General features: G+C 35.0%; 2 protein-coding genes across 3 annotated transcripts; both read left to right on the top strand.

Moving 5' to 3' along the window:
- Positions 1 to 41,870: 41,870 nt before the first annotated feature.
- LOC143551587 (beta-caryophyllene synthase-like) lies at positions 41,871 to 45,191 on the top strand. The gene is made up of 7 exons (XM_077041988.1): positions 41,871 to 41,957; positions 43,031 to 43,310; positions 43,391 to 43,772; positions 43,892 to 44,110; positions 44,195 to 44,333; positions 44,555 to 44,806; positions 44,916 to 45,191. Exons 1-7 carry the CDS (start codon positions 41,871 to 41,873, stop codon positions 45,189 to 45,191), a joined length of 1,635 nt encoding a protein of 544 aa, XP_076898103.1.
- A 10,960-nt stretch (positions 45,192 to 56,151) lies between these two features.
- LOC143551586 (carboxypeptidase SOL1-like) lies at positions 56,152 to 59,951 on the top strand. 2 transcript variants are annotated; one of them, XM_077041986.1, is made up of 14 exons: positions 56,173 to 56,207; positions 56,305 to 56,400; positions 56,562 to 56,592; positions 56,682 to 56,738; positions 56,835 to 56,930; positions 57,064 to 57,186; positions 57,280 to 57,384; positions 57,755 to 57,801; positions 57,974 to 58,099; positions 58,579 to 58,681; positions 58,756 to 58,818; positions 58,906 to 58,989; positions 59,413 to 59,476; positions 59,584 to 59,951. In XM_077041986.1, exons 2-14 carry the CDS (start codon positions 56,327 to 56,329, stop codon positions 59,862 to 59,864), a joined length of 1,254 nt encoding a protein of 417 aa, XP_076898101.1. In that variant the 5' UTR covers positions 56,173 to 56,207; positions 56,305 to 56,326; the 3' UTR covers positions 59,865 to 59,951. The 2 variants fall into 2 exon arrangements, with proteins under 2 accessions (XP_076898102.1, XP_076898101.1); XM_077041987.1 differs by having other exon boundaries at positions 56,152 to 56,400; positions 56,542 to 56,592; positions 59,584 to 59,950.
- Positions 59,952 to 72,089: the final 12,138 nt, after the last annotated feature.

Below are 72,089 nucleotides of genomic sequence, written 5' to 3'. Positions count from 1 at the left end.
CGGTTGGTGGTCACTGGATCTTCTCGTCGCATTGTGTGGGATTGGCTTAGAGCTCCTTGCTCCCATCAGGAGGTCAGCGAGAAGCAGGAGTTGGAAGATCTCCTTCAAGGGGTGGTGATGGTTGACCGTGAAGATTCATGGTCTTGGGCGGTTGGTAGCTGCAAAGAGTTTGAGGTTTCGGCGATTAAAAGATGGATGGTGCGGTCCGTTGTGGACGCTGGGAGTTCCAGTTTCCAATGGAGCGATTGGGTCCCGAAAAAATGTAATATTTTTATGTGGAGGGCCGTTCAGGATAGCCTTCCAACCAAGCAGGCTTTAGCTAGACGTCATTTGTATTGTGATGATCATAGTTGCGCTTTATGTGAGAGTAATGAGGAATCGCTCGAGCACTTGTTAACCGGGTGTTCCATTTCTATGGCCGTTTGGAATGCGATTGGTTCATGGTGCAACATCCCTAGACTATTTGTTTTTCATGTCAATGATTTGGTGGAAGTGCATAAGGTTTGTGGTGCGACGGGGAATAAAAGGTTGATTATTCATGGAATTGTCATCATTACTTGTTGGAGGATTTGGCGGGCTAGGAATGAAAAGATTTTTTCGGGCAAGAGCACTAACGTGGCAGAAATGGTTGCGGATATAAAATCTTTGGGTTTTCTTTGGTACAAAAATAGATCTAAGATAGGGGTGGTGGATTGGAAAAATTGGTGTTTATTTGATGTAACGTGATTGTTGGTTTTGGTTTTTGGATTTCAGCGTCTTTCTCCGTCTTGGTGATAGTCGTTGGTTGTGTCTTTTTTTAATGAAAGTCAATTTTCAAAAAAAAAAAAAAAATTTGTTTTGTAACTGCCTTAAAGGAATATAAATATAAATTAAATAATAAAAGTAGTAAGTATTTTAAATCAATCTTTCGTACTTTTTCGTAAATCACATTCAATTTGTACACAGGTGTTTATAGTTATATAATCTATTTGGCTAATCTTTCATACACTCCTTTTGTTTAATAGAAACCCTTTTTGTAATTTAGCAAAAGTTCATTTATTTGGGCAGTGTTTAGTGTTTATTTGAAAGCTCTTAATGTGATAACAGTGAGATATTAATTTTCACTCACTATTGAAGCCCTGATTTTTAATATTGTTATGCTAGAAGATCATATCTTGGATTATGAGTTTTTAGAAGTTTGTTAAGATGTTTTGCTGTTGGCTAATTAGATATTTTGTTCACATTTTTACGCTTGACACAAACAAATGAGACTTGACAGACACACACGTCTAAGATTCAACAATAACGCATAAAACTTTTGAGTCCCGTAAGTTTTATATGACTCGTGCTTCCATATCTTCAATTATATTTATTCAAATGCATCAAATATCATGTATTGCCTACACAGATTATATTGTGTAGGTGGAGTCACGAATGTGCACGTGAAAATTTTATAATCGTAAGCTATTAATATGATACGCTATTTATTATATGTAATTTAATGTGAAAAATAAAAAAAAAATAGTTCATTTTATACCGTGAAGGTTTTATATATGTATTGTGTAGGTGGTATCACGAATGTCTATGTGAACATTTTACAAGTGTATGTTATTAGTATTATCTATTATTTATTATATGTAGTTTAATGTAATAAAGAAATGATTATTTTGTATTGTGTAGGTTCATATATGTACACTGTGTAAGTGATATTTAGAATTTTATATGTGTAAATTTTATCGTGTGTGTGTTCATTTATGTACTGTTTAGGTGGTATTTTGAATTGCTTGTGTAATTTTTATCGTATGTAGGTTCATGTATGTACTGTGTAGGTTCATAAGTGTATCGTGTGTGGTATTTTGAATTGTGTATGTGCAATTTTTATCGTGTGTAGGTTCATATATGTACTATGTATGAGGTATTTCGAATTGTGAACACGTAATTTTTATCGTCTGGAGGTTCATTCATATACTTTGTAGGTGGTATTTCGAGTGTGTATGTGTAATTTAGATAAAAATCTTGAAATTAAAACTAAAATGAAATAGATGCATATTTGTTTGTTGATAATCTATAAATAGAACAATATCGATTATGGGAAAATTATATATATATTATAATAAAACATGGTTAAATTCAAAATTAAAAAAATGGTTGTTTGTTTGTTATAAAAAGAAAAAAAATAATAAAAACATAGATTTGTTTGTTGATAAACATGTTGATATGTGTTTTATCTAATGCATGAGGGGTTAGAACACTATGTGGTTGGATCAAATGCAAAGATGTTAAATGATTTTGGAGATTAAGGTAAATAGGAATTTTAAAATTTTGTTTTATGTTACTTTTCATGAACCGCATAAGTTGGGTATGTGTAATAGTTACTTTAAAATGTTGGTTTTCATGTACTGGATATATAAATAATTTCATATTTTAATTGAGAAACCTCCTGTAAATATTTTAAAAAAATAAAAATAATCTGTTATTTGAAACATCCTATAACATTTACTAGTTACTATATTCACAAATTTTGTACAGATTACAACTATACCCTTCTATATAAATTAAAGATAAAATAAAAAGAAAAATTATGATTGGTTATAATGACTTCTCCCACTTCTCTCCCTAAAAACACTTTTGAAATGAACCTAATCCCATATATATTATGGAGAGTATCAAGAGAAAACTCATCTTTAGAGAGAAAACTTAAAAACTTATATAGAATTATTTTTAATTAAAAATAAAAAAATATTTTCAAATTTCTGTTTCTGCCATTATTCTTATATTTTCTTAGCCTTTGCTCGAAAAAAAAAACTCGTTGTAATGCACATATGTATTACTGTGCGATACCATTGTGCTACACATGTATATTACTATGCATTTGTAACTTCAATAGTGTTTAATTGCATATATTCAATATTTATGTATTGTATATGTGTAGTAGTGTTGTATTATATGCCAAAAAAATAATAATAAAATAAAAGTCGATGTAGTACACATGTGGGTTAATGTTGTATTACACATACGTACTAATGTGTATTCGATATGCGTATTAGTCTTACATTGCATATATACAATAGTTTTGTAATATGTGCAATAGTGTTATATTCTATGCAATACAACACCTTTGCATATATGCAATACACACTGTTACACATGTGCACTACACTAACGAGATTACCGACAAGGGCTTTTTTTTTTTGAACCAATAACAACTTATAAGAATAATGGAAAAATAGAAACTTCATAAAATTTTTAAAAAAGTTAAAAATAATTTTTTAGGAGTTTTTAAGTTTTCTCTTTAAAAGGATTTTCACTTGATCTCACCCCTATATATATATATATTTATAATGTTATTAATTAATTTTAAGTTTCGTTTCATGTATTTTATGTGATCATTTCTATATAATTATATTTTTCATCACTCTTGTAGTATCGCATGCTCATTTAAAACATTCATAATCAAGATCATTTATTCATGTGCATATCCCATACAATTCACTTGAATTAGTTTTGAACTATTGTTATTATTATAATCATAATCATATTTTCATATGTTGTTTTTTTAACTAATAAAAATAAAACAATGAATGTTTTAATTATATAAAATTTATTGAAAGAGTTAAACACTTTGAAAACCTTTTGAACCATTTTAATTTTGTTTTTAATTATATTAAACATGATTAAATTTCATAAATTTTATAAACGTAACAACTCTACAATTTCACTATAAAAATGAGGACTAATCTTTCATTCTTTTCACACCTCAACACACTATTTTCTTAAGCTTGAAAGCACTGACAAGTAAGTTTTACGATTTTATGCATTTTATAGTTTTTGTTTTGATTTTATGTTAAATGTTTATAATTTGTTCTTCATGACCATGATACTTTTATAATAAATATATTATATTTTGGTTTTAAGAATCACGATGATTATGGATATTCAAGATAAACACGTTGATTTTCTAAATATTGAATCAAACCTAGTTATTTGACAGAATTACAGGTATTGTCCTTTATGTTTACACTCAATTTCACTCGTTGTCCTGTATCTTTAAAATTGATGTGTTTTATCATTTACGTTTCTAATTCTAACAGCGTTTGTTCTTTGACCCTAACCCAATTAGTTTTTCTCGTTAAGTCAGCTCATGTGCACAACACATGAGGGTAAATTAATAATTTTACATATCTAATTATATCAAAATAAACGTTTTTGTACTCTCTCTCTCTCTCTCTCTCTGTATCTCTTAATCAAAAACTCCTCAATTTGCCTAATTACAAATTCAAGAACAACATCAAAACATCAAATCTGATCTCATCCCTTTACTTTAGTGTCGTATTAAACTAGTAAATCCATTCATCCTATCTATCATGCCTAATTTCATATTCAACAACCCATAACATCTCCATCGCTACACCACATCAAAACAACATTAATCTTGAATCTGCAATTATTGGCTCCATCAGTACTTTCTCAGATTGTACAATTTTATTGCACCTACCTGCACAAATGATTTGGATATGATTGTTTATGGCAAGTAGAGGTGGTGAATATGTGATGGTACAGAACTTTGGAGAAAGATTATGAATAAGGTTATGAAGGAGAAGAAAGAGGTTTTTATAGGCGTGGGTGTGGTGAGCAAATATCCCACCATCACCGGCCATTGAACCCGCCCGCCAAAGCATTGTCGGAAAAACCAGTTTATCCCATCAACGCCTCTCTCTCTCTCGCCGGCCAAAGCACTGTCGGAAAACCGACGCTGTGGTTTGCGTTTTTTAAAATTCGGAATGTCTCAGAGTAATAAATGTTGGAATATGGAAATCAAGAACACCAGGAGATTAAGAAAACAAAACTAATCTTTCATTAATAAACAAACCCTTTAAATAGAGAAAACAATAACAAACCGACTCAAATACAAAAAACATAAAAACCTTAATCCTAATAACAAGATAAATATCCAACCACCTAAACTTACGGGACAAGATAATAATTAATAATACTTTGAATTAATATCTCAACAATAAAGAAGGAGAAGATGGAATTTGATGTTTTTGATGCTTCGATTCTGGTTGATTATGTGTTTTTGAGCTTAGATCTAGGGTTCCGATGAGTTTGAAGCTTTTGTGCTCGAATTTGTGGCGGCAAGTGGGGTGGTGTCTGCGATGGTTGCTAGGTTATGGTGGTGGTGGTGGGTTGGTGGTGTGGGGGTGGGTGACGATGCCATGATGGTGGTGGAAGATGTGGAAGGAGGGAGAGAGAGGGGGAGAGTTTATGTATATGTCTTTTAATTACTAATATATATATTTTTTAAAATGAACGGGTAAATGACTGACTTGCCCTCATGTTCAAAGCATGTGACCGAACTTAATGAGAAAACTAACTGGGTTATGGACTTATGGCCAAAGGATAGTTTTTGTAGCATTTAGAAAACATAAAGTATAAATCATGTCAATTTTAAAGATAAAGGACAACCACTGAAATTTGATACAAACACAAAGGAAAATATTTGTAATTCTGTCTAGTTATTTTGCAAGAACAAGCATAAATATTTTGTTATGATCCGTTGATCATCATAAGCTTATAAACTTTCTTTTAAATAAGCTGATTTATTAAGAAACTAGATTTTATCTCCCATATTACAGGGGTTGTTTTACATTATTCGTTTTTAATATTTATATATGTATATTTGGATTTTAATTTTATTTATTGTAAGAAAGTTAATAATTAATATACTTGAGGTTTGATAATAAAATAATTTCATAAATAAATGATATGTTATAATCCAGTTTAAAAGCTATACGGGTTTGGTGATACCCATTACCCGTTTATTTTCTTTATTATAAAATTATTTTCTCAATTATAAATAATATCTTTTTAAATAAAATAGGATATTAATTTTTAGTATATCCCTATTTTATAGGATTTTTATATCAAATATTTGATGAGATTAATTTTTAATATATTGAGATGTTATAACCCGTTTAAGAGCTATCTGGGTTTTGTGAGATCTTTACCCGTGGATTCGGGTTAAATGCGTGAGAAGCCTTCATTTGTAAATAAATCAATCTGATGGCTTGAGAAAATGGTTGTTTTACATTTTTCGTTTTTTAATATTTATTTTTTGGATTTTAATTTTCTTTATTGTAAGAAAGTTAATAATATACTTAGGGTTTGATGATGAAAGAGTTTCATCAATGAATAATATGTTATAACCCGTTTAAATGCTATCTGGATTTGATGACCCAAGACCCATTTATATTTTTACTATAAAATTGTTTATTAATTATAAATAATCTTTTTCTTTTTAAATTGGATATTAAATTTTAGTATATCCCTATTTTATAGGATTTTCATATCAAATAATTGGTAAAATTAATTTTTAATTTAATGAGATTTTATAATCTGTTTAAGAGCTATCTGGTCTTGGTAAGACCCATACCTATGAATTTGGGTTAAATCAATGAGAGGCCTCCATTTGAAAATCAAGCAATCTGGTGACTTCCATAAAAGGGGGAGCGACCACATCACGACACGTAGGATTTTAGAGGTTTCGTTTATATATATTATAGATTGTTTTATTTAAATATTTCTTATAATAGAACTAATGTATTTGATATCTCTAAATAATTAATTGAGTAAATTATTATTGCTTATTTTTTTGTTCAACATAAACTAATACGTATAATTTCTTTAAAATAATTCATGTAAATACCTTTAAATTAATTAATTAGTAAATTAAATTATTATGTTACTAAAATCAAAACGTTTAATCATAATTTTTTTAATCTTGTTATTTAATCTCATATTAATAAGATATAATTATTCATTTACAAATCATTCTTCAACTAAAAAATATCAAATGATTTATATAAACTTTAATTCATTTTAGTTAAATTCATTTTAAATCAAAAATCCCTAAGTCCCAATTTTTCATAGTTTCCTTTCCATTTAGACCCGTTGTTAAAATCTAGCATGCGTATTTACTTGTTTAGGATAATCCACCGTGATTCTCCGCCTCGTTTGTTCGGCTAGTTCAAACTATCGTCCTTATTTTCGAGGTTAGTTTTTCATAACCCCTTTTTTAACGTTTTTCAATATTTTTGGGGTGCAGCAGATCTCAAATTTTATTTTGTTGATTATGCAATTGTGTAAAAACCGATTCGCATTATATCGTTCGTGTGGTTATTATTCATTCATACTGTTTATGATGTATATGTGTATTATGTGCAATGTTTTACTGTTTTTATGTTGAGACAAAATCGCAAACGCAAACACAAAGTGGGAGGGTCTGACGGGACGTACATGCGCCGCCTAACGTTTCAACTTCGGTTGTTATGCTTGGTGGTTCTCATTTCCCCTATTACTATGACCAAAGGAATGGGAGGACGCATTATTTGTTTTCATTTACTTTATGTTTGAATTTATAGCACATGACGATTGTTGAATCACACTTTTATATATATATATATACATACGCAAAGTTTATGAAAGCTCACCAATATGTGTTGTTGACAAATGTTATTATTTTAAACGTGCTACAGGTTGATAAGATGAAGCACAGGGACAAAAAACCTAGACCGACCTTAGATTTTATTCAAATGTATAATAATTGTTTCATTTCGATGTAATGTTATTTGTTTTATTATCAAACTATTTATGTATTTATGAAATTAAATAAATATATTGTCACTAATAATAGTGTTACGAGCTTATGAGTAATCTGTACGTTGCACCCGAGCGTATTCCGCTTAAAGCCGGGGTGTTACATGAATCGTTATAACCAGATTTAGTGCATGCCCGGTATTTCGAGCATGGTAATTTAGGGCGGTTCACTAAACCTTTGAACCGGTGGTTTTTTCTAAAATGCCGGTTTAAATGATTAAGCCAGTTTTAGCGCAAGAGATATTTTACAGTTTGCGGCCCATATTAAAATAAGAATGAAAAACATCTTTTACCCTATTTATTATAATTGAAGACGATTCTCATTCTTGCCTTTCTGGTAATTGATGATAGAAACGCCTCCTATTGAAGCTTAAGAGTAAAGAAAATTGAGCAAAAAAACTTTGCTTTTTGATTATGGATTAATTTTGTATTCAACTCATTTGAACATTCCGATACAACTGGTTGTACCATAAATAGCCCAATTCTGGTTGTGCCATAAATAGCCCAATTCGGTACTAGTAATAAGCATGTTCTTAATTATGTATAACTAACATGATGATAGAGAAACGACTAAAGATAGCCTAATGAAGATAAAGCTAAACATGATTAATAATGAAATTTACGATGGAAGTTGATAGGTGTAACTCTTTAACCAATGCGTTGTCGCATGACAAATCCAATTCTATTCCGGTTTTAAACTAATTATGAACTAGGTTAGAGTTTGTGTTCTACACGGTTGAAAAATATAATAAAAATAAAAAATTGTTATATGTAATACATTAATTATAAATGAATTAACAATATATCATTTAGAAGTCAAGAAACTCAACACGATAGCTACTTAAGTGAAGTTGGTAAGCATTTATAGTTTGAAACATGAGGTCATGGGTTCGAGACTTGCATCAAACAATGATTTATTTTTCAAAATTTTACAAAATGTTATCTAAGACAAGCAAGCCTTGAGTCATATGGCATAATGCTGATTTTTCAGTAAGTTCTTTGTTACTAAATCCAATAGATATTGTTGTCCATGAATATATACTATTATTATTCAACGCTTTTAGCTTGAACAAAACCACCAATTAAGGCATTCTATGAATCGATCTCTCTTTCTCCAATTCTTTGTGGTTTCCCACACCCCCACCGTTAGAGACCATTTTACCGACCATCTCACATGCTTGATTCTCTTTTGAAACACAAGATTATTTGCGATGTGGTGTGCCGCTTGATTGTTACAATAAAGGGCTTTGAGCAGAAATGCTAATCCCTAAGTTCTTAAGGAGCCATCTGAACTACAAGACCATGCTAACTGTGAGGTCGTGGCTCGGTACTCTGCTTCAGCGTTAGAACAATTACATAAGAATGCTTCTTCGTCTTCCAAGAAAAATGAGCTCCTCCCAAATGAGCTCCTTACAATAAGTATTCTAAGACCCGGTGGTGAGTCCTCTATTTATTAGGTTATGTGTAGTGGAGGGCTAAAAAACAGGGGTGATTTTCGACATGTGACGTCACGGCAGCAGAGGGACGATTTTCATTTTAGGTGTGTAGTGGTTTTGTAGCCCATCACATCACATCATACACACACACACTAATAGAGGCCTGCGCGATGCAGCGGCGTCGACAAGTTTGCAATGTGATACTCATGTTACGTTAGTTTATCAATCCCCTCGTGATATGTTGTATAACACGTCTTTTGCTTTTCTTATACGGGACGTTGATGCAGAGAATTAGTTGTTTTATTATTTTATACTAAGCCACACGTTTTGCCACTTAGGGTCATGTAACCAGTTTCACATGAATAGTACACAAGCCATAACAAGATAACTCTTCATCTAATTTTATAACTATCGAGATTCGAGAAACTGTTGAACATTTTGAACTTGAGTTCAAAATATGCTAGAGTGGTTTTATAATAATAAAATTTATTTTCTTATATACAATGGCCAAAATTTTAAAAGCAGTTGCATATAGTATCTTTGTTGTCACATACTTGCAAAAATCATCTTGTTCCACGTTTGTTGTCCTGCACCCAGAAACAAATATACACAAGAAATGAATAAATAATGCACGAAATGATATATCTTGTTTGGGTCAACGGGCATTTGAAAAAAAAAGGTCGACTTGTTTGGGTAAAAACAGGTTTGAATTTAATTAAATATGGGTCAAAACAGGCCACGTAAAAAAGTTACTTGAAGTTTCAATCCATACTTGACCGGTAATCCACCCCGTACAACACAGCGTTTTGTTCTCTAAATGGTATACGGTAGAAATGAAAATCCAGCGCATATATTTTAATACTAATACAAGTTTCTAATAAAAGTAAGAAAAAAATGGGAACTTACAAATCAAGCTTTGAAGCAATTTCTGTTGCATAATTTGAAGCTGTTTGTGGAAAACTTCTTTTGCGGATCTGTAGAGTTACAGGTTGAGTTTCCAGCCCTCAATCATCTCTTCATAAACTGGAAGAAAACAAAGAACCTGATTAGCAAACAGTTTATTTGTTTACAAATGAAGATTCTAGTAAGAACCCGCGCGATGCGACAGCAACAATTCAATTTAGGGCATGATACTGGTATTGTTAATTTTTCAATCCTTTCATGATACTGTAATAATGTTTGTTTTCTATTCTGTAACATCTGTGTAGTTTATCTATATTTAAACGTGCCATATAGTGTCCTGTGTCAAATCAAGTTGTATGTGTTATTGTCCGATGTGATACTGGATTGAAATCCAAATTCACAACACCAAACACTAAAAAAAAAAATAATAGATAAAAATTAAAAAATAAAACTTGAAATGCAAAAGACAGTTTTGATGCAAAAAAAACTTCATATTGTAAAACAGGATGATTTATGAATTTATATATAAATAAACACGATCCTAGCCATGAGCCAAGCTCGAGCTTGAAAAACAACTCATGAACTGAACTCAAGATTTTGAAAAGAGCTCAAAACGATCTGTTAGGCTCGGCCTTCGCTCATTTACACCCTTAAGTCTGTATGATGATGCAAAAACAGATCCATATTTCCTTTAAACCACATTTAAAATCTGCATAAATGAAATTTAGACTATAAATCAGGCTGTAGCATCATAGCCCTTTGACTTTTGAGGTCAAATATATCAAAAATGAAGTTCGAATACATTGCTCAAGAAAAATCCTTTCACAGTTCTTAGAGTATAAAAACCTCGCCTTATGTTAGATGCATGAAAGATAAAAGAAACATACTGTTTTCTTAGAGAATCTGTGTTGACCCATCACCCATGTCTGCCAACCCGTTTAAAATTAGAGCAAAAATAATATTTTTTTTATGAAGGTAAACTTTTTAACATATTTTATATAAAAATATATTATGATGTAAACTCGTCAACTCATTTACAAAAGAATTGTGATCAGTTTAATCTGCGTTAGCTGAATTAAGTGGCTGCAAATAAATGCTGTGCAATTTGTTTAGTGCAGATTTGCAGCTAAGGTTAATATATTCAGAAACTGGTCTGCCATCAAAATTAAATCAGGACCACAAAGTTGGTTAGGGTTGTGGTTTCGATTCAGTTTTGGGTCACAGAAAGTTAATGTGTGAAGTCTCAAATTTTGAATTTTTATTATATATTTAAGCCGAGCCTAGTTGGTCTCGGGCTCATCACCTCATCTCGTTTACAACTGAGTTGAATCAGCCCAACTCGTTTACCTTAACCAGCTGAAAACATGAACTCGAGCTCGGCTTGTAAAAAACTTTGAGCCGGCTCATTTATTTAAAAACAAAATATTTAAAAAGTAATATTCCAGTAAAGTGGTTACCTTGTAGACCTTGTGTAGCCCGGATCACATCTCATACTACATCTGTGTTGTTATAGTGATAAATCTCATCTCAATTCCAGGAAGCAAATTATCCAAACCCCATGGGTACCTGCTAGCAAATCTCAACCAAACTACATAGTAATTCTAAACACCACCTATTTCTTTTGTTTTTTCCAAGATAGATGTTTGAACAACAAACAAAGAGATAAATGCTTGAACAACAAACAAATTTGAAAGTGATTTAAAATAGTTTAAATAAACTGAAATCAACTGTAGGAACAACATTCATTATACATTGTAATCCATTAAACACAAACTATCCATAAACTATAGCACCCAAACTACTGATCCTAAGTACATCAAACAGATTGCTAAAATATAGAATCTCACATCAAATTTAAACAAAAAACTGCCATAATATTCCAGTTAAATTTTTTTTTAAATACAAAACAAAGAATATGATGAAAGGGTAATACAGCAATTTTAGCACGGTTAATGGGCCATGGCAGCAGGGGGAGCAAAGCTAATACTTCTTTAATTAGGCATGACAAGCATTTGCAGTACGATCCATGAAATCATTCAAAGCCACTACATATTCCAAACAATTTTAATTGCAACTCCAAATAGTTTTATACAAAACTAACAGACAAAAATGAAAAGCAGGCTACGGTCTTTTATACACGAATGTTTTTGTTTAAACAGTTGATTGCAGATCTTTTATAAATTTTTTTAAATTGCATATCCAAACAATTTTAAATCACTTTCAAGTTTTTGTTGTTTGAACATTTAAAGAAATTGTTCATGTTTTCAAACACTTATTATAAATATTAACAGAAATTTGTTTTATATTATAAATATATAATATAATAAAATACTTACTCTAAACCCATAAGCACTACCATGACTCTTAACACCGAGAAAACCAATGTTGATCTCAATTATCTTCCCACCCGTTAAATATTTGCTCAGCAGCCGACATCAAAACCAGGTTTGTTACTTCTATAATTTATTTAGTAGAATTATTTAAAAGTAAGTAATTTGAAATGTCAAGTTACAACATGAACATGGCCCTCATTCAGAGCAATCAACTGTAGCTAATAATAAGGACTTGATTAAGGCTGTTATAATTCATGTACCTGAAAATTCTTCGTATCATTGGTGATGTCTAAAGCTCCAACACAATCAGCAGGTGCAACATGCTATAGAAAAAATCAACAGAACTAAAGTTATTTCACAGACACAAGTAAGTATACACATATACTAATTAAAATCATATAAACAAAAAGCTCGTTTAGGTTCGCGAGACAGTTGACCAAATTTTATTGACACTTTCTTAGCAAAGCATGTAACTCCACCAAAATTCTGTATAAGGACTACGATCTGATATATTTTGGATAAAAGAGTACAAATAAAATTAGGTAAAAATGAATCGGGTTAAATGAAAATTTAACTAAACAGAAAATGAGTCAAATGAAAATTTAGTTCCAAATATGCTTCAATGGTAGATTCATTTTCAAGTGTAGCAGCAAACACTTCCTCATGGCAAGCTTCCAAGATTTTTTATAGGCACCCTGCAAAAGAAAATTATTGTATATAAATAATATGCTTCTACGTGTTTTGTGTGTGCGCGTGCTATAAAGTAGCTGCTTTATTTGCTGCCCATAGTAATTATCACAAAGTAGCCGAGAATCCCTTTTATCATAAAATTGCTTAATACAATAGTTATAAGTGAGCATTTACAGTTTGACAAAACTCAAAAAACTTTAAACATGTATTTGTAAAATACATAGGTTTAAATGTGTTGTTGCAGCATTGAAAGAGTGAAACGATTATCCTATAATAAGAATCAAGACATGAAATTTGGAAATTTAATAAAAAATGAAAGAAGCTTCATACTTTCAATTGCTCATGGTTTAAGTTCCTATGATTTAAAAGAAATATGAAATTTATGCTCAGAAGTTAAGTTCTTACCCAGGGTCCACCTTTGACAGCTATTTTCTGCCTAGCATAATCCAATAATGGTGTGACTATAGAATCAACTTTACCAGCCCCAAGAAATCTATAGTAGAATACTCAAATATACATGCACAAATAAATAGAATTACTTATAAAATAACCAAAATACTTCATCAATTTGAAACCATCACCAACCTGAAATGGAGAGTAACAGGCACCAACATAGAACATCAGGAAGCACAACAACACCCGTACAAATCTGATTTCATACACTTAATATCAGGTTAAACAGTAAAAGAAATATAAACCGCGCTCTGGTCAATGTTCATGGGTATAACCTACAAGAATGCGATGGAATAAGAGAATACCTGATAAATAATCTACATAAGTTTCCCCCAAAATTCAGCTTCCTGATTAAATTGTACCATTGGTAGCTTGATGGAAGCCACATTATCTTTCACCATGGAACGGTTTCGTTTTGCTTAACTTCTCATTTTTCTACAAACGTTTCAAGAGTCCTAGTATACACATATAGAACTTTTTATCTCATCCAGGAAATACTATTCAATTAGGGTTTGCATACTAACCAGTCTGGTGGAGATGGTGTTGTGTTTATCAGCACGGCCTGGGATCATGGTTTCCGCCACCATAACATCCAACCCATGAGGAATGCGTACATTTTCTTTTTTCGCCACCGTAAAAGCATCAACGAAATCAAATGATTGACCAGATTATTATGAAAGTGATTAAGAACAACTTTATACCTTTAGTCGGGTGTGCACTTATGCCTTCCTGTTGACTATGTTTGACCCGACTACGTACATAATCCCTAGTATCAAATTAGTAAGAACTAAGCAAATGGCCAAATGTGTAAATCATGGAATCAACTAAGCAATGAACCAAATGAGTAAATCATGAAATCAAAAGTCAAGAATGTACCTGGCGTGCAGACTTATTGGCCTGAACTGGTGATTTGTAATCCATTATATGTTCTTTTCATGTGCTACTTAAAGAAAACAGCAGAAAGAATAGTTAAAATTGTTATCGATTCGGGACGAACCAAAGTAATCATAGAGTAACCCAAAGTGGCCGGATTTACCTGAGTTGTCAATAATCCGGTCTGAACCCTTGCGGCACCATCACATGTTCACTGAATCTCAGTCATCGGGTCCTTCATATCTATCCCCGTTGTCATGAATCAGACCCAGCGATATCAGTTCCCATAACCACCGAACCCTAAATCGAGAATCGAATCTTGGATATCTCTCTTCTCCCTCTAGAGTTTTGAGATTGTTTATGATTATGATTGAAGTTCATATTATCTGCTTTTGATAATTAATTTTCGGCTTCCAAAATTGTTTGACCGGCCCTGTCTTGGATGATTATTACTTTCGAATTAGTTTCCACCGTGAGATTCTTCACGCCCCTTCCTACTTGCTTACTATTTTGTCTTTAATTAGCTGTGGAGTTTCCTTACATGCATGCTACCTTGCTTGCTTTTCTTTGTTCTGCTCAATTGATTTAATTAACTGAGATGCTTGTATGCTTCTTATTTTAACGTCTTCCTTCGATCACTTTTCTTTAAATCAAACCACCTATGCCCTTTTCTCTTTCAGTTACTTGTCTACTTGCTTCAATTTCTTTGCAACCCCCTTCTGCCATGATCCACTTTCCTTATAATTCTTCAGCCTTATTTCTCTCTCTTCTCAACCCCACACTAAACGGGGTTGCTCCCCTTTCTCATATGCGACTTTCAAAACGTCAATGCTCTGTTGGAAATCAAGTTCCAAGAACATGAACACAAGATTCACTCTTTCTTTCTGTGCTTTATTATAATTCTTGACACATCAACTACATAACCCTAACCACCTATTTATACAAAAACTCTAATATATTAGAGAACCAAAAAAAACCTATTCTATGAAACTAAATAACTCTTAACATTCTTACTATTCTGACACCATCACAACGCTACAACTCCACAAACCGTCATATTAAAGTTACCATCATATTGCAAACTTTTCTCAAAAACCCCCCACTTTGTTTCACAACACAAAACCTTCACAAACCCCACTAAAAAAATATTATAATCACATATATAATATGTATGTATATATGAATGTGAGTGGGCTGCCACATCGAGTCCGTCCTCATGTTTGCAGGGAAGGGCTTTGGTCAGCAGACTTCCCTCCACAACGCATGACCCCCCCCCCCCCCTTCCTTTCGTCCGTCCCTGAGCCACATCACCGCGGACCATTGTGTTGTGGATGCTCTAAACAAGCATACTAAAATTAACTTACTAAATAGGTCTGACCTCTTCAACTTTCTTGATGACCCGTTTCAGAATTAACTTCCAATATCAGCTACTTGTTACATGTTGTGTGGCGAAACATGTGTGGGCGGGATCAAATCTTTGTGCAGAATATCACCACCTCTAGGAGATGCAGTTAACGAGATCTTACATTTTTTTAGCAGCTTGACGGGCAATAGTCCTTAAAAAGGATTTAGTTTAAGTAATTGTACGTTGTGGTGTCGTTTTGGAGTAGACAGCTAGAAATGAAAAGGTTTTTGACGATATTTGAGCAAGTTCTTTTCTTTGGATTAAAACATAGGCCTAAGCTTCATTTGGTTTATTGGGAAAATTAATTAGTGTATTTTCGATATCCGCACTTAAATTCTATATCTTGTTTGTTGTGTTTGTAAGGTCAAAAATGTGACTTGTGATATCAAAGTATGAAACCCGTTATATATTTATGGTTAAGAAAATAATGTCGACGAGAGGTTCGGACACGAGACGAGAGCTTCGGGCACGCGTTTAGCTTCAACGGAAGGAAATCTTCTAGAATATTGTTTTTGCTATATATATGTGTCACATGTTGCATATGTATGTGTGTGTTTTGATGGTGTAAACAACCACCCAAGGGGAGCTCACCTTGGGTGGGATCGGTTCGTTTTAATATTATAAATCTTTTATACCGGTTACGAGATCGTTCCTCTATTTTATCTTTATATTATTTATGTTCGGTCGTTTGTTTTACCGCACCCGTCTCGAGCGTTTATCAAGAACAAAACTGTTCGTTGTTGGATCCGGTTTCGGGACCTACAGGGTTTCTAGCATCTAGCTAGATCCGCTTGCCTTATTTATATAAGTTGCTTGTTGATAAATAAACACGTACGCTACTCAAATTACCTCACTTTGTGGTTGGGGGAATATAATCGTAAAAATTATAACTTGAATCTATTGAGGTGATTCAAGTTGTATCGGCCGATGGTATCTTTGGATAGCCCGGAATAAGATGATAATTGATCAGTATGATAAAAGTTACGCATCAAACGCACGGTGGAAAAGACAAAATACAAGAGCTTCATTTGGATTAAGCATAAGGCTAAAAAGTAAGAAGACTTTCCTAGAATGGGGTGATTGGTGTGATTTCCTTTTGTAATTTGGATTATTTTCTTGGTGGTGGACTATGTTTTCTTTCGGGTTTCGGGGCTTAGCTTCTTGCTAAGTTTGGTTCTTAATAAAATTAGCCTTTAAGTTAAAAAGAAACTAAAAACTAGCAAGAACAGAGGTTATGGGGCCATATTAGAAAAAAAAAAAAAAGCATTGGAGCCTTACAAAAAAATTCATTGAAGTCTGTAAGTTTATGACTTGTTTTTTTAGAAAAAATGCAAGCCCAACAGAATGTTAAGTGGGGCTTTCCGGAACACAAGCAGATTTCAAAACCTTATCAGGTGGGTTTGTAGGTGAGCAACATCTGAGGAAAAAGGGTCGTCACGTACAACTGTACAAGTCGCAGATGTTGTCGAAGGATGATGAAGACAAGATCAATGTAAAGTATTATGACTAAACTAAAAAAGAAAATTCAGTTGTATTCCAAAAACATTTTTGGAGATGTGGGTATTTTAATATATATTTGCTCAAGGGGTGTCCGAATACATAACACAGAGAAGGAAAAAATATTACAGTAATTTGTATTTTGATGTTGAAGAAAGTTGAGGGGCATCTCGGACACTCCTGGAACCCCTTAGATCCATTTATGTTAGCAGCTAGTTTTCTTTAAAGTGTTCAAATACTCATCAATTATTGGGGTTTTTTTTTGGAGTTCTTATATTCTATTATTGTCTATTGATTATAATTTTATTTGGCTTTTAAATGTGCATGAAGCATCCCACCATTTCAACATTTACCAGACAAGCATACATCTAAAGTCAAATATCCATGCGTTATTAGCGAGTGCTTACAACCATACCTCGAATATAACAAAGTACAAGCCGCGTTGGGGTTCTGTTTCAATTCAACTCAAGCTAGATATACCTGAGATAGTCCTGTTAAGCGTGTTCAACATCAAATCAAATTGAAAGCTCCTAATATCTTGGAGAATATTTAATATAATAACTAGTTTATAATTATATGATAAGTTAGTCTTATTTTATTTAATCTTATTTGCTTTGGATTCAAATTCTGTATTTGAGTTAGCATAGGATTAGGAACTGTGGGTTTATATATGCCATTGGTTCAATGTGTTGGTTATTATTAAGTTTTTCTCATTTGTCGTTTTCTTAATAAAAGAGACGTAGAGAGTTCTATAAATCTCGTGTTCGTGTTTTTGATTCACTTGCCATAAGTTTAACAAGTGGTATCAAAGCCTAGGGCTCGTATCGGGAAGTGGTTTGAAGATCGTGGCAGCCTTTGCCGACGGGTGTGTCCGTCGGTGGAGGGCAAGCGTGAAGGAAGGCAAGTAAAGAATCCGATCATAGGCGTTCAACCGGAAGAGCACATCACGAAAAAAAAGAGAGAGAGAATCCGGGAAGAACGTCAGTCCGTAATTTTGTTGTTCGATTGAAGTGTAGCTCAAAGAAAAGTTATTTTCTTTTTCTATGGCTCCCGTTAAAGAATAGAAAAGGTGTCGTAGTTTAAGAAAACAAAGGAAGCGGTTTGCTAGCGTGTCTTGTTTCGCCACTCTGATAGAAATCAATTGAAGGAAGGTGCGTCCAGGTTCCGATTGCGGTAGGTGTTTCCGGGTTTTGATCGCGGTGTTCGCGGTAGCAGTTTCCGATCGTAGGCTTAGGAGGCCAAGAAACTAATGACAGAGGACTGAATCATGTTAGAAGAGGTTACTGATTCCATTGTGTGCATGAGAGTTGTTGCTTGCAGCGAAAGCAACAATTAATTAATGCCACCTAGTTCGTAAACAAGGAACAAAGTCAAGAAATCTTGGTATTACTTATTCTGTCCGTGAGATCAGTTATTAAGCAAAACCGATCGCGATGAGTTTTCGATCGAAGATCTGAATGCGTTTAAAGCTGTTTATCGGGCGATGTATAGCCGTTCACAATGGTACATTGGCGAACAAGTAACGGTGAGGGAGTTAGAAGGTTCGAGTTCGCCAGTATAACGGAGTACAACGAGGTTGTGTGTCAACTTAGTTTTCTTGTTCATTGATTTTATTAGTTCGGTGATGATGCGCCATCACCGTGTGACGGGATGGTTAAATCTTCGTGTGTCGGGCAGTGACGGCGTGCTATGACCGTGTGTCAGGATGGTTAAATCTTCTTGTGTCGGGGTAGTTTAGTGGGCTGAAACGATGACCCAACAGTCCCAAGTGCATGCATTATTGGGATGTCTAAACGGGGCAGCAACACCAGATGTTTAGGGTCCGATTTCAGGACCAAGTCATGGTGTACGGAGCTGCAACGTTTCAAGGTGTTTGGAAGCTACATGGGAGCTGTTACAGTGCTGAAATCGATGGTCAAGCGGTACCAAATAGTAGCGGTTTTGGACTACCAGTTAGGATCATAAACAGGAGATCACGTTCGGTAAGATCACGTGTGATATCGGGGCTAAATAGGCATGTACGAACCGTGTGTTCATAGGCTAAATAGGCATGTACGAACCGTGTGTTCATAGGAGAGCGTTGAAGATGATCAAGACATGGGATAAGGCTGTTTGGAGGTGAGTTGAATATGTCCTAGATCTTGTGTGGATTAAGGAATAACCGACCGAGACGCAACTTCATGTGAAGGTGTGTAACGAGTCCAAGGATCAAGTCCAAAGTGATACAGGTGTTGAGGGACCGTGAAAAACCTTGGAGGAACAAGTATGAATCTAGAGGGAGTGTGAGAATTCAACATTTAAGCCGATGTCGGAAGACGTGACCTATTGTGTTGAGTCGCTGGTTGTTTTAAGTCAAGGTGCTTATGTGTGTCACAGTTAGAAGAAGTTTGGTGTTGAGAGGGAGTGTTAAACATGTCCCAAACCAAATCAGATTGAAGGCTTCTAATATCTCGGAGAATATTTAAAATAATAATAAGTTTATAATTATACGATAAGTTAGTCTTATTTTATTTAATCCTATTTGTTTTGGATTCAAATTCTGTATTTGAGTTAGTATAGGATTAAGAACGGTAGGTTTATATATACCATTGGTTCAATGTGTTTGTTATTATTAAGTTTTTCCCGTTTGTTTTTTTAATAAAAGAGTCTTAAAGAGTTCACAAATCTCGTGTTCATGTTTTTGATTTACTTGCCTTAAGTTTAACAAGTCTTTCCTTCATTTGTACATAAGTGCCATCTATGTAAATAAACATTTTGATAGTTTTGGACACTCCACAACTTTAACTTTTGGTCAACACGAGACAACTATTAAATAATGAAACCTAATACCGCTAGATCATTTCACTTTGTAATATAAAATTTGCCTCATTGTGTGGATTTCCACTATTTTTTGACATTGCAGCATAATTATATTTAATTAATAATATTTGACAATAAACAAACACACATTGGCATTTCATCGTATTTTTTTTATCATTGCAGCATGTTTTAACTAAGTAACCTAACAATAATTATAGAGGTGACGTTAGGCAATACTTATTAAATAACATTTTGTTCTTAAAACCCAAGCTTTTAGGTATTTTTGTTTTCATAAAAACACAGCATGGTTTTAGTTTTTTTGTTTTTTTAATGAGAATTAGTTTTAAATGATCCAAACTATCAAGCATTGACCATTATTAATCCCAACTAACAAAATGGCTAGTAATAATCTCAACATTCAGTGTTGTTACCAATAGCAATCCCAGTCTAACGAATCATTAACTCAGTTTGTAATATTCTTTTAAGTTAGGGTATTTTGATCTTTTCCACCAAAGGTACAATACATGAATGCATGGTGTACAAGTTTTATAAAAGCAAACTTAAAAACTATTTCTAACGTTAAAATAAACTATGTTTGCTCAATTTCTTGGTCGTCTTCTTCATGGAAATGAACCAATAATACCACCAAACATCCACCATTGCTGCTGCCACCTACAACCGCCATCATCTCCGTCTAAGCCCCACCCTTGACTTCATTCTCTCTCTCTCTCTCTCTCTCTCTCTCTCTCTCTCTCTCTCTCTCGTCACTACCCTCCTCATCCTCTCTTCAGAAATCCCTAATTTGGCTAAACCTATGTTTCGTGTTCAACACCACAACATTCTCTACCAAATCTATATAATCTTCTGATCTTCATCAAATTTTAACAAATTCAGATCAAGAATAACTTAAGCACAGGGGCGGATGCAGTCAATTAGAGGTAGCATCCGCTACCCCTAAACTATTCGCCGATAATGTAATCTTTTTTTCTTTTTGTATTGGTTTTCGTATTTCGATACCCCTGAAAAAATATTTCGTTGCCCATATTTGTTTAAAGGTCAACCAATTTAAAAGTTCAAATCAAATAAAGGCCAAACAAATTAATAGCCCAAGCAAAGAAAAGCCATTATTCTTTTTTATTTCTTTTGTTTAAACGAGAAACATTAAATAAAACAAACTTAAACAAAAATCGGCTCAACAGAATCATCATTTTTTAAAAATTCAAATCAAGTAAAGCCCAAACGAAGTTTATAGCCCAAGCTGCAAAAACCATTAACCCGTTCTTTCATTTGTTTGAACGATAAACATCAAACAAAAGCAGACTCAATAAAATCATCATTTTGAGATTGAAATTTTTAAAACGGTTTTGGATATGCAAATTCAAGAACATTGAGTTGATTGGTTCGGTGATGAGGTGCCATCAACGTGTGTCGAAATAGTTAAATCTCCGTGTGTCGGGCAGTGATGACGTGCCATGATCGTGTGTCAGGATGGCTAAATCTCTGTGTGTCGGGGTAGTTTAGCAGGCTGAAACGATGACCCAACAGTCCCTAGTACTAGAATTATTGGGATATCTAAAAGGGGCAGCAACACAAGATGTTCAGGGCCCAGTTTCGAGAAAAAGTCATGGTGTACAGAGCTAAAAAGGTTTCAGGTGTTTGGAAGCTACATACGAGCTGTTACATTGCTGAAATCGATGGTCAAGCGGCACCAAATAGTAGCGGTTTTGGACTGCCAATTAGGATCATAAAAGAGAGATCACGTTCGGTAAGGTCAGGTGTGATATCAGCGCTAAATAGCCGTGTACGAACCGTGTGTTCATAGGAGAGCGTTGAAGCTGATCAAGACATGTTAAAAGGCTGTTTGGAGGTGAGTTGGGTATGTCCTAGATCTTGTGTGGATTAAGGAATAACCAACCGAGACGCAACTTCGTGTGAAGGCGTGTAACAAGTCCAAGAATCAAGTCCAAAGTGATATAGGTGTTGCGGGACTGTGAAAGACCTTGGAGGAACAAGATGAATCTAGAGGGAGTGGTTGGAATTCAACATTTGAGCCGATGTTGGAAGGCGTGACCTTTTTTGTGAGTCGCGGGTTGCTTCGAGTCGAGGTGCTTCGTATGTGTCACGGTTAGAAGAAGTTTGGTGTTGAGAGGGAGTGCTAAACGTGGCAACACCTAATCAGATTGAAAGCTCCTAATATCTCGAAGAATATTTAATATAATAATTAGTTTTTAATTATACGATAAGTTAGTCTTGTTTTATTTAATCCTATTTGTTTTGGATTAAATTTCTGTATTTGAGTTAGTATAGGATTAACTGTGGGTTTTTATATACCATTGGTTCAATATGATAGTTATTATTAAGTTTTTCTCATTTGTCGTTTTCTAAATAAAAGAGTCATAGAGAGTTCCACAAATCTCGTGCTTATGTTCTTGATTCAGTTGCCTTAACTTTAACAAGTCATTCCTTCATTTGTACATAAGTGCCATCTATGTAAATAAATATTTTGATATTTTTGAACACTCCACAACTTTAACTTTTGGTCAACATGAGACAACTATTAAGCAATGAAGCCTAATATCGCTAGATCATTTTACTTCGTAATATAAAAGTTGCTTTATCGTGAGGATTTCCGTTATTTTTTTAACAATGCAGCATAATTGTATTTAATTAATAATATTTGATAATATACACACACACATAGGCATTCATCATACAAAAATTGTGTTTTGATTAAGTAACCTAACAATAATTATAGAGGTGACATTTGGCAATACTTATTAAAGAACATTTTGTTCTTAAAACCCAACTTTTAGTTACTTTTGTTTTCATAAAAACATGGCATGGTTTAGTTTTTTGTTTTTTTAAGGAAAAATGGATTTTAATAATCCAAACTAACAAACATTGGTCATTATTAATCCTAACTAACAATATGGCTAGTAATAATCTCAGCATTCAGTCGTGTTACCAATAGCAATCCCAGTCTAACGAATCATTAACTCAGTTTGTTATATTCTTTTAATTTAGGGTATCTTGGTCTTTTCCACCAAAGGTACAATACATTCAGTCGTGTTACCAATAGCAACCGCAACCATTGAAATTTGTTTTTCTAAAATGAAGCATATCTATACGGGTTTGCGTAAGCGAATGGGTGATGAGTATTTGAACAATACTTTAATTTGGTCTTTGGAGAAGACGAGTCTTCACGAAAGTTTGCGAGCCATTCTTAGTATTGCCTTATCAGTCATATTTCAGTTTCATAATTTATTTTGTTATTTTAGTTTACGTGTTGAGAGTGTAATTGTAGATTCTTTAGTAAGAACTATCAAATTAGAGCCTGATTTTTAAAATGTTAAGCAATCAATTTTAACCCCGTCCTCTAAATGTTCTTCAAATGTTTCATATTTTTTAACATTAAGGACAATGTCAACATCAAGTGTGAGGATGAGGAAAATTGAAAATTTTTAGCCCAATAGTACCTCGAGGGTGTTCAGAAACCAAAGTTGTTAACTGTTAATTATTGTCATTAATGCCAAGTTAGAAGTTTTTTGTCATAGTTGGTTTTTTAGCTTCTCGATAATTTTCCTAACAATTTTTTTTTTCTAAAAGAGAAGTTGAAAAATGGAGTCGTTTAAACGGGGATAACGAGTCAAGTGGACGGGTATACATGTTTCATATCGGCAGCCTTTATTTCCAGACATATTGTGAGTTGACCCTTATACTTAATACATATACTATATAATAATAGATATAAAACATGTCTTATCATTATTTGAGGGAAACTGATATGTTTCACAGAACTAGAACTTGCTTATTACATGCTTATTGAGATCTTAATACCACCACATGTATGTAGATTATGACTTTAGAAAACCCGTTCCCGTACACACACTTTCCCCTAAATAAAATTCCTTATCCGACATTATCTTTTAGGAGCCCATTTGGACCTTATTCCTTTTTGTTTGCTAAACCGCACATTACACACCATTTCAGCCTTGGCTTTTATTTTATTTTTACCTGCGTGATGAAATCCAGTTCGTTATCAAGTTGTATATAATCAGTTGTAGAGCATAGTACACAATGTACATATGTCTCGGTCAAAGTGATAAATATTTGATTTAGTATCGTTTATCAGTAAAAAAAGAAAGAAAAAAAAAAGAAAAAAAACAAAAAGCAAAAAAAATAGTTATTAGTTTAGTTATATTCATTTGTAAATAGCAATTCGTTTGTATTTGAGTTTGTTTGGTTGCATAGCTAGGTTTCATCCACCTTAGTCACTAAATATGCCTTATCCGCACCCAAACCTAAGCCTCAGCAAAACCCTTAGTCCGAGTCTTTGTGCAACAGGTGGTAATTGGTGGAGATATGACTGACTTGCAAGCATATTAAGTTGTGACTCATATTTGGTATTTGAGGGCAGAGACATATACTAGCACATCTTTTGCTAGTCCAGATATTAAACCGAGTGGAGTGTTGACAGTGTGAAGGGTACGAACATGTATGCCTTAATCAGAAACAAAGTACACTCATCTGGGTGATTCTATAGTTTTATTGTATCATTAACTGTATTTGTGGGTTGTCAATTTAGAAAGTGTCAGTCTGGGAAACTGGGTATGACCTTAAACCTTACTAGTATTAATGGCGATAATTGATATACCTATGATGGAGGTTGATGTTTACATTAGAGTTGGCTTGAAGGCAAGCAAATGATAAGTGTGGGGATGTGATAGTCGGGTGTAAATCATGTATTTTTAGGTTTTATTTTTTAGTAGTTTTACTTGTTTTTTATTTAGAATTTTGGTACTTCAAGTATGCTTTTGATTTATAGGTTGGTGAGAGTTAAATATACTATTTGGAGGTATTTACGAGCATGACTTGAAGTCTCAGGAAGATCAGAGCCGTTACACAAGTGTTGGAAACAAAAAGAAACAAATTGGTTGAAATTCAGCTCCTAGAGTAAGCTACCCTTGGATCAGAGTAGCCTACTCCGAATGCCAAATTAGCTCAGAGTAAGGCTGTTAGATTTCAGAGTAAGGCAGTCAGATTTCAGAGTAAGGGATTCACCCTGAGTAAGCTACGCCAGGGGTTAGAGTAGCTTACGTTGGGTCACGAAATTCAGTTTTAAAGCAAGGGCCCAACTTCTATATAAGCCATAAAACCCTAGATCGTAAATCACTTCATTCCAACCGTTTTTGAGACGAACTTTGGCCATTTTGGGAGCTCCAGAATCCAATCACTACAAAATCCTCGTTTCATCATCCCGAATCAAGAATTGAAGATCATATGATGACCATGAGTGGCTAATTTCCCTAGAATCATACCCGGGATGTAGAGTATTGTATTTTTTTAGTTTTCTCATATGTTTAAGAACGAATGATTTGTAACTATCTTTGATTAATCTATGAGTATTGATCTTTGGTATAACTGTGCACTCAGTCGGTTTAGGTTTATTTCGATCAGAATGATTAGTTTACCAGTTGCTATGATAATTGCTTATAGGATTGCTTGATTAGTTTAAATATGATGAAGCATACAATTGCCCTTAGTTGAGTCACACTGGGAGGGACTGTTTGATAACCAGTGCCGTGTGTAAGCGATTGTTGATGCCTAAGGTTTCACTCATTAATCAATCTGATTTGATCTTTGACAATTAATCTGTTAAATGAACATGAGATTATTGTTTTGTTACATACTTGAAACCCGGGTGTGATTGTCTAGTTTATTGATTGAACTTTGCTTAATTTGTTTGCTTATTATTAAAACCAACTCTTTGCTAGTGTGATTAGCACTCTTGTTAGCTACATCATAATTTTAGGAATTGATTGCACGTTACATTGACCATATACTCCTGGTGGATAGGATATCTGACTTACCCTAGCTACTTAGGTTAATTAGGTTTTTGCATGAATCAAACGACGGTCATCAACAATGGCGACAGAGGGATTGAAATCAATCCTCAAAATTTCAAAACCCATAGTTCATATCAGGAGATTCAAGCGATGATAGAGATTGACAGTGGCGGAGGTAGCTTCAAGTAGAATTGCTCCAGTTTGTTGCGAGGTGGTTTTCGACGGTGGTTGCCGACAAGGAGGTGACGTTCTTAGCTTCAGCGATGAATGATGTATTCTTTTATTTTTATTAATTGATCTAATTAAATAGTAAACAAGGGTATAAAAATCATAAGGTTTATTATTATTATTATTATTTATTTGATAGTAAGGGTATTTCGGTCATCTGACCTAACTTAAAAGAATATAACTAACGAAGTTAACGTCTTGTTAGATTGGGATTGTTCAGTGGCGGATCTTAAGCAGTATGGATGGGCCGAAAGTCACAACAATCAAATATTTTTTCCTACTTCTAAGTATCGGGTCGGCACTCCGGTTCGGGTTGGGTTAAACAATAATTCCAAACCCTAACATACCAAATTGAAAGAAATATAAAATGGTGAAATGCGAATTACCGAACCTGGTCTCTGCTTGCGTCTGTTAATTGTTTCGATTAATCGATTTCACTCCCACACGAGTCAGTTCCGAACCTCAGGCCTCAATAGATAATGACAGTGCCCAATCAATCAATCGATTTCACATCCAAACGATTTCGTCAATTCACTTGCTTGCTTCTCAGCTTCTATTTTGACTTCTGTGCAAAACCTCATAAGTTAGTAAGTTACACAACGGCCATTCCATAATGGAACCTCCATTTGTTGTTGTGTTGAAACATCAACCATATGTTAGGGTTGGATTTTGTGCTTAATGCTTAGTTTTTTTGTTTAAAGTTTATTTGGATTTGGGGTTGGTAGTATGGAATTTTATTTCTTTGCCTTCCTTTCTTTATCTTTACGTTTATTTCGTAAATGATTTCTGATCTTCGGCTTTAAACAAACTTTACATTCATAAAAATTCAAGCCTCGCCCGGACTCAAATAATATGGATGGGACGGACTCAAATAACTTGGCTGGGCCGGACTCAATACACATATATATATTTTCTTGATTTTTTCGAAAAAAAGACACCACCGAGCGAAAAACGTGATGGGGCTGCGGCTCGGTTTGGCCCGAATAAAGATTTGCCAATGGGATTGTTATTGGTAATAAAACTGAAAGTTAGGATTTATTAGTTAGGAATAATAATGATCAATAGTTAATAATCTGGATTTTATTATTATTATTTATTTGATAGTAAGTGTATTTCGGCCATTTGACCCTAACTTAAAAGAATATAACTAACGAAGTTAACGATTTGTGAGATTGGGATTGCTATTGGTAATAAAACTGAAAGTTATGATTATTGCTAGTCACGTTGTTAGTTGGGATTAATAATGACCAATGGGTAATAGTCTGGATTATTAAAATCCAATATTTTTTTTTAACTATCACTACAATACAACAATACTACATATAAACAAAATCTCCAAGGGACAGAGGATGTATACCGGAAACCATGGGGCTACCACTAGACTAATTGAGCCTTAAACAATATAACCAAACCGATTTTAACTGATAACCGACATAATTGATGTGTTGGTTTAACAAATTTACGAGAACCACCACATGCGAGCCAATGTTTGTTAAAGACAATTCTAAACCCGTCATAATCGAACCGTCCCATTTACAAGCTCTTCAACTTTATGGAATACAATTAGAAGACACGGTTTATAATTTGGAGAAAATAGAAGAATGTAATAAACTAATAGTGCTCTTATTTTTTACAATATAATTTATTTTTGCAAAAAAAATTAAAAAAAAAATAATGCATTTATAGTTTTTTAGATATGTTACTGGAAAACAAAATAAGTAAAGACTCATTCATTGAAGATGAAAATTGGGATCGACTTTCACCAAACATCATGTCGGATTACACAAATTTGATATTTTGTTATTGAATAAACTAGAATTTTATTTTTGGATTATATCATGTCGTTTTGTTATACCCATAATCAACTCGCTATAACTTTCAAAAACGATTAACTATAACCGTCATACAGATCCATTATGGTTATCTATCAACCAGCATATCAATTATGATTATAGGCTTGATCCAAAACTACTCCCAGCAAAGCCCATGTACATAACACACCCTAGCTATAATGTTTATCCCCTGCCTAGGTACAAGTACATTCAAGTTTCCTCAAGTAAAAGAAACGAATATTTAAGTATCTGTTATTTTCTAATGAGCAATAACCAGAAAAGGCAAATCTAGCGATAAATCTCCACAATATTTTTTATATTCATTTTCAGTACCTACCAAAATAAACTTAATACAAAATACTATATATTAATATTTTCGTTCCGTTTGGCGTGGTCCTTTTTGTTAACCAGCTATTAATCGTATATGATAGTTAGATTTTGTTCATTTGTTTAACATTTCCAAAGTTATAGGGATACAATTTTCCAATTTTTTGTTGTGAACGTGTTATTTTATTCAATACAAGTGAGAACCGAAAAGTCGTGTTAAAGAAACTTTCCATCTATGTCTATACTCGTATGATTGATTCTTCAATAATCATGTGAAATCACTGTCTCACATATCGGTTTAACATAGATTTAATTCTAGGTTCTAGAACCAACCTAATTAAAAGTTGATAAACGTACACAAAGTACTATATGTAGAGTATAACCGTGAATTAACTTTATTGAAGTTGTGATATGCTCCATATAACTCCCGATAGCCGTAAGTCCATGACTAGGTATGGTGAGATTTAGTGTTATTGGCACAAGGCATATGGTAGATGCAACGTGCATTGTTCTATGTCAAGTTGTTCTAAGAAAAGATACTTTTGTAAAGTCTATTCGGGTAACCAGGAGGAAAACAAGTGAATCGCCCTTTTAATGGTTTGGGTGTAAAGTTTTTGGCATTATTTTCATCTAACGCTTCTATTGTTATCAGGACAATCACTTAATATGTAACGCTTTATATAACTTGGAAAAAATACGAAAACTGGTAGCATATTAACAAGGGGGTACGTATACTTGTGTAGTTGTGTTGTAAGTTAGGTACTTGGCCATATGGCCTAGGATTAAGCTCAGGAGCAGTGGAGCACCATAATATTTATATATATACTGAAGATGTTTGATGGTGCATGAAAACAGGGATTGAAATGGCGAAAGGAATCAGCAGCCTGGGATCGATTAGATAAAGGATACATCCACGTGAAACCACTGAAGTCATCAATAAATGTGATAAACTAACAGTAGCCTGATCTGGAAACGGTGGGCGCCGGTCCCAATATGTCACAGTGGATGATATATATAAAAGTACAACAAAGTGGAAAGACAGTCTAGTGGTGTTAGAAGTGTTACACGAATCGATTCGAGTCAAGTGTTAACCCCTTCAACTTGGGAACACAATTCTCGCCACCTAATAATTTGTCAAAACATACATAATATAATAATATAATTATTAATTAGTAAACAACACACAATTAGTGAACAAACAATTGATTAACTACAGAAATAAATATACATAAAAATGTATACGTGCACGTATACATTCACATATGTATACACGCATGTACAATTAAATGTGCATACATATATACTTATAGCAACAGACTTTGGAGAGGATTCGATCTGGGTTCCAGCCCATAGGGAGGTCAAAGAGGGCATCCGCCGAAAGCATGGTCGCTCTTTCATTGACCCTGAGTTTTTTTTTTTAAATTATATATATATATGTATGTATATATATATATGTGTATATATATATATATAAATTTTTAGGCCTGTTTATAGAGTTAATCATACATTCAGTTTGAGTATGATGATGTGTATGGTTCATATGGACTATGGTATTATTACTGTGGTTTTAATTATTAAATCTTAATCCTCTTATTCTGCAATTAAATTCGAGGTTGAAAACTTGAAATTTAATTTTGTTCATCTATTAAATTGGAGGCCCTCGTTATTAACTATTTAAATCATTATTTATGTACAATTTTTTGCTATTTATGTTTGTTGTTTTATATTTCAATTTCATATTTTTAATTTTAAACATTGTTATGTAATTTTTCAAAAAATCATGCCTTCTAAATAGAAGAAAAGAAGAAAGTCTCAAACAGAGAAGAATGTGAAATACTTGAGAGAGTATTGATATTACAAAGGGTTGCTTGCTTTCAAAAATGCTGAAGAGCTTCATCGATCATAATTTGTTTAAGTATTCTAGTTAGATCATTTTACTAAAATCCTTTTGTTTGGTTATTTGTTATTAAAATTATCTATCTAAATTATATATGAGTTATTAAGTTTGTATTTTCGAGCCAATTTACATGTCCCAGGCCCTAAAATTTTTTGGCATTCTTGAGGATAGCTCTGCATAATATTAATCGTGATGTTTATGCCCAGCCTATATATTTTACTAAAAAATTAGATATATATTTAACATATATATTTAGACATGTGATTTTTTAGAATATAATTAACAAACAATTATATGAAATTATAAGTTATATTTATTGAACCACGTTTTAATTTTTTTTATATTATTCGAGCTTCAAATTTCAATGTTTTCTTCAATTGATCAATGGCCTAGATCATGATAAAGTTTGAACGTCGTTAGTTTTTTCAATTACGGATTCACACCCCCTGCTGCAATGCTGGGTCAAAATACTAGTTTCACTAAAATTACATGCACACGCGTGCACACACACACACATATGGTTGAGATCAAATACAAATGAAATTAACGTACTAACTATGAAAATCAAGTAGAGTAATTATATGTACAAGTATAGTAATTATGTAATTAAATCGTAGAGTAATTACATAATTACTCTATGATTTAATTAGAAATTACTCTACTTGATTATCACAATTGACACATTAATTTCATATATGTGTGTGTGTGTGTGTGTATATATATAGGGTAAGGATCCTAAGAGAACCATCGGCAAATTGAAAACTTTAAGAACAATTTTGGATTACTAAAAAAACCTCTAAAAAATATTTAAAAATTATAAAAAACGAAAATTTAAAAAAAAGTAAAAAAAAAACAAAATTCTTAAATTTCATTCCGGTTTCATTAAAAAAAACTGAAATTTTTTTTCTTTTTAATTCTTATTATACCTATGCACATATGTATACTTTCCTTTAATCTCTAGTTACGTAATATACACATATGTACATTATCATTTACTTTAAATTATACATGTGTATAGAAAAAAAACATGTGTGTACATATATGTACATATTATACATATATGTATAATTTAACTAAACCGATAATTTTTTTAGAAGCTGGAATGATAAATAAGAACTTTGGTTTTTTTTATTTTTTTTTATTTTTGTGTTTTTTTGTTTTATGATTTTTTTTATTTTTGGGTTTTTTTGTGATCCAAAATGGTTCCCATAGTTCTCAATTCTCAAAAAATTCTCACATAATCCTGATCATATATATATGCCAAGTATAGTTTGAAAACCCCTTTAAGTTATGAAAACTCAATAAACCCAATACTTAGATATTATGCTTTCACATCTCCCATTTTCAAAAATGTTATATTTGTGTTTAAGGGTACATATGTCTTTTGATTTTGTTTCATGACTGCATACTTTACACCTAGTACATTGATGTGATGATCTAACACCATCTTGTCTTTAATATACGAACCTAATGCTTGTCTTTTTTATTTTTGTTAACGCAAAATAATTCAATCAAATAAATAAAGGCACATGAATGTCGTCAATCAACGTAGACCATAATTCTAAGTTAATTTGTCTAATTTTCATTACCACTTACTCTCTAAATATTAATTTATTATATGCACACTGTTATGATTATTTTTGTTGGTACAAAATCTTGCCAAGCTTAGTATTTTTCTTATATATTATAACTACTTTTAGTACTAAGGCACGTTTTTTTTTTTTTTGTTAGGAAAAAATACGTAAACTTGTTTAAAAAATTGTTGCATACATAAAAATACATTACATGTTTTTATAGAATGTAAACTTGTTTAAAAATATTTACACATTTTTTTAAAATACACTACACACTTAAAAAATTATGTTACCTGAAATATGTAAACTTTTAAATTTTTTACATATTTTAAAAACATGTTATTTAATATATTTTGTTGCATATTTAAGGATATGTAAGCTTAACTAAAAATGTGTAAACATGTTTAAAAATACGTAAACTTGCTTAAAAATACGTACATATTTTTATAGAATGTAAACTTATTTAAAAATATGTAAACTTGTTTAAAAATATTTACACATTTTTTAAAATAGGTTATACACTTAAAAAAAATTATGTTATCTAAAATATGTAAACTTGTAAATTTGTTTCATATTTACAAAACGTGTTATTTAATAATTTTGTTACATGACACGAATATGTAAACTTAACTAACAATATTTTATATTACCTATTTTTTTGTGAAACAAACACACTGTTATTATAGAGTCATCATCAAGTCATCTTATAAAACATAATGATTTAAAAGGTTATAATACAAAATAATATATATCCAAAAGAAATTATAATACTAAAATTAGAAAAAACAAAAGAAAAAAACCAAGTAAAATGTGAATTCAAAATGACAAATTACAAGTGTTAAGAAATAAGAAAAAACAAAAAGTAAAAAAATATTATTATTGGCTCTCAGAACCTTTACCTCTTGTAATAGATATATAATATAAAACTAGAAATTCCTTTTAAGAATATGAAACAAATGTCCAACTACAAAATATTTTGTTCTTTATGAAAAAGTACCGGATGTATAATTAACTGAAAGTCAGAATTTAAAGAGTGAAGAAGAGAGAGAGACGAGAAACTTTTTTTTTCTCATAACTATATTACTCTTTAGTGTACTTTTTTAATTATTTAGTCAAGTGATATCAATAAAATAATCAACTTTAATCATGGACCCTTGATGGAGGATGATCAATGGTTTAGAGAGAGTTTCCATGGTTTTCTCAAAAGGTATGGGTTTTTATTCTAACCTACCCCTATATATATATATATATATATAATCTATAAACGAAAACCCAAAAATCCTATGTGTCGCGATGTGGTCTGATGGTTGGGTAAAAGTTAGTTATTATTATACATTAATTAGTTAAATAAATGAATAAGCATTGGTACTTCAAGCATTGCTATGTGTTTTCAGGACATTGGAAGTTAAGGAGCTTAAACGAGCTAATTCAGAGCCATCCAGATGAAGATTAAGCAAGCCTCGTGTAACATTCGTTACTTTTCAAACCCGAAAATCCAACCCATTTTAAATTTTCGGTTTTGTTTATTAATATATAAATATATTTTATAATATTTTTGTTTGTCATTGCTTACATATTTAAAACTTGTTAAACTAACCCGTTTGGTCATCTCAATATAGGTTCGTTAATCGTTTGCTTCTATTCAATCTATTCAAATAACGAAATGCCAAGATTCAAATTGTACTAAATTTAATCAAATCGTAAACTATCGGGGTATAATATGAAAGATAGCCAAATGAATAACTATTACTAAATCTTTATAAACAGTTCAAAGCTCGGGATTCAATATGGATGTTATGTCCTAAACAAGTTGATAGATCAAGGGCTCATTTGGTAATTTAATTTCTGAATTCAAACAAGTGGAAACTCCAAGTGCTGAAATTGTAACTTTACTTAAATTATAATATAATAATAATAATATTATCCCAACCCCAGCCGTCCCCTTCCCCATAAATCCCGTTTTTCCGACGAGAGTCGCCGTCCAGCGATGGTGGCGGCGTCCAGCAGCCTTAAACACCCCTTAAATCTCGCTCTTTGACCATTTAGTTCATTGCAACGTGTTAGGACTTCGATATCTAACCTTAATTAACAACTTAATTGAGTCAAAAGGTCCGATATCATCCCGTAATCACTGCCGTAACGGCCGGCCCAAACATTAAAACTCAAATAACCATCATTAAACATCAATCGTTTCAATTGCTAGTATAAATAGAATTCTAATCAATATCTTAACTCGTACCAACACCCAAACCAATAAAACATAGTCCCAGTAACCACTGATTGTTCGACCAAGTTTATCACTCCGGCCACCCGTCGTCCACCACCTTCCCGTCACCTCACAAGGTAATTAAGATATGATTTTGTATCTCGTTAACATGTTAAACGAAAACCCTAACTTGATTTTGCTAAAACATGAACGAATTAATGAATTGAATATAGGGTTTGTATTGTGAGGAAGATGAACCTGTTAAAGTCTATATATAAATATGTTTCTATGGTTTTCCAAATAAACATGTTAGACTAGTTGGTTGAGATACTAGGTTGTGGCAGTTTAAACCCGGGTTTAGGGTTCAAACCCGGGTCGTGGCGAATTTTTTTTTGATATTTTTAATTTAAACTTTTTTTTTCCTTTTATATATTAAATCAAGTTTAACATGTTAAAAATCATCAAAATCAAATTAAATCTTTTTCAGTTAAATAAAATTAATAATAAACTAATTTTGTCAATTTTCTTTCAAAAACCAACCCTTTTCATATCCGTTATGCTTCGTAAGAATCCGTTAATATAATATCATATTATTATTATTATTGCATTTCGTCAACCTTTGTAATACATCAACATAATCGTTTTTGATAAAACTTGTACCCTTAAAATCTGTATACCATAAATATTAAAGTTCACTTATTAATAATAAATTATTAATTAAATAATATGTAAATAAGATAGTTTGTTAATCCATTTAAAATTAGTTTATATCATGATTCGTTAACGTTAACTTGGTAACTTTAATTTATTAATTTTAATTCGTTCATTAGACTTTAATCCGTCAACTTTTAAACCATTAAACCTTAATTCGGTACCGTTAATTCATAATTCGTTAAACTTCACTTTGTTAGCTTAAAATTCGTTAAAACCATTAAGATTTAGACTAATATTAAAATAACCCATGCCTTAAAATAATTAAATAACACATGTTCCCAACAAATAATAAACTTTAATAATCTCGTTTGATTAGTTTTTAAATTCCGTATTTATTTCATTTATAGTTCGTGACGTTTGACCGATTCGGTTTCGTTATTGTGCTTTCGGCTTTTATTACAAGTTTGTCTTCGATTTCGAGGTGAGTTTTTCACCACCCCCTTTTTAATGTTTTAATGTTTTGGGATAGCATATGTATCCTTATAAAAATTCAAGCATTGTTTCTTCTATTACAAAATTACAATTCGTATATAGACTTATGTGCTACTTGTATTACTTGCACGATTGGAAAAGCCTCATTAAGTATGATCATACGCCCCCCTTTGCACTCCGGTCCATTTGCATCGAGTGGAAAAGGGCCCCATTATCCAAGTACGTTGGTTGTTACCAATTGGAAAGGACCTTACTTGCGTGATTACCCAAGTACGTTGGTTGTTACCAACTGGAAAGGGCTTACTTGCTCGTTTACCACATGTCTATGAATTGTATGGTTTTTATGTACGTATTTAAACTGTGGAAACTCACCAGCTATATTTATAGCTGACCTTTATTTTATACATATGTTACAGATGTAGAGATACGAGGATGAAAGTAAGAAGACACATTGCGTGCTTATAGGATATTCAAAGAAACCTTATTATTTTGTTTATTTATTTGTTACAACTTGTATTATTTGATAAACTTGTGTTACATGAAGATTTCACAACTCATTTTTCACTTTATAAATCTTTATTATTAAAATTCAATTATAGTAAATTTTATTATTATTAAACTAAATTATGTATTCTCTAAATTTAATTTCTATTTTTAAATTAAAAATTTTCCATTAATGAATTTAACGTTTATTATTAAATTGACTTTTTGATTTAACCTTCATAGTAAATATTTCAACTCCCTACTTTGATTTTTTGAAAATTTTGGACGTTTTAAATGATAAATTCGTAGTTGTTGGAATAGTCATGGTGGTTCATGCATTTCTAGCCTCGTATTTATCTCAATTTATTATATGCTTCACTTTAATTTATAATTTATTATTTACTCAAATTTCCATTATTGATAATTCAAATTACTTACTTCCTAATATTTATAACGATTTTATGAAAAAGGAAAAATCCATGAATTCCCAATTTAATCTAATTTAATTACCTACTTTATATTTTATCTAATTCTAAAGATTTAATTGGAATAGGACTATCTCGGTGGTTTGGGAATATCCGTTTCCCAATTTAATCTATTAACGTTGAACATTTTCGCATTATCATTAATATTTAAATTATTAACTATTATAATATTTTAGAATATCTTAACTGTATTAATCTAAATCTCAAAATCACCAACTTAAAAAAAAAAAAGCTATGACTTTAAACTAATTTCTCTTTAAAATCACAAGTACTTAACTAAACTCGACTCACCAAAATTTTCGTTAACTATGTTTACATTTATATTCTCGATCTTAAGAACTTCAAAATACGATCTTTAAGGACTCTGCATGCCATTAACTATTTGTTATAAATTAAATCTTTGCGTAATTCATCCCCTAAGTAAAATTCCTCTATCGAAGTTAATCTATTAGGATCGTGTATCTCCATCTCATTTCCTTAATCCCGATTTTCACAATAGCATCTGTTTCACCAAATCTATTTTCTTCATTTTTCTAAATTTTACTTTTAAAAGCAAAAGAGGTTTCCAAATCTTATGATTTTATTAATTCAACTAGAACAATTATTAATTATAATTTGAAATTATATTTAGAATTATCAAAACAATTGTTTTCTCTTAAAAATTTTATTTAAAACGTTTTATAACCCACATGATGGAACGAATTATGCGGACCATCCGACAATAAGAGTAATTATGGATTCATACATAATTATCCAAGTCCTCGCATGGAAATCATAATACGTACAATTGTGTGTCATAATCTAGAACCAAAGATAGTTTGAGTAACGGTACGAATGGATAAGGACATGGTGGATACGCCGCTGGTACATCCTATATATAAGTGTCCATATCGGATTGTCATTTGAAGCGTTGCTTTGGTTATTAGAAGTTCTATGTTATGATATTTTCCTTTTAAGTATAAATTAATTTCAAAACGATTATGCTTTAGTTTTCCTTAATTTCGAGACGAAATTTCCTAAAGTAGGGGAGACTGTAACATTTCGGATTTTCCAAACCCGTATTCCTTTACGAACGAAACATTTTTAAACCTTGATTATTATTAAAAATCAAGTGTTTATAAATAATTAAGTTTATAATTTTCACTTTAGGCCCCTTATACTTTATATGTTGTTCAAATCTTAAACTATGCATAAAAAGTTCGTTAAATAACCTAAATCCAAACTATAGGGGACTAAAGTTGACAAATGATGATATTTTACTCCTTTTGGCCGGAACACCACGTGGTAGGGTGGCCTAGGCCCACCACACAGCGCTATGGGCTACCTGCACAGCTCGTTTCGTTTATTATTGTTTCCTAGTTCGTTTTTTGCCCGAAATCGCTTATTTTAGGACATAATCGAGTGTTTTAAGACCCAAGAAGACTAATATAGCTTAGATACATGTCCATACTCATTAACCCTTGATCAAGAATGAAATTTACTGGTTATAATGTTGATTTGATCATTAAAGGCCCATCTAGTTCTAAAACGAGTAAGTTACCATATTTAGTTCGATTTAGTGCATCTTATATAAACATATCATTATTTCTCTACCACAAATCATCCCTAAACCCTAATTCACAATTCTTATCCGTCACCTACCTCCAACTTTCATCATCTTCTTCGGTTTTTGCATTATTGTTGAAGATACACTCATAAACAGTTGACTTTGCTTATGCACCGACCTTTGACTTTCGTTTCTCATCGATCCTTTCACTTTCCGGGTAAGTTGTAAACATAGGAAACATTCATATATATTCCCTAGTCAATAACCTTTAATCAATTTCGGTGGTTGAATGGTATTGACTGGTCAATTCGTTTAAAACTCGTTAAAGGGCAAAATAGTCAACAAGTTTGACTATCTGTTTTCTCATACTTCTGATCGGATTCAACATTCGGTCCAAAAGACTTTTATTCTCGTAACGTGATTTTAAGGCTACTGACCAAAACCCAACTTCTGACTCGCTGTTCGGATTCTGGTCAGTACCAGCTCGCTTAAACGTTTAATTCAACAAAACTAGAGTTCTACTCATCCGTAGGGATTGATTCCAGCGGCATTAAGTTTGTTTTTATTTATAGTTTCATATCACAAAGTTTCAGGTTCTGATTAGTTATCTCATTTGACGCGTATTGGACGACTCGCTTATCCGTTTACTCGTTTATTCTTAATTATATACACTTGCCTTCCATCTAAGGTGAGTTTTATCATTTTCCTATTTTACTCGATTTTCATAAACGTTTTTGGGGACATATGCGTATATAATACTATACATACATATCTATATATACATACATATCAAAAATAGCAAACGTGTAATTGTGTGTAATTAATCAAATCTACTTGTTATGTGTTTATGTGTTATTGTATTCATTCGTTTTACATATCCCCTTGGAGAGGGTTCTCATTTTATTGACCACCGCCCAATTCGCTTGGCACCGGTCTTATTCTATTTATTTGCTCATGGTTGATTTACCGGCGCACGATTCGCTTGGCAATGGTTTAATCGACAACTTATTTGCTTATGGTTTGATTTCATTACCGCATTTATTACGTTTTGCTTATTTATTATATTAACATTATTTTTGGTGTCAAAACTTGGTGGTAAACTCACTCAACATGTTTGTTGACAAAACTCCATTTTCTACGCATATGCAGGTTGCCTGAGTTGAAGGATGGACACTTAGAAAGACCTTAGGGTTATATTAAAGACAAACTGTAATTTAAATGATTGTACTTATTTATTTGAATGGTTTTGTTGTATTTGGTTATTGTGTGTATTATTTGAATAAATATAATTAATTAGATATTGCCATTTATAATTATGATAGTATCTTCGAGCTGTGAGCAATCGGATCACGCCCCGGGATTTTCGCCTTAGGTTGGGGTGTGACATGGGGAAACATGTATTGAGGGTTAAGAAGTATCCGGGAAAAGATTGAATGAGAAACTTGAAGCCGAAGTGAAAACTGAACAAGATGGGTTACCAAGAAAGTGTCTTTTAGTAAAACGGTCATATCTCGGCCTAGAAATTGAGTTACGGAATCCATAATATATGAATTTCATGTTTCTCAATGAGAGGAATCTGAATTTGAAGTCAGTTTCATCTTCGCGGTAGGACATGCAACTTCGTGATACGCGAAGATGCTCAATGTCGGCTAAAGTTAGGGTTTTTCACTATATAAACGATTTTTCGACCCTATTCGGTATATAACGACTTCCAGAGGCAGAAGATGTGTTCTAGGGTGACTTTCAGCCATCCCGAAGCTTCCGGTTCCATCATTGATCGTATGTTCATCAAGATAAGTGCTTTAACGATTATGTCGATGTCCGGCTAGTCGTGTGTGTTCGTTCTAGGCTAAGGTTTTGTGTGAAATACTGTTATGATCATATTCTTATGCTTAATGATTATAGCTTGATTGATTTTATATGAATTTTTCTTGATTAATTAGTTATTTGGTTGATTAAAGTTTGTGTTTGCGATTATTGATTTGTGTAACGTTTGTTTGGTTGTTCATCAACATTTAAGGTTTAAGCTCTTGTGTCATTGAACTACAATCATCAAACCTTATCATTGAGTTAGTTGTCCTAAACATAGATTTGACAATTGTGGAGTCCGGGTTCATTTGTGTCAACAATTCGGTTAGGGTATCGTTTGTTATCATAAATCAAACCATAGGATTAGCAATTATTATAAAAACCAAAGACTAAAGAATCTGTGTATGGAACACATAACCCGAACCTAGAATGAATACTTTTTATTAATATTGTCTACAAAGTTTTTCTAAGTAATCGTTTAGTTTAAGTAATCTTTTCTAAAAAACCGCTTGACATCGTCTGTCCACTTTAGTTAATAATTAGTTAGTTAAAAATATAAACTTGCACTTTCCTTGAGTCCCTGTGGAGACGACCTTACTTACCCGTACTTATTATAGGTATTTAAGTCTTATAATTAATTGTTTGAGTAGACCACGACAGCCTACATCAAAATGGCGCCGTTGTCGGGGACTCAACGCGCTTAGTGATAGTTTAGTTTAGTTTAAATTAGCGTAATTTAGTTTAATTTCTTTTCTTCGTTGATTTTACGCGGGGTGTGCTTGTTGTGGTGTGCAGTTAATCTTTCAGGTTGATGCATACGAGATTTGCTCGAGACAAGGAGGTGTTGCAGTTTGATCCTGAGATTGAGAAAACCGCGAAAAGAAACCGAGCAAAACAAAGAAGGGGTGAAACTTCAAGACCGAAAGAAGAAGACATGAACCATCAAGAAGATAACCCCTACCCGGTTCCACCTGTGTTTCAACCCGATGATCTTAATCCACCGCACAATCGAGAACAACTCATTCCACAAAACATTCCACAAAATATTCCACAACACCATCCACAAAACCCACCACTCAATGACCTACCACCATTCAATCAACCCATTCACCAAAATCGAAACCCAAAATGGTCGCTCCCCTCTTTTATGGAAGTCACCAAATTTCTTGATTTTCAAATGGAGGCCTCTCATTGATTTAACCCAAATTCATGGGTATGGGTCTTACCAAAACTAGATAGCTCTTAAATGGGTTATAACATCTCATTAAATTAAAAATTAATCTTACCAATTATTTGATATGATAATCCTACAAAATAGGAATATACTAAAATTTAATATCCAATTTAAAAAGAAAAAGATATTATTTATAATTCATAAACAATTTTATAATAAAAAACATAAGCGGGTCTTGGGTCACCAAATCCAGATAGCTTTTAAACGGGTTATAACATATCATTTATTTATGAATCTCTTTCATCATCAAACCATAAGTATATTATTAACTTTCTTACAATAAAGAAAATTAAAATCCAAAAAATAAATATTAAAAAACGAAAAATGTAAAACAACCATTTTATCAAGCCATCAGATTACTTTATTTGTAAATGAAGGCTTCTCACGCATTTGACCCGAATTCACAGGTAAAGGTCTCACCAAACCCATATAGCTCTTAAACGGGTTATAACATCTCATTATATTAAAAAATAATCTCATCAAATATGTGATATGAAAATCTTATAAAATTAGGAATATACTAAAAATTAATATCCTATTTTATTTTAAAAAAAGATATTATTTATAATTACGAAACAGTTTTATAATAAAAAAAATAAACGGATAATGAGTATCACCAAACCCAGATAGCTTTTAAACCGGATTATAACATATCATTTATTTGTGAAACCATTTCATCATCAAACCTCAAGTATATTAATTATTAATCTTACAATAAATAAAATTAAAATCCAAATATACATATATAAATAACGAATAATGTAAAACAACCCCCATAATACGGGGGATAAAATCTAGTATATATATATGGGTGATTTTATTTGAAACTCTAAAAAAGTGTGAAACTAAGGAACTTAATCTTACACTATCCATCAAATCTTATTGTGCACATAACTACCCCCTCCCCCCAAGCTAAATATAAAACCTAACTCTAAAAGCTTAACTCGACGCCTAGTTCAGCCTCACGGAGGCTTAATCCTGGGAATAGTGAGTTGGATTTTATATTTAGACATGTGGCTTTTTAGAATATAATTAACTAACATTTATCAATAGTAATTTAGATTTTTTGAATCAGGTTTCAATTTTGTATATTATTTGACCCTCAATGTGTGTGAGGGACGTCTCCGCTCTCCACTTACCACCCTCTATATATATTGAAATCGCTTAGCCATCTTCTCATTCTCAGGTAGCAGTTTAATCAGCATACATATTATCGATCCAGATCCTAAACAAATGTCTGCTGAACAAGAAAACATTATTCGTCCCACTGCAAATTTCCCGCCTAGTATTTGGGGTGATCAGTTTCTTGTCTATGACCAGGTATGTTATAAGTTAATAATTACTAGACGGAAGCCCGCGTGATGCGGCAGGTGCTTGAGTACAGACTCTGGTAATCACGTAACAATTTTGTGTGTTCATGGTTCAGTTTAAAACTTTAAAATTGTTTAAAACGGCCATCGGTTAGGTTTCACAGTTCGTTTTTCTTTAACTTTCGTTTCAATTTAAAATAGTTTAGTTTCGATTTTCATCAACAAAAAATCGTTACTAACGGTTTGTCTCACATAGTCACATGTTTAACTTAAAAATCGTCAAAACTGATTTGTAAACAACCATACGTAACATGTTATTTTTTTTTAATTGAAAAAAACTGCAGCAATATCTTGCTCAAATTAAAAAGAATAAAATTCTCATTTTTATGGTATAACTTTTAAAAAAAAATATTAACGTATGAAAAAGTTATGGCTGTTTAAAAATCATGGGGTTAAGTTGGTTTAAATTTAAAATAAAAAATTATATATAGTGAAAGATGAGGGGCTAAATTTGCAAGTATTATTTAATATGTTTGAAAGACCATTTTGTCCTTCTTCAACATGCTTTGTATATGTTACCATGTGTTATACAGATTGTAAATCTCTTAAAATCAAAGTGACTTAATTTGCCCTCCTCTTATACATTATATATAGTATAGATTACACAATTGATTGATTATACAGTATTAATTACTAATACTAATTACTTTACTATAGTATAGTATGACAACTAAGAACTATATTTACATACATGATTTTGTAACCATTGTGATTAGTTTGTATACATGAACAAAAACGTTCTCTCCGAATTTTAGTTAAGATCGACAAAATTCAACTAGCAAGGGTGAAGCTTAAGCTTGGATACCCGCTCCGCTCCCTTGCTCAACAATATAAATTTGCCTGTTTTCGTCCACAAAATTGAGTCTGGACCCCCCTAATTTATATATTTTTTAAAATATACGTGCCCCTGCGTTTTCGTCCAATAGGAATCATCTTTCCCTAAAACAAAACTTATAAATGTTTGTGTTCCAATGATGCATGCTATTGATTGACTAAAGCCGTTTGATCGTGTCTCACATATAGATGAAGCAAGAAGAGCAACATGGAATTGAACAAGTTGTACAAGAACTAAAACATGAAGTGAAGAGGGAATTATTTTCAAAGTTGTACGCTCCCACGGAACATGCAAATTTGTTAAAACTTGTTGATTCAATCCAACGCCTTGGCATAGCATATTACTTTGAAGAGGAGATTAATAAAGCCTTGCAACATGTTTATGATGCTTACGGAGATAAGTGGAATGGTGGCTGCATTTCCCTTTGGTTTCGACTCATGCGGCAACAAGGCTTCTTCGTTTCATGTGGTGAGCCGGCATAAGTGTAATTTACTTAATATTGGCTAATTGCAATGGAAACTTATGATATCTAATGTAAAATGAAACATATATAATGAATAAGTATAAGGACAATGATGGAGCTTTTAAGGAAAGCTTAACCAATGATGTTGAAGAAATGCATAATTTGTATGAGGCAACGTTTTTAAGGGTACCGGGAGAAGTCATACTCGATGATGCTCTTACTTTTACAAGAGCTCGTCTTGATGACTTGGCAAAAGATCCTCCGTGCACTAACAACATGTTTTCTACCGAAATTCGAAGAGCGCTAAAACAACCTATACGGAAAAGATTGCCGAGACTAGAGGCGATACGCTATATCCCTTTCTACGAACAACAAGCATCTCATGACGAGTCTTTACTAAAACTTGCCAAGTTAGGGTTTGGCTTGCTTCAGTCCTTGCATAAAAAGGAGATTAGCCAACTATCCAAGTACAATCACATTACCCATTCTCTTGTTAAATTTATCATATATTAAATGATTAACAAGTATTATATATTTGTGTTATCTAGTGTTCCTAGACATGTAAATGAAAACTGGCTTATTGTAGGTGGTGGAAAGCTTTTGATGTCCCAAATAATTACCCCTACGCAAGAGATAGATTGGTTGAATGCTACTTTTGGGCTCAAGGCGTGTACTTTGAGCCTAAATATTCCCAGTCAAGAATTTTCTTGGCAAAAACTCTTGCAATGATAACTATATTGGATGATACTTATGATGCTTATGGTATCTATGAAGAGCTTGAGATTCTTACCGAAGCAATTGAGAGGTAATACTCTAACACGCAAATTGTGAACCATTTGAACAAAAATATTTCAAAGCTCATCAATTGTTGATAATATTTTTTTTATATGTGGTCGATTGAAAGTTTGGATATGCTTCCTGAATACATGAAGCTAGTGTACCAAATGGTTTTGGGTGTTCATAAAGAAATGGAAGAAATAATGGCAAAGAACGGAAAATCACATCATCTTAACTATTATAAAGAGTCCGTAAGTCTTCATGCCTTCATACGTAGCAATATCTTTATAACGAAAACTTGTAGCATATCTGTCCGCTAATTATTGGTGACCGAGATTACCTATTTTCTTTATATATTATCATATTTCCGCGTTATGATGTATTTTTGTAAAACTTTGAAGTAATTTTATTGTTATTGACTTATTGTTACTTATATTTTTGAACTTCAACTTTACTTTTGCTAATTTTTTAGATGAAGGAATACATTGGAGGTTACATGACTGAAGCCAAATGGAGAAAGGAAGGGTATATACCAACCCCTGAGGAGCACACATCAGTTGCATTGATTAGTTGTGGCTACAAATTCCTTCTAATAACAAGTCTTGTTGGCATGGGTGACATCATCATCACAGATGACTCATTCAAGTGGGCTCTAAGTTTTCCACCTCTTGTTAAAGCTTCTTGTACACTTTGTAGGTTCCAAGATGATATAGTCACCCACAAGGTACATTAATACATTATGCTTAAGATTAAACAATCTAATAGTTTTCTAAAACTCGATAAAGTTGTATGAAGCATATGTTGACTGTAAAACGTCAAAAATAAATATGCAGGAGGAGCAAGAAAGAAATCATGTCGTATCTGGCATCGAATGCTACATAAGGGAATTCGATGTCTCTGAGGAACATGTCATTGATTTGTTCCTCAAAAAAGTAGAAAACGCATGGGCTGAAATGAATCATGAATCGCTTGTGTGCAAAGATGTTCCTATGCCTATAATTATGCGAGTGATTAATTTGGCCCGTGTAATTGAGGTCTTATACAAGTATCAAGATATTCACACATGTCAAGGAAGAACTACAATATCATATCAAATCTCTTCTCATTGACTCTATCATTAGTAAATGAGCTCAGATACTTCTGCTTCATGGTGTCATCTTGGAAATAATAAGATGAAATCCATCATCTTCAAGATGTTTTGAGATTTACACGTGCGATTGTGCGAAGATTCTATTGTTATTGTTTGTATTTCGTTATTTGGGTAATTACGTGTGTTTAATTGCATTGTTAAGCTTAATATTTATATTTCAATGTTTGAATAATTACGTGTGTTTAATTAACATTGGTAGTTTTAGTGTTTTTATTTCAAAGTTCGAGTATTAAGCATGTTTAATGGTTTAAACTAATGCTTCATATCGGCAACGTACAAGCTTTCGTCGAAAGGGTAACCTCAATTCCTCAAGAGTATCAATTTATGACGTGAATTTTATTGTGATAAGCAATTAGCCTTATTTGGTGTCACATTTGTAAACATGTGCATTAGGAAGAGAATTCTTTCCCAAATACCAGATACATACCCATGGCTTACTCGGCTGATATTGGCAGAGCCGGTCCAAAGGGAGGGCGAGGATGGCGACAGACTCAGGCCCGGTCTCCCGAGAGACTCAACACTGTAAAAAAAAGAACATACATTTTACTAGCTTTAGAGCCCGTGTAACACACGAGATGATCCAAATATTAAAGTTATAAATAAAGCAAATAAGTACATACTTATATGGACAAATGATTGCATATATGCTTATATCTATACTATGTGTACATAAATTGATTTTATTTATATCAAAAAATGATTTTTTTCATAAAAAATAAAAGAACTTAATAAATAATAATAATAATAATAATAGCGCAAGTGCAAAAACATACCTGAGAACGGTCCATCTATTGGAAATTTGATTCTCAATATCATATATATATATATATATAGGGTTATGTTAGAATAAAAACCCACTTGAGTTGTGAAAACTTTAGAAACTCATTCTCAATCACATGTTTTAATTAAAGATTAAATCTTTTGGTTCACAATTAAAGTTAATAAAAAATGTTAAAATTTTCTTATACTTTCTCTCTCCTGAAAACATATATATAAATTACTAAAAAATGTAAAAAAAATAGCAAAACATTTTTTTTTATGTTTTCGATGTTTTAAATATAACAACATATATTACATGTTACAAACAAAAAAAACGATGTTACATGGGGTTTTCACGGGTTTTCTCAACTCAAGAGGGTTTTCAAAGTATATTTCTCCTATATATATATGTGTGTGTGTGTGTGTGTTTATTTCAGAAGTGATTCTTATAACAAGAAGTGCGAGAAGTGATCTCAACCATTAGATTTGAGAAAAAATAAAATAAATAAATAAAAGGGCAGTATGGGTAGATTCAAATAATTCATCATTTAATTTTTTTAATCTATCCCTAAATAAAAGTCTAAAGTATTAATATCTAGACTTTATTATTTGTAAGTTACAATTTATTTATACCACTAGATCTCATTTAGTTACTATGGATTTATTTTTGTTTCTTTCTTCACTAGTTCCATTTACCATGAAATAATTGATGCATTTCGAATAACAGTTTATCAACTAATATAACCAAGTAACAAACTACGTTATGTTTTAAATTATTTTTTTTAATCTATGATTAATTCGTTCGCCATAATATTTCAAATTTAACCATATCTAGAAATATTTTTAACTTTATACAGAATTCGTAAAACCACCTACATATTACATAAAATGATTCTACACACGATAAAATTTATACGTATATAATTCGAGGTACCACATACCCAGTACATATATGAACCTACACATGCTAAAATTTACACATACACAATTTAAAATACCACTTATACAGTATATATATATATATATATATATATATATATATATATATATATATATATATATATATATATGAACCTACAGAAAATAAAAATTACGAATACACAATTCGAAATGTTATCTACACAACCCATATATAAACCTACATAACACATAAATGATCCTACATGTTATAAAATTTATACGTACAAAGTTCGAAATACTACCTACACAGTACACATATGAACTTACACACGACAGAATTTACACGTACACAATTCGAAATACCACCTCCACAGTACATATATGAAGCTACACACAATAAAGTTTACACATACACAATTCAAAATACCACTTACACAGTACAAATTAAACTCTTTTTTATATTAAACTACATATAATAAATAGCGGATCATGCTAATAACTTATAATTATTAAATTTTCACATACAGTAATGTCTAGCTTAATGAAAAAAATAAAATAGTAAAAATTATATATGACACTATAACCATTGATTAAGCATAAAAAAAATGAAACCGTTAAATACCACTTACACAGTACAAAATAAACTCTTTTTTATATATATTAAACTACATGTAATAAATAGCGGATTATGCTACTGTCTAGCTTAATGAAAGAAATAAAATAGTAAAAAAATTATATATGACACTATGACCAATGATTAAGCATAAAAAATGAAAACGCTAAACGCATTAATGTCTAGCTTAAAAGGGGTTACATCACAAAAGACATATGCACCCTTTTTAATTATAAATATGTCGCACATATGTTTGTATTTATGAATTTGTCATTTCTTTTGTTAACCATTGATTAAACCAATCGATGGTTCAGATTCTCTTCTCGTTATAATATCACTTCTCGCAAGATCCATCCCCTATATTATATATATATATATATATAATTGAAAGAATATTGGTTATGAACCAATTTTAAAAAAGACTTTTCATACAATAATAGTTCTGAGGTACACCATGAAAATGATTTTTATAATTTGAGGAGGCTTCTCGACTTTGCCATAAGGACAACACATAAAAGTAACACGTTAAGCTGCTCAATTTTGTGAATGTTTTGCTTCTCTTAAGCATAATTTTGTATGACATGTTTCACACACTGCATTTTAATCACCATTAAAGGAAAAGTCAATGTTGGCACAAATGTTTCAAATTTGATAAAAGTTAGAAGCATTGATAGGCCTGAAGATAGCATGTCGAAAGTGTTCGCCGTCTTTTCTTAAATTTTAATAGTTGTGGGAAAAATAGTCAATTAGCCAAATCATGAATCTTTTCATTATTTCCAAAAATGTCATTGAAAATAAATTCGAAACCTAAATCACATTTAAAATTCTAACTTTCATTTGTTTGACATTTTCAAGTCAAACTTTGAACCCATAATAAATTTTTGAGCCAAATGTGGTTAACTTGTACCACACAATCTCTTTACCAACTTTTAACCCGTAACAATCAAATTTAAGTTCCATGGAAAACCTGAAACAATCATTGATACAAAAAACCGAGAAACTAACTATGATAAACTTTATTATATATGAAAGTGAATTGTATATATTATTACATTTTAGCATATATATAGTTTAGAAAATTAGCTAAAAAATAACTGGATAGTTTTAAATCATATATTTATAATTTATAAGAATATGTATTTTTATAAATATGTATAATATATATAATAAAATAGAGTTTAAAGGAAAGTGCATAATTTAATCATGTTATAGATATAATATAAATGGAATGTAAAAGGAAATTGAATAATTATTGATCTATTTAGTTTGGAGGGAAAAAAGTTATAAGGTTTAACCACAAACTGACATGTGTCCACAATTATTTTTATTAGAATAGGTAGATGTATAATTTTTCTTTTAAAATAAAAGCCTACAAAATGACTTTTTGATAACTTGATACAATATTAAGAGTGTTACGAGCTAGAATCAAATGTCATTGGTTCAATTCTCATTAGTTGTATTATTTTTTTTTTCACAAATATAAACTTTTTTTGTGTTTTATAACGGTCATTTTAATAACTTGTTTATTATCTTTTTTTTTTTTGCTTTGGTTCGTATTGGACTTTGGAAATTCAACTTGATTAGTAAAATTGTCAAATTATTTATCACATAATTAAAAACATGATTTTCAGGGCCCATTTTTTACTTGTCCCAAGTCTCAAAATTTTAAAGGATTCTTGGTGAAAGAGATAATATTATTTTGTAAATTGATTCCCTCTGTCTTTCTCATTTACATGAATATATAATACAAGCATGATCAACTAATTGGAGATAATATCTTCTATTTACATCAATACAATATATACTAAATATAAGACAATATTATAAGTTTATTACACCCCCGCAGTTGAAGCTGGATGGGACCGAATGCTGAGATTGGTCCTGAAATCTTCAAATAGAGCCCAAGGTAGTTCTTTGGTGAAGATGTCGGCAATTTGATATGAGAGGGGACATGGAGAACTTGAAATGTCCTCGTTGTATCTGTTCGCGAACAAAGTGAATGTCGAGTTTAATGTGCTTTGTGCGCTAATGATTGACGGGGTTACCCGCAAGGTAAATGACACTGACATTATCGTAGTATACCAGGGTGGCACGAGATAAAGGGCGATAAAGCTCTGACAAGAGGTTACGAAGCCAATAGATCTCGGCAACAACGTTGGCAACACCTTGATATTCCGCTTTTGCACTAGAGCAAGATATTGTTGGTTGGCGTTTAAAAGACCATGAGATAAGATTAGATCCATAATAGACACAATATCCTGATATAGATCGTCGTGTATCGGGGCACCCCGCCTAGTCGGCGTCAGTGTATGCGAGTAGTGATGGTTGCACGGTTTTGCCCAGTGTGAGTCCAAAGTGGACAGTTCCCTTAACATATCATATTATTCGCTTGAGAGCGTCCCAATGTGTGAGTCGAGGTGCATGCATATGCATGCAAACTTGTTGAACTACATAACTGATATCCAGACGAGTGAAAGTAAGATATTGTAGGGCACCTGCCATGCTACGGTATAGTGTGGGATCATCAAATAGGAAACCAATATCGCCACTCAATTTCCTATTAATGTCAACGGATGTTGCGGCAGTCTAACCGAAAATCAAAGGGGGCTGATTGCTCTGGCTTAGTGGTTGTAGCATGTAAAGCAGTGCCGGCAGCGGACGATGCCAATGCCACTTGATGTTGCTTTTTCTGTTCTTCCATAGTAACCTTTGACCGAGCCGCATGGAACGAGGGAAGTGGCTAGGTGTTTCGGATTATGGCACCAAAGCCTTTATATTGCTCATGAAGCCCGGTAACTTATTGGATAACTAAATCGTTGTTGGAAACCGGGGAATCCACATTGGCTAGTTGATCTGCCAATACCTTGAGTTCTTGGCAATAAGCATGCATGTTGGGGAAATTATGAAGTCGGGTATTAGCAAACTTGGTTTTGAGATAGACCACACGGGTGGCTTTGCTGTCGTTGAAGAGATCAGCAAGAGTCGTCCATGCATCGAAGGAGTGGTGTCTTTCTTTAAAATAGTTTGTAACAGATCATATGAGATTGTGCCATAGATCCATTGAAGGACTATGGCATCAATCCGCTCCCAAGAGTCGAGAGCCTGAGGTGGCGGTGGTACTTTTGGATTGGCATCTTTTGTTGTTGTCGAAGAGGATTGCGATGGTGGTGGGGTACCGGAAGTAAGATGATCATAGACCGTAAAGGCTTTGCAATGAATCTTAAACAAATCCGACCATGATGTGTAGGGGCCGGATTCAAATTCGAGGGTTATCGGATGAAATTCTTTATGTTGGTGACGGTAACGGTTGGGTGTAGTTTTGATTCCACTTGGAAGAAGCAGGGAATGAAGAAAGTTAGTGGAATGGAAGCGTAAGGTAGGATCGATGGTGATAACCAGCTGGAAAAAAATATAAGAGAGAAAAGGAGGCTAGGGTTTGATATCTCTTGATACCATGAAAGAGATAATATTCTTTGTAAATTGATTGCCTCTCCCTTTCTCATTTACACTAATATATAATACAAGCATGATCAACTAGTTGGAGAATCTCCTATTTACATCAATATAATATATACTAAATATAAGACAATATTATAAATCTATTGCTCGGAGAAGATCCTGCTGATACATTTGGTATCGGTATTCAATTTTGGTAATCGGTAAAATCGGTAGCAATACCCTTTTTTTTTATTAAAGCAGTGTTCGGAATATTACTTATTTTTACTAACTTATTAGATTGCTAGCACCTTAGATTGTTAGGCTATCATTGATGCTCCATTCTTGCCTACGTGCACCATCTGTGGCTTATTTATTTTTTTCTCACAAACTAATAAATTAAATAATAAAACGTAGGCTCTGGGGATGGCGACGTGTCAGGTTCGGATCGGTTATTGCTAATCTCATAACTATATCCGCTTGTAAAATTCAGTCACATACCCGGCCCATTACCCGCCGTGTATGTGTCGGGCAATTACCCGTCAGGTATCGGGTATGCCCACAAGTAGGGGTGTCCAAAATACCCGAACCCGATCAACCCGACCCGAACCCTAATAATCAAATCAGGATCGGGTTTAATCGGGTCAAAAAGTATTAATCGGGTTATTTGAGTTAACCCAAATAACCCGAATTGTTAATAGGGTAGGGTTTCGGGTTCTTTTTTGGGAAAAAATCATGTTTCAGGTTAACCCGAATAACCCGATTAGTGGTGATACTTTACTTCAAATACGATAACGAAAAGGTGAAATAAGCACTAAAAATTTAAGGCCGGAAGTTTTATAGAGGAGTTAATTATTCTTCTTGTTCATGAATCGTTCGACGGGAAGTGTAACATCTCGGATTTTTCGTATTTGTATTCGTTTAAGTATAAACCGATTCGGGAATGTAATTTAGATCTTTCAAACTATTTAAAACTTGTATTTATTGGTATTTAACTTGGTTAAACTTATTTTATAATTTTACAACTTTCAATCATGCCAAATAGCTCTTAAAAACTCTTAAAATTGCTTAAAACGGCAAAAAATTGAGTTTATAGAAGTACATGGACTAATTTTGCCAATTATTTCCTATTTTTTAGTTAAATTAACTAAACTTAAACTCCAAGAAATTTTATAAAAGGTTCAATTCGTTTTCTTATCGTCCAAGCTGAAGTTACGATTTTTCTCATTAATTACTTATTTTGTTTCCTAATCGAGTAGATTACTTCATAAACAAGTTATCATTCATTATACTTAATCAAAACACACCTATAAACCCTAAAAACTATTTAAAACATCAGCCACCATTCCCTAATCTAAAAATCCACCTTCTCTTTTATCAATTTCATAAAGATTGTTCAAGTTCTTTCATCTACGGTTTGACTTTGATGCTCAATACCACTTTAACCTCGATTATCTCTTGTTTCATTCATCGTTTGGGTAAGTTGTCTTCATGAAAAATGTTAGTTTTTATCTAACTAATAAAAGACCTCAATCAATGGGTTTTTGTCGGTCAATTGTTTTTCGACCCGTTTAAGGGCATAAAAGTCAATTTTAATGATTTTTCAAATACTATATCTTCCGATCAGAATTAGATTTCGGTATAGAAGACTTTTATTTTTATCTCAAGATTTTAAGGCCACTGGAAAAAACCCGACTTCAGACTCTCTGTTCGGATTCTTGTCAGTACCAGCTCGCTTAAACGTTATTTTTCTCATAACCGGAGTTCTATATATCCGTTTGGATTGATTTCAGTGGCTATGGTTTATTATATCTAAGTTTCAGGTCTATTAGGTTTATCTCAGTCAGCATGTTAAAGGACGGTTTGTTCGTTTAATCGTGTTTTATTCTAATTTCTCGCCCACTCGCTTAAGAAATAAGGTGAGATATCATTCCCCGTTTTATTTTACTGTTTTTAAATGTTTTGGCACATATGGGTACTAATGTTTCCTTTTATATCACATATATACACAAAACTAGCAAACGAATGATCATGTGTATTCAATCAAATGTTATTTGTTACTTACTTATGTGCTTACATTCTATCATATTCGGAGAGGTCCATCATAATTACATTAAAGCATGATCATACGCCGTCCTAGTAGCCATAGCCCGTGTTCGTGATGTATGGTCAACTGACACACTATTTGCTCATGATTTGATTGATTATTACTCATATTATTTTGTTTGCGCAATTATTATTTATCATTTATTACATGTTATTATTAGTGTCAAAACTGATGATCATCTCACTCAACATGTGTTGCTGAAAAATCTTTGTTTATTTTCTACACATATGCAGGTTACCGGTTGATTTGAAGTTAGGCTGAAGAACACATAGAAAGACCTTAGGAAATAAAAATAAAGATTTATTGCTCTATTATTTAGTTTAGGATTATTTATTTGTTTAGAATTGCTATTGTTATATTTTCAAACTTGTGCACTTTATTTGAAACTGAAATGAATAAATTAAGTAGATATTGTCATATTTCATATTGTATGATATTACCTTGAGAGCTGTGAACCACGGTTCGCACCTCGGCATTTCCGCTTTAGGTTGGGGTTTGACAGGAAGTTCATTTATGTTGTGTTTGTTTAATTAAACGAACGAACATGAACAAATGTTTCACTCTTTCACCTATGTTCGTGAACATTCGTTTATGATCGTCTATTTAAGTTTGTTTACGTCGTTCATGTTTTACATATTAATAGAAGATTATTAAATACTATTTGCATTTAGAAATTATATCACCCTAATATGTTTTTCTTTGTGTTTATTTAAATGCGTTAGTTTATGTTCGTTTATGTATGTTTGTGCTCGTTAATGCATGTACATATATGTTCCATAATGTTCGTTTATCTTTGTTTAATTATGTTCATTTATGTTTGTGAACCGTTCGTTTATATTTTAAACGAACACGAACATTTTCATGTTTTAACTAACGAACATGAACACAAATACTTGTTCGATTAAAATGTTAGTGATCATGCTCATTTAAAGTTAAACAAACGAACACAGATGTGCCTTTGTTCATGTCCGTTCGGTTAATTTACAAGCCTATATGTAATTATAAGATAATTACTTGCGAAAGAAATTAAAAATTGAGTAGAATAAGAAATTTACAGCTCACAAGTTACAATCAACTTAAAATTATAAAGTAACACAGTAAACCCGACCTGACTAACCCGAACCTTAATAGGGTCGGGTTTCGGGTTAAGATATATTTTAAGGAAAACCCGACAAACCCGACCTGATTAACCCGAAACCCGATCGGGTTGACCCGATGAACACCCCTACCCACAAGTATCAGGTATATCCATTAGTTTGTTAAAAAAAATTCCCTTTATGATCTTCAAGTATATTTTTTATCATTATAGTTATTGTATATATTTTTTATTTATATATGAACTATTACAAATTAAAATATGACACATTACGTACATATGAACAAACATAATCTATCATAAATAAATAATATTACTTTATGTATAAACTTAATACATAGTCTAACTAGAGTGTGATAACGACGCTATCCAAATTGCAGAGTGCGGTGACCTAAACACAAAAAAAAGAAAATGTTGTCGTTCTAACAAAAAAAATTAAAATACAATAAATACATATCTTTAATACAATTTTTTTTTCATATACCTACAAAAATGAAGTGTTATCAGACAAAAGTTAAGTAAAAATAAAATTAATAATTAAAAATTTCCGGGTTTACAATTTGGGTACATAGTTCGAGTAAACGGGTATGTGTTTCGATTTATCGGCTCGGGTATCACCAAATCCCATACTCGCCCGGTACCTGCGAAAAATTTCAAAACAATTTCCGTACCCGACCCAATACCCGTCAGGCTTCGGGTATACCTATCCTGGATGGTTCGGGTATATCCGTTGGGCTCGGGTTATTTTGCCATCTCTAGCAGGCTCATGTAGAAAAAGATAAATAATAGAGTGTGACTCTCCGTTTTTTAAATAGTGGTCAGAGTAGTTGCGAGTAGAGGAGAAAAAAAAATGCTACTAAATATGAATAAAATTGAAGAAACATTATTTATACTTCATAAATTTTTAATATTTTCTATGAGTGGATGAAAAAGAAAATATATAATAAAGGTCTAAAAATGTATTATTTAATTCAAAATGAGAGAGAAATTTTTATAGCCTTTAACGTAATAATAGAATTTAATTATAAAGATGAAAATGAAAAAAAAAATGTGAAGCAAAAATAGGAAAATGGGTTATAAAACCAGTTTTTAATTAATAGTTAACCAAAAACTAACCCTTTTTGGTATGAATCAAATCTCCAGCGAACAAATCTTTAAAATTACGGCTCCCTGCGACTTATTTATAAATCTGAAGCTTGAATGAGATGGCGTTAATGGCTTCGTCACTCTTACTCTTTCTCTCGCTTAACTTGCTTCAGCTTTTCCATACGGCTGTCGGTAGAGGCGGTGAACGTCATTCAGGTCAACTCCTGTTTCAATTATTATTATTATCGATCATGTACAACTTATTCATCTGCTGATTGATTTCAATTTGTATGATCCTTCTGTTGTTCGTTTATTGCATAACTAAATCTGCTTCTGTTTAGTTAAATGAAATGGAAGTTTTTATATCGGATTTAAAATTTGTGTTGATTTGTTTATAATTAGGTCTTAAAATGGGCCTTTAGATATCTAGGTCAAGTTGATTAGAAAGATCAAACAGAACAATGGCGTGTTCATGTTCGTCGGACAAGCCAACGGTTCATAAACACCTTGTTCGTGTTTTATTTGATTTGGCTACCAAATTTCTGTTGATGTTTTTTTTAACATTCATATTCATATGTTAGTTTACATATAAATAAATTAATCACATAAGAATACTCATGTATATTTTTGTTGTATAGTTATTAGAAAATATTAAAAACCTTTAATGAGCAAACATAAACAAATGAATATAAACGGACGTAAACGAATGCATTACGAACGTTCTTGTTCATTCATTTAGTTAATTGAGCGAAATTCCTTGTTCTGTTCGTTTATTTATTAAACGAACGAACATGAATTAACTTCGCACCGAACAGTTCACTAACAGTTCGCCAAATGTTCGGTTCATTTACAGCCCTAAATGCTTGTATATATCATCTTTTCACCTAGTCTTAATTGGTTTATGATCAACAGGTTTTGTTGATAATCCATATGCTGCTTCAAGAAGACATCTGTCTGAAGAAAATCACTTTAAGAAACTGTACAGTAAATTATGATATATTTAGAATACTATCTGAACCATATAATTAGTTCTCCAGTTGTTTGATTAATACAATTTCTGAATGTCTGCATTGCAGTGATAATTTAGCTCATGGATATATGACTAATTCTGATCTTGAGAAGGCTATGAAGGCCTTTCATGGTAGATGCAGTCACATATCAAGGATATACAGGTGACTTATTCTATTGATACATTTAGTTGTTGGTTTATGCTTATGCTAGATGATAAAAAGAATTCTTATGAGGAAATAGCTACTGTTATTTTAAATGATGTTTGTGTAATTAGCTGACTCGTTCTTGTTTCTCTCTTTGAGGGCTTCTAATCATCCACCAGTATTGGGAAAAGTGTCTTTGGAGTTCCACTGGTAACATATTCAAAAGTTATATGCATTTTCTTGTAATAATCACCAAGGTTATACCTTTTAATAATTTTCTTTCATTTCATGTAATTTAGTGGGCGATGGAAATCTCTAACGGGCCTGGGAAGGAAGAGGCTAAACCTGCTTTCAAGGTAAAACAATATCATATTGTAACATATATTATTAGTATGCACTAATTCATGATTGGCTTAAATATTATTAATTGTTATGTATCTTGGATGTTGTAGTTTATTGGGAATGTGCATGGAGATGAACCTGTTGGCCGTGAACTTCTATTACTTCTAGCAAATTGGTTGTGTGACAATTATATGAAGGATCCGTTGGTAACTTTTTTTGCTGTGAAATATTAATTTGTTATAAACACTGGCATCAATTGAAGCTATAATACACTTTGTGATCTGTATAGCTTATTTCCAATTTGACTCAGTCTGACCTCAAAGTCAATGGTCAATGCAGGCGACTTTGATTGTAGATAATGTGCACCTTCACATCCTTCCATCTATGAATCCTGATGGTTTTTCACTGAGGAGGCGCGGTAATGCAAACAACATTGATCTCAATCGTGATTTTCCAGACCAGGTATTACATATACTTTATCACTTTCATCTTATATTTTTTTTCCTTTGGTTATATAGGTGATTGTTGAAAGCACTAAATTGACATTACATGCAGTTTTTCAAAATTAATAATGATCTCACCGAAAGACAGCCCGAGACAAAAGCGATCATGAATTGGATTAAAAGCATACGTTTCACAGCCTCTGCTAGTCTTCACGGGGTAATCATAATCTGAAACTTTGTAAAAGTTTAATAAAGCATGCATGCGATAGTTATTATTTTCTTTTTTTGAGAAAGAAAGTTATGTCATGGTCTTTTTACATATTTAAAGAAGGAAATTTGTTTTGCTATGCGTACTTTTTTTTCTTATATGCTTGTTATATGCTTATATGTGTTAGACATATACACAATAAAACCTTTTCTACCTTGTTAATAGACCACCCATCTTACAATGTATCAGCCACTGAAATAAATCGATCTAAAAGTGTATCATGACTCGCAAATTATCCAGGTGTTATTGAATCTCACGAATTCCTAACAGAGTCAATCTTCATGTCAAATCTTTTAAAATATACTTTCTTATTTCTCAGGGAGCACTTGTTGCTAATTATCCATGGGATGGGACCCAAGATAAGAGGTGAGTTTTCTAAATTGTGATTTATTGTTGCTTTTAACAAACCATGCTATGATTCATTGTTTAAATTTTGTCACATAATTTAAAGTATAATCATTCTATATCATAATGTTGACCATTGATTTTTTTTTCATATCATAAGTATGTTGACCATTGATTTTTTTCACTATTGCAGCAAAAGTTACTACGCGTGTCCTGATGATGAAACTTTCAGATATATGGCAAAATTGTATAGTGGGTCCCACTATAATATGTCTCAAAGTCAGGAATTCAAAGCAGGAATCACAAATGGGGCTCTATGGTATGTTATGTGTTCCAAAATTTTTAAATTTCAGAAATGCCATATGATGTTACTTAAATTTGACTCACTGATGTAAAATTAGCAAAATGATGATTATAGAGTTATCTTTACATGTTTCGTCCTTTCCACTAACAGTTAATTTTTTCAGTTAAGTCATGTGCATTGCACAAGAATGCATTTACGTCCTTTGATATACAGAAATTTTCCATTTAATTTTCTTTTATATTTTTAACTTAATAAGCATTTAGATTTTTCAGTTTTTACATTAGAGGGTAAAATGACGAAAAGGCCCTCCTGTGCAATGCACATGATTGGACTTAACAGAAAAGTTTAAAATACCCATTAGTATTTAGTGGAGAGGACAAAACGTGTAAAGAAATTTGAACATAAAGGAAAATTTTCCTGAAATTTGCTATATACCTAAAGGATGGAAGGGTAATTTACCTTTTTTGAATCTTTTAAATATAATTTTGCTGCAGGTATCCCATATATGGTGGCATGCAAGACTGGAACTACATTTATGGCGGCTGTTTTGAACTGACTTTGGAGATTAGTGACAATAAATGGCCTCCTGCTAACGAGGTCAGTTTTGTTCATTAACCATTGATCAATGTTTGACCATATAGTTATATATTCATTTCCTTCATAATATGCAGCTTCACATGATATGGCAATACAATAAAAGAAGTATGCTTGATCTTGTTGCAAGCCTTGTGAAGGTAAGTTTATTTTCATTTTACTAGTTTATAAAACTTAAATAACTGAATTTAAATTTTTAATTTTTGTTTATGATTATTATTGTGTAGTCAGGAGTTCATGGAAGGGTGTTTTCATCAGACTGTGGAGAGCCCTTACCTGCATCCATTGCAATAAAGGGTATAAATTATACGGTGTGTTGACTGTTGGCTCGTGATATCATATTATTTTGCATATACTGTTAAATATTAAAAGGCGCATTTACTTTCTTGCAATACTGATTAAAAGTTTATATACACATGTGGGGCCCATGTTTTTTATTAACAAATAACACACATAATATTAGCTAGGGATGTTAAAGTGGATCGAGTTGGCAGGTTGAACCCAACACTAGGTATAAGCAGGTTAAGCGGATACCAGGTCAACCTGGCCCGTACTTGAAACCAACTTGTGTTTACTAAACCCAAAACCGTGAATTTTAGCCATGAAGTTATAAGCAATCGCAGTCGAAGCTGAAGACATTATCATATTTTTATAAAGATTTTTTTTATATAATTATCATAAGTTATATCTATCATATGTTATTTTGACACTTTTGCTAATATGATAATCTACAGATTAAAGCGAGTGAAACATTAGCTGATTATCATCGGTTACTGGCTCCGGGACATCAGTATGAAGGTACCTTTGATTACTTCCCCGTGTATATTTTTTTTCTATTTTTTATATATGTTCTCTTTTACTAATATAAAGATTCTAACTCGGGCCTCAATTTTATTTAAATGCAGTAATGGCATCAATGCCTGGTTACAAAACTCGAAGCACAACTATCAAAATGGGTGAAGAACCTATGACAGTTGATTTCATACTTGAGCCGACCAATAGTTATCTGCCACATCAGCTCTGCAATAGGAGCAGTATAAACATATTAGAGGTTGTATCAAAGCCTCATTTTCAGGCTGCTCTAAGTTTAATGTTAGTTTTGACTTTTCTCCTTTTCCTAATGAAGAGAAAAGCCATTTCTAACCATTTTAGAGGGCGGAAACAACGGCGTGTGTCAGCTGTGTAAATCCCTTTTAAGCTCATTTTTGTTTTTTGCTCATATGTTTATTACTGTATTAGCATTGATACACAGAAAGTTGTTATCGTGGTGTTATGGAAACATAGAAACAAGAAAATATAGAAAGGTTAAGGAGTAGTGATTTGGACCATTATTTTAAGTCTTGGTGTGTGTGTTGTGTGTGGTTTTATCTATCAGGTTAGCCTTTTTTTTATAAATAGCTTGTGGCTTGGAATCGACTATTACCAATGGAAATCTGACCGATAGTTTCGTTGGTGATACCCATGTTTTCTAATAGCGAAACATTCTTTATTGCCTTTCAGTTAATTATAGAAGTGACATCAATTTTATCTTAACCATTAAATTGGTTTGATCAAAAACCTCAATTGTTTCTTACCTCTTCAGGTTAACCTAACTCTATGCATGTATGGTGTGTATTTGGGTGTTTAGAAAAGAGACTTCAGATGCACGCAGATGGTTTGTGAATATGTGGCCAAAAAGAATTTGATTTGTGAGTTTGGTAGGATCTTGTTACGTATCAAAATGTTAATCAAGTATATGGCCCATAACGAGAAAGAAGAAGAATTAGTCTCAAATCATCGATAGTATTCTGATTCACTACTCATTAATTGACTACTTACATCTATAGCCCTATATTGAACCATTTACGTATCAAGTCATCGGGTCACATCTAGGATTGAAATGAGCCGAATATGTTTGAGCGTCTAGAAAAGGCACTTCAAATATAGGCAATGAGCCAAATATTGATCAATTTTGGTTTCCAGTCCTATATATGATTCTACTACAAACTGAGGCTATAGCGACGACCTTTGTTGTCGACAGGCCTTGATTGTCGTTGTTGTAGCCTTTCCAACGACATGTTCTCGAGATAGTCATCGTCGCAAGGTATTGGGCGTAATAGATGAAACTTCTTGTTGCAAAAGATGTCGTTGGTATATGGTCACTTTAGCTTGATGACTTGTCCCCGATATATGGTAATTAAAAAAATGAATACTTGTGTTTTTTTTCAAGTATCATATCTCAATGACTTGTTCTAATTAGAAAAATAATTATTCATTTTTTTAGCTACCTTATCTGGAGGACAAGTTGTCGAGATAGGGGTAGCATAATTTTTTATTTTTTGTTCAACCAAAGAATATCATGCAGAAAGGAGAAAACTATAAGATAACATACAAAATGTGTTTTAATACATGTTGAGAAGCGTGGATCTACTCACTGGTAGCAGATCTACTTTCCTCGGGTGTGATTATACTATTTCACCGATGGTCCTTCTGGATCCGTGTTCTTCCACCTACAAAATGAACAGCGCCGTTACTTACCCCTCAGAAAGGGACAGAGGGGTCCTCTTTGGGGTAACCATCCGGCGTGAGAATCAGTATATTGTGGAGAAGATGATAATGTGTCAGTAAGTGAATCTCAAGAGTATTGCTTAATAGCTGAATACCCTCTGATTGTGAGACTGTGTGTTTGTATGTAACTGACTGTAACTGTCAATGATTGAGTATGAATGTGTCATCAAAGTGGAGTTGATGTTGTATTTATAATGCTAGGGTTTCCACTGATTGGGCTCAACCTCGTTGGCCTCCTCCAATCGCACTGCGCCACGTGTCCTCTGGGACACCTGGCGCTTTCTCGTTGGTTGTAATCACGTGGTAACACATGTGTCATGCTGAGTTGTCGACCTTTCATTTGGCAGCTGTCAACATCAGCATATTCTTACTCCTTAAAAAGATGCCTTCTGGAAGGTTGTCTGATGTGCACAATCAAGGTTGCCCTAATCCTGATTTGGATAAGGACGAGGTTGATTATGTGCACGTGTGATATGCGCCCATCCTGAGGATGCGCGAGGTCTTCTCTTTATTCTCACGCGCAGATATTTCATGCGCAGATGTGATATGCACGAGCATGTGATATGCGCCGCGCGCTGATGCGCTGCGCGCATATGTGATGCGCGAGCATATGTGTGCCTGGGCAGATGTGATATGCACGGGCATGTGATATGCGCCGCTTGCTGATGCGCCGCGCGCATTTGTGATGCGCGAGCATATGTGTGCCTGGGCATATGATGCCTGAGCATGTTTTGTATGCGCCATGCGCATAGGTTTTAGCTTTGTGCCCTCATAATGTCTTTATCTTGTGGGTTGACCCGCCTTGCTCGGTGTTGAGGCAGGTACATACCTCTTCAAGCCCCCCCAGTCTAATGTGTGTCTTATCTCGCGCGAGCGCGGTAAGATAGATATTAGACTTACTGATTTTGGTCTTTTAATGGGGTTTTGTCGTTTTCCTGGTTTTTTCCATCGTTGCGCGAAGTTCTATCCATTTGGTTGAAACGAAGGGTCCAAACACGTGGTTGGTTGGTGGTGTCGTGCGCCGTAAACGTGTCAGACGTTTCGTGTGCTCGAGGTGCTACAGTTGCCTTTCATGTCCCCTCGCACAGCTGTCTGGAACACGTGTCGCGCTCTCATTGGTTTGCACCTGCGAGTGGGGGCGCGTCTCTGCTCTGTGGCAGGTCCGTTACGTTTTTATGTCCCCTCAACAGTGTTAGGGACACGTGCCGCGCCCTCGTTGGCTTACACCTGCGAGTGGGGGCGCGTGAAATCCCATCAGTTACCACTTTTCTCTCTCCTGGGCCTATAAAAGCAGGCCCTTAGGAAATTTTTTATCTTCATCTTCATTGTTACTAATTTTCGAATTTCTGTCTTTCATATTCTGAATTGAGTGTTTTCATCGTTTCAAAACTTCTATTATTTGCTGCTGCAGTTGTATGTCTGATAGTTCAGACTCGTCTAGCCCCTCAATCACCTCTATTGCCTCTCGAAGACGCCGTGTGAAATCTGTGGTGATGTCGACATTGAAGCAAAAGGGGAAGGGGAAGAGGGTTGTTGAGACCACATCGGAGGAAGTAGGGAGGACCAAGGCCACCAAAAGGTGGAATGAAATCCCCTGCAAATTGAGGCAGGCCGATCTCGACAGCCTCATCGCCTCTCAGGGTTTTCCCACCCTGTTTGGCTGCATGTTGCCTGGGGCCGGGCAAACGGCGGCGGACCCGCCTGCCGGCTATATTTCGTTGTACACCCATTTTTTCACCCACTGCAACCTTCGTCTTCCGATGACAAGGTTTGTAGGCGCGGTGTTACGTTTTTTCGGGATTCATATATCCCAAGTCCATCCGTTTGGACTTGTGCGCATGACTCATTTCGAGTTCATGTGCAAATCACAGCGCGAGGAGCCCACCCCTCGGCGCTTTCAATTTTTTTACAAGCCCAAGATCCAAGATTCTTGGATCTCCTTTATTCCTCGCAGTCCGAAGGTTAAGTGCAGCACCGTGTCATTCAAGAGCCTTCATGACTGGTCTGAGAGGTTCTTCTACATCAGGGCTGGTGTAATCCCCATCCGCATGACGATGCGCGCGATCGATTCTGCGCCCGCGGATGCGGATGTTATTAAGAACCCAACCGGCGCTTGGGTTAAGAAACTGACCGCCGAACCATCCCCCGCCAAGAAAATTCGCGAGGAGGCGCTGGTGGGGGTCGGCATGAGTAAGCTGTGGGCTGACAGCGCGCTTGAGCCCGTTATCCAAGTCGACGGGTTGTGTAAGTTTATTTCATTGCTTTTTTTTTTTTTTTTTTTTTTTTTTCTGCGCGAACATAATTCTTTTGCTGAAATCACTTGACTTGTTTTTGCGCAGTCACCAAGGATTATATCCACGCCGCTTATGATGATCAAGTGGAGGGTGGCTCCGTCGCGCTTGGCGCTGGGGAGGTTGGTTTCCCAGATCGCTTCGATGACATGTTCATCCCAGTGGATCTGGAATTTGACTTTGATAGTGACGCGCCTGGTAAGCCTTCGCACTTATACTTATTCCTTTAGAATACCAAAGTTTATTAACAGTTGTGTTGCTTGTATTTGCAGATGCGCTCGAAAACTACGAGCTGGAGCTCGCGGAGGAGGAGGAGGAGGAGGAAGAGGAGGCGCCCCTACTAAAACGCAAAGCTAAGGGGAAATCTGGCGCAGGGGCCAGTAAGAAACAGAAGAAAGATGACACCCCTGTCGCTCATCCCCATGCTCAAACCAAGGGACCTAAGGAAACCCAGGTGTTTACCACCAAGGTTTCTTTAGCTTCCCTGCCTGTGAGAGTGGGCAGACCTCCTGTCCACTTGAGGTATGGTGGCGTCACCTCCTCCGTTCGCGCGGCTGAAGAGAGAAGCAGTGCCGCGCCTGCAACAGGTATACTTTGCTTATCTTCATCTGATTGAATTGTTATTAAACCTTTGCTCCTTTGAATGTTTGCAGGACCGGCGACGGTCGCAGATCAGCCGCAGGCGCCACAAGGTGCTGAGGCTGCGCCGGGGGCTGCTTCGGAGTCACCTGTTCTACCCTCTGAAAAGGGTAGAATGAACTTTATGGCGATGTTCGCCGCGCGGACAGAATTGCGCCAAGGTATGTTTTGCACATTTGTCTTCTGAATTTTTCTTTTGGATTCAGTCATAAACCATTTTTCCTTGTTGATTTGTTCATAGGAGTTGTAGCTGGCGCACAAGTTGCTGGTGACACTCCTGGCGCCGTTGCCGGCGCCGCTGGTTCTGCTCCTGCTCCTGCTAGTGCTGAGTCTCCCCTTATTGGGATTACCAAGGAGCAGGAAACCGTATTGCGCGCCGAATTGGCGGCGTCGAGACCTCCCTCGCCTCCTCCTACACGCAGCCCTCCCCGCGAGACTGGTTTGGAGCCCTCCAGGTCGCAGGAGAAGAGGCCTATTGAAGAAGATGAGGAGGATGAGGGGGCTCAAGCTGAAGACTCCTTGGGAGACCGCGCCAGCCCTGCGATGCCACAAGAGTTCGCAGCGCAAACTTCTGGTGGGGCTGGCGCTGACTTTTCTGCTTCATCCCCGCAGGTATGTTTTAATTTGTTGCTCCGCTGCGCGTACCTCCATATAAGTATGTTTTATGACTTAGAACATTTCTTGTGTTTTGCAGGGAAGTGACCACGTTTACCGCCCGAGATGGAATATTAATGAAGACAGTTCCTTCCAATCCATGGGCGTATGCGAGGACTTCTGGGCTCATGTCGTGCCTCCTACTGAAAGGAGGTATCAGGAGGAGCGCACCCGCGCGGACTTGCTGAATGACCATATTTTCGCTGGGTCGGCTTTCTTTGCTGCCTCCCAGGAGCTTCGTCGTGATTATATTAAAGTACGCGATGCTCTTGTGGAAGCCCAGCGAGAGGCTAAGGTGGCCGCCTGGAACCTTTCTGATGCTCGCGCACGAGCTGAGAAACTCCAGGCGGAGCTCAGCGAAAACCGAGCAAGTGCCAACACCGCCTTTATCAAGCGCGGGCATGAGCTCCAAGCTGCGCGGGAGAAGCAGCAGGTGGCGGAGGCCGAAGTTGCCAAGTACGCGCGGAGAGTGCGTGTCTTGGAACAGCAGGCTGAGGCGCGTGACCAAGCTATCGTCCAGAGTATCACTGAGAAATCATCACTGGAGAGCGAGGTTGCGCGCCTGAAAAAGGAGTTGGCGGCCGCGCAGGCCGATAGAGATGAGGCCTTGGCGACGGCAGCGTCCAGCCAGGAAGCACTTGATGCTGCGCAGGCGGAGAAAGAAAAAATTTTGGCGGCAGCAGCGTCTGATAAAGAGGAGCTAAAAAAGACCCAGGAAACTGTTGAGTTATTAAACTCCCAGGTTCCTGTCCTCGAGACGTCTGTTGCTGGCCTCGCGCAGGATCGCCAATGGCTGGTGTCACAGGGCATGACTTGTTGCGCTTTGGCGATGAAATATTCCGCCGAGTTTCAGGCCCTTGTGATGGACTGCAATGCTGCCGCGCGCTTGGTGGGTCGAGCTGAAGGGTTTACGGATGGGTATGAATATGGCATGTTGAAGAAGAACCCATCCGAGTACCCTTACAAGAGCGACGCGGCCTGCGCGGACATGGCCGCGGTGGGGGAGAAGTATATGAATACTCCCATCCCCATCCTTATGCAGGTACCTTGACCTTAATGAGTTTTACTTGATTAATTTTCCAAGTGTTTTGTACTCAATATTTTTCTAATGATTTGCAGATAGCTGCGCTTGCTGACCAGCCCGATCTCGGCGCGCTAAAGAAGTTGCTCGATGAATGCGAGAGGGCTGGTAGCGATGATGGTGGCGCGGGGGATGTTGCCCCTGCCAGCGGCTCTGGCGCTACGAAAGAGCCTGCTCCTGACACCGTCGTGATAGAAGACTCCAATGAGGAGGAAAAACTTGACTATGGTCAGTTCGGAGATGAGGAGCGGGCCGCGCCAGATGCTGAGGGAGATGATGAGGGTGATGAAGCGGCTGACGTCGACGTGGAGACTTGAGAAGCCCTTCATCAAATTTTATATTTTTTTTTTATACTTGTAATTTGTAACTCATCATACTTGTAAATTTCAATGCTATGGAATGAAACTTGTTTTCTCTTTTTCTCATCTTGCGCATTTCCATTCATCTCTTCATGTTTGCTTGTATAGATATAAGATATGCTTGCACGTTAAAATAAGAACAAGGTTGTAAGGAAATTATTCACTTAACCTTTGTTCTATTTTGTAAGTGGTTTCGCAGTATCTTGTTTATGCTGACATGCGCGCTAACTTTTCACAATTCCTTTTTTGCGCGTCGTTGTCCCGCGATTTTTATATGGAAGTATGAGTTTTAGCCATTACATGTCAGCATGTGTTACTCAGATATCCACTATGATTCCGCGCGCGACCTCGACCTGAGACCTTAACAACTATGATATGGCATGTACTTTGCCTTAGTTGTGTTTAAGGATTTTTATGATCAGGCTGCGCGTGATGTAAGATGGATGTTTGTGAGTGTTTTGAACTAAGGCTCTTTGTTTTGGGCTAAGGCCCTGACGTTTTTAGAGTTAAGACTCATTAACGTGTTTGAGCTAAGGCTCGTAGGTTTGGGCTAAGGCCCTGACGTTTTAGAGTTAAGACTCGTTAACGCGTTTGAGCTAAGGCTCGCGCATGTATGTTTTACTTCGTTTTATTTTGTTTTGAAGTCAATATAGTTTTGTCATATTGCTCCAAATTAATAAAGGAAGTGTGAAACATGTATGCAAAGTTAATAGAACAAATATTGAAAGATAGCGCGAATCATCATTCATGATGGCTTAAAAGCCTTGATTACATATTTGAACTTTTACATGAAGCATTTTCTAAGTTGTGTCGCGTTCCACGCGCGCGGTATCTTTTTTCCATTCAAATCTTTTAAAGTGTACGCGCCTTTCCCCAAATCTTCTGAAATTTGATAAGGTCCCTCCCAATTGGGGGACATTTTTCCTGGGGGTATCGCGCGGCTAGCTTCATTGTTTCGAAGGACAAAATCATTTTTCTTGAAGTGGCATTCTTTAACGCGCTGATTATAATATTTTTCCAGCTTTTTCTTGTATTTTGCTTCATTGATGATAGCCGCTTCTCTGCGTCCTTCAAGCAAGTTGAGGTCCAATCTTCTTTCGCGCTCGTTATCAGTCTTGCTCATCATGAGTATCCTATGGGATGGGCATCCAATTTCTGCTGGGATCATAGCCTCTGTCCCATAGGTTAGGCTGAACGGGGATTCGCCATTGCTAGTTTTGCTTAATGTCCTGTGCGCCCACAGGACATTAGGTAACTCTTCGACCCAAGAATGGGATTCTCCTTCCAACCTTTTCTTCAGCCCATTTAACAAACTTTGATTCGCGCGCTCCACTTGGCCATTCCCTTGAGGGTGGTAGACAGAAGTGAAGATTTGGTTGATGTGCAATTCTTTGAGCCAGCTGGATATCTTCCTGTCAGTGAATTGTTTGCCATTGTCGCTCACAATTTCCATAGGAAGGCCAAAACGGCAAATGATGTGGCTCCAGATAAATTGCTTCATCGCCTCAGCTGTGATTTTTGCTAGTGGCTTGGCCTCAACCCATTTCGTAAAATAGTCTATCGCCACTACCAAAAATTTCACTCGCCCTTGCGCTTGCGGCAGGGGCCCCACAATATCAATGGCCCATTTGTGGAAAGGCCATGCAGAGGTCACTGGAATCAAGTTGTTCTTTGGCCGCATGGTGTTTGGCGCGTGGCTCTGACATGCCTTGCATTTTTGGATTTCTTTTAGCGCATCCAAGTACATGCCTGGCCAATAGTAGCCTGCGCTCATTGCCTTGGCAACCACCATGCGTGGGCCAGCGTGTATTCCGCAGATTCCTTCGTGAATCTCCCTAATCACATAGCTTGCTTCTTCAGCATCCAGGCATTTCATGAGCGGTCCAAGATAAGAGCGTCGATATAATGTACCCTCAAGTAGTTCATAGTTCTGCGCCTTGTGTCTTATCTTCCTCGCCTGTGCGCGATCGTCCGGTAACTTCCCCTCCTTCAGGAATTCCATTATTGGAGTTATCCAGGATGAAGGGGTTGTATGAATTACAAGGACCGATTGCGTTTGCACTGACGGGCTGCTCATTACTTCCACCCTGACATCTTTGCCAAAGTGATCAAAATTAGTTGACGCCATTTTACTCAACGCGTCAGCGGACTTGTTTTCGCTGCGCGAGATGTGTATGATTCTGAAGAAGTCAAACTGCTCAACGAGCTTTTTTGCCTGCTCTAGATATAGAGGCATTGTGTTCTCCTTGGCGTCATATAGGCCGTTGACCTGAGCAGCTACCAAGTAAGAATCAACATGGGCCTCTAGCCTTTTAACCCCAAACTTGCGCGCAATGCGCAGACCAGCCAGCAGGGCTTCATACTCAGCCTCATTGTTGGTACTCTTGAAGTCCAACCTAATAGCATAAGTATATTCATGATTATCAGGGTCCACCAGTTTGAGGCCTGCGCCGGACCCTTCGTTGTTGGAGGCCCCATCAGTGAATAGCCTCCAAACATCCTCTTCATCATTTGCTCGCGGAGGGTCTACCTCGCGCTGAGCTTCTTCGATCTTTCCCTCTGGGATTTCCGTGATGAAATCCGCTAAAACTTGACCCTTTATTGCTGGACGGGGCTTATAGGTGATCGTGTGTTCACCTAATTCCAGCGCCCACTTTGTCAGTCTTCCGGAGAGCGCGGGTCGTCGCAAGACTTGCTGGATGTTGTAACCAGTCAGAACTTCAATAGGATGACCATTGAAGTATCTATTGAGCTTGCGCGACGCGTGTGTTAGTGACAAAACTAACTTTTCCATGATGGAATAGCGCGTCTCAGGGTCTGTCAGCACCCGACTCACATAGTATATTGGCGTTTGGATCCCCTTGCGATCCACCAATAATACTGCGCCGATGGCGCGGTCTCCAGCTGACAAGTACAATGTAAGGGTTTCGCCAGGAAGTGGAGCTGTGAGCGCGGGCAGCTTTATGAGACATTCTTTTATCTCACTGAAAGCTTGCTCAGCCTCAGGCGTCCACTTGAACTGGCTCTTCTTCAAGCAGTTCCTTAAAGTGTTAACGAATGGAGTAGATTTGCTGGCGTGGTTCGCTAGGAACCTGTTGATTGACACCAATCTACCATTCAGCTTCTGCACCTCTTTCATGGTGGATGGTGAAGGCATGTCAAGGATGGCTTCCACCTTTTCAGGGTTCACCTTGAAACCATCCTTAGTGACCATTACACCAAGAAATTTCCCCTCTTCCGCGCCGAAAGTACATTTGCTCGGGTTGAGCTTCATGTTAACTTCCGTTAGGCGCTGAAGAGTTTCCTCGTTGTCTTTGAGCATTTGTCTCTCCTCCCTGCTCTTGATCACCAAATCATCAACATAGACTTCTAGATTTCTTCCGATTTGTTCACTGAAAACCGAATCCATAAGTCTCTGATAGGTGGCGCCCGCATTTTTTAGACCAAAGGGCATTTTTGTGTAACAAAAAACACCCTTGTCGGTCCTGAAGGCCGTCTTGTCTTCGTCTTGTGGTGCCATTTGAATCTGGTGATAGCCTTTGTAGGCATCCAGGAAACATTTGAGCTTGAATGGCGCCACGGAGTCCACCTTTGCGTCGATGTTTGGGAGGGGGTAACAGTCTTTCGGACATGCTTTGTTGAGGTCCTTAAAGTCAATACACATCCTCCATGACCCGTTGGTTTTCTTTACCATCACAGGATTGGCTACCCACGTCTGGTATCGGATCGGGCGGATGATGTTTGCGCTCAACAGGTCCTCCACTTGCTCATTCATGGCCTTCGCCTTTTCATCCCCCATGATTCTCTTTTTCTGAGCAATTGGCTCCACCGACTTGAACGTGTTAAGAGAATGTTGCGCCAAGTCTCGCGGGACCCCCGTCATATCGGAGTGTTGCCACGCGAAAACCGACGTGTATTTTGTGAGCAACCTTTTCATTCTCAATCTCGTTTCGTCTGAAATGGTAGCGCCAATTGTGACTGTTTGCTCTGGGAATTTTGGATTTAAAATCCACTTCTCTGGCGCATTGTCCGCCATTGGAAGTTTCATTCTCCCTTCCCGCGGCGTACTTGTCACTGCGCACAAATGATCGCGGTAAAAAAATGTTACGCCTTTTGGTGTAGGGAACCCCAATGCGCCGTGCGCTGGCGACGGTACAGCATTAAATTGGGCAATCGTTCCCCTACCCAGGATCATATTGTGGCATGACGTGGTGGGCAAGACCAAGAAGTTGACAACTTCGGCTCGCTTGTGCTCATCATCCCCCATAGTTAGTTCAAACTGAATCTGGCCTAGGGGATGGATGATTTCATTTGAAACACCACAGATTGGTGCGTTCACAATTTCGAGCCGCGCTTGGTCTGCCGGGTCTAACTTTCTGAAACATTGCTCATACATAATGTCAGATTCGCTTCCAGTGTCCACCAGGACCTTTGACACTTCGTAATGAGCAATGTGTGTGGTGATGACGAGAGGACTGCTTATTGAAGGGCCTCCCCTGATTCTTGGGAAGATGACTTGCTGCTCGCGCCAATCTCCGTGGATTTGCGCGCTTCTCTTTTTTGACGTCTGCCCTTGTCGTCCCCCCTCAGCCACACATATTCTTTTGTATTTCTTGCTGGCAGAGGCTCCTTCCGGTTGCTCATCTTCTATTCTTTGGTTTTTCACCAAGTGAGCCAGCCTGCCTGATTTTACATCCTTCTCGATCGCATCTTTTAAATGATGGCATGCGTCGGTGTTGTGGCCCGGGGACCTGTGAAATTCACAATATTTGCCACTGTTTTGCGGTCCCTTGTAGTGTAGTTGCTTGGGGGGCTTGAATTGAACATTCTCAGTACTTAACACCTGTGAAGGTGTTTTAGTGAGGGGTGTCCATATTCTTGGCAGAGGTCTGCTAGGATCTCTGCCGCCCTCCCTCTTGTCACCCTCCCCGCGATTACGAGCATCTTTTTGGGGCTGGGGTGAGCTTGGTTGCGCTTGCTTTTCTGCGGAAGAAAAACTTGTTGGCTGCAACCTGGACCATACTGAGTTCTGTTTGGCCCTCTTCTCTTTGCTGCGCGGTGATTCAGCCTGATGCGCTCTTTCTCTTGCCCTATCTTGGGCAATCTGTTTTTCATTTCTCGCGAAAACTCGCGATGCCTCCATTAACTTGGCCCACGTGGTGGGCATGCCATCTTTGCTTGCGAGAGCTCGTCGTAATTGATCACTGCGCGCGCCTTGTATAAAGGCCACGCGCAGGAGTTGCTCGGTTATACCTCCGATTGCCAGAGACTCCTGATTGAACCGAGTGATGTAATCTTCAATCGTTTCATCATTCCTGCGTACGCAGTGCATGATGTCATCAGGATCGCGCGTGTGCCTGCGCTGCTGTACGAAGTGGGCTTGGAACTTTTCTAATAGTTCCTCGAACCCATCAATTTGCCCAGTAGGCAAGCTCTCGAACCATACTCGCGCCGCGCCCGTTGGGCAGCGAGCAAACATATGACACCATGTTGGCATCGTCAAGCTCTCCAGGTTTCCCGTGTTGTAAAAACCTTGCAAGAAATCGTCTGGATCTGTCGTGCCGTCATACTTACCCAAACCACTTGGCATCTTGGTCTTGTGCTGGATGGGAGCCTGCGCGATGCGCGCAGTGAACTTTGAGTGTTTTACCAAGATGGCTGGTCTGTAGGGTGTGGTTACGTCCACTTGCCCTCTGACTGGTGGGCTGTACGGCATGTGCAGATCCAGATCGGCTCTGGCTCCAGGCGCCATGTTCACAGGCGCGCGGAGCTGTGAGCCTCCTGCATGAGTATCCCGCGTCTTCCTCATGCTATGCACTTCTTCATCACTGAACTCAGTG

The sequence above is a fragment of the Bidens hawaiensis genome, unplaced genomic scaffold (genome assembly GCF_021521415.1).
Source record: "Bidens hawaiensis isolate Kalapana, Puna unplaced genomic scaffold, B.hawaiensis_p1.1 tig00016463_1, whole genome shotgun sequence".
Lineage (NCBI taxonomy): Eukaryota > Viridiplantae > Streptophyta > Magnoliopsida > Asterales > Asteraceae > Bidens > Bidens hawaiensis.
Note: the sequence above shows the minus strand (reverse complement) of the source record. Positions and strands in the feature narration are given on the sequence as shown.

What these genes read in the sequence shown, in the direction of transcription:
- LOC143551587 (XM_077041988.1), top strand. Translation starts at nt 41,871, where the DNA reads ATGTCTGCTGAACAAGAAAACATTATTCGTCCCACTGCAAATTTCCCG. An exon ending in AGTTTCTTGTCTATGACCAG is followed by an intron (nt 41,958 to 43,030) that starts GTATGTTATAAG and finishes TCTCACATATAG; the next exon opens with ATGAAGCAAGAAGAGCAACA. An exon ending in AGGCTTCTTCGTTTCATGTG is followed by an intron (nt 43,311 to 43,390) that starts GTGAGCCGGCAT and finishes AAAATGAAACAT; the next exon opens with ATATAATGAATAAGTATAAG.
- LOC143551586 (XM_077041986.1), top strand. Translation starts at nt 56,327, where the DNA reads ATGACTAATTCTGATCTTGAGAAGGCTATGAAGGCCTTTCATGGTAGA. An exon ending in CACATATCAAGGATATACAG is followed by an intron (nt 56,401 to 56,561) that starts GTGACTTATTCT and finishes ATCATCCACCAG; the next exon opens with TATTGGGAAAAGTGTCTTTG. An exon ending in GATGGGACCCAAGATAAGAG is followed by an intron (nt 57,802 to 57,973) that starts GTGAGTTTTCTA and finishes TCACTATTGCAG; the next exon opens with CAAAAGTTACTACGCGTGTC.